Here is a 72,089-nt window from a genome sequence, read left to right on the forward strand (position 1 = left end):
TGTCCCAAAAAAGTCCAGGACCAGATAGGTTCACAGCTGAATTCTACCAGATGTACAAGGAGATGCTGGTATCATTCCTTCTGAAACTATTCCAAACAATACACAAAGAGAGAATCCTTCCTAACTCATTTTATGAGACCAACATCATCCTGATACCAAAACCTGGCAGAGATGCAATTAAAAAAGAAAATTTCAGGCCAATATCCATGATGAACACTGATGTAAAAATCTTCAATAAAATACTGGCAAACTGAATCAAACAGCACATCAAAAATCTTATCCATCATGATCAAGTCAGCTTCAACCCAAGGATGCAAGACTGGTTCAACATCCGCAAACCTACAAACGTAATCAATCACATAAACAGAATCAAAGACAAAAACTACATGATTATCTCAATAGATACAGAGAAGGCCTTCAACAAAATTCAACAACCCTTTATACTAAAAACCCTCAATAAACTAGGTATTGATGGATTGTATCTGAAAATAATAAGAGCTATTTATGACAAACCCACAGCCAATATCATACTAAACTGGCAAAAACTGGAAGTAATTCCTTTGAAAACTGGCACAAGGCAATGGTGCCCTCTCTCATTATTCTTATTCAACATAGTGTTGAAAGTTCTGGCTAGGGCCATCAGGCAAGAGAAAGAAATAAAAGATGCTGGAATTGAAAGAGAGGACATCAAATTGTCCCTGTTTGTAGATGACATGATTGTATATTTAAAAAACCCCATCATCTCAGCCCAAAATCTCCTTAATCTGATAAACAGCTTCATCAAAGTCTCAGGATACAAAATCGATGTGCAAAAATCACAAGCATTCCTATATACCAATAACAGACAAACAGAGCCAAATCATGAGTGAGCTCCCATTCACAGTTGCTACAAAGAGAATAAAATACCTAGGAATACAACTAACAGGGGATATGAAGAGCCTTTTCAAGGAGAACTATAAACCACTGCTCAAGAAAATAAGAGAGGACACAAACATAGGAAAAAACATTCCATGCTCATGGTTAGGAAGAATCAATATTATGAAAATGGCCATACTGCCCAAAGTAATTTATAGATTCAATGCTATGCCTATCAAGCTACCATTGACCTTCTTCAAAAAACTGGAAAAAATACACTTTAAACTTCATATGGAACCAAAAAGAAGCCTGCATAGCCAAGACAATCCTAGGGAAAAAAATGCAGGGGTGGCTACTCCTATAATATCTCCTCCAATTTATCAGTCTGACCCCTAAAAAATAGAAATAATTTTTTTAAAAAAGGGATCATTGCTTCTTTTAAAAATATCAGGAGAAACCTATAACTTCTAGCTATGGATATGGACTGCCATCCTCCCCATTCTGGTATTTAGACACTTTCTGCCTGAGGGTTGCTTGAATTCACAGCATCCTGGGAATTCAATATTTTCTCCAAAGTTTCTGAAGATAGTGGGAAGTTTATTTTACATATTTTACACGTTTCATGAATCTTTATTGTTTTCTTTAGAGCTAGTTAGCACTATTTATTTATATTGGTCTTCTTGTAGTTGGATTTCTTCATATGATTGGTAAGAATGTTTTTTTCTTAAAACATTGTTTGGCCTTAAAATGAAATCTGACACTTTACAGTGGCCATGCAGAGATGTTCTATTTAGGCTTCCCAGTCCCTGCAGGTGTCTACTGGGGAAATAGGTCTACCTATGAAATAAGAGAAACAAAGTCAGGACCTCTTAATAGTCAAAAAACTTCTTCATTCTTAAACATTACAGATAAGAAACATTCTCACCAGTCATATGAAGAAATTCAACTACAATAGGAAGACCAATATAAATAAATAACACTAACTAGCCCTAAAGAAAATAATAAAGATTCATGAAACTATAAAATATATAAAATAATCTTACCAGTATCTTCAGAAAGTTTGGAGAAAATATTGAATTCCCAGAATGCTATGAAAACAAAGCATCAGAGAATGTAGTAGACAGAGAATGCGATAGATAATTATGACTTTCTTTTTTCTTTTGTTTTGTTTTGTTTCAGACAGAGTCTTCCTCTGTCACCCAGACTACAGTGCAGTGGTGACAATCTCGGCCCACTGCAACCTCTGCCTTTTGGGTTCAAGCAAGTCTCCTGCCTCAGCCTCCCAAGTAGCTGAGTTTCCAGGCACATGACACCATGCCTGGCTAATTTTTGTATTTTTAGTAGAGACAGGGTTTCCCCATGTTGGCCAAGCTGGTCTCCAACTCCCGACCTCAGGTGATCCACTTGCCTCAGCCTCCCAAAGTGCTGGGATTACAGGCGTGAGCCACCATGCCTGTCTGATAATTATGACTTTCAATGTCTATTTTCCATTTCTTTAGTACCAAAAATCTGATTTTTAGATTAACACATTTCTTTGCAGCTAAAATGTTACACTTCTCAGCATTCCACAAAACTAATGAGAAATTATGTTACTAAATTCTGACCAGTAAGATTGTATTAGTCTGTTTTCATACTGCTGATAAAGACATACCTGAGACTGGTATGTTGCAGAGAAACTCCCATTCACTATCATGAGAACAGCATGGGAAAGACCCACCCTCATGATTCAATTATGTCCCACAAATCCCTCTCTCAACACGTGGGAATTATGGGAGCTACAAGATGAAATTTGAGGACAGAGCCAAGCCAAATCATTCTGCACCTGGACCCTCCCAAATCTCATATTGTCACATTTCAAAACCAATCATGCCTTCCCAAAAATCCCCCAAAGTGTTAACTCATTTCAGCATTAACTCAAAAGTTCACAGTCTGAAGTCTCATCTGAGACAGGACAAGGCCCTTCTGCCTACAAGCCTGTAAAATCAAAAGCAAGTTAGTTATTTCCTAGATAACAGTGGAATTACAGGCATTGGATACATACAGACATTCCAAATAAGAGACACTCGCCAAAACAAAGGGGCTACAGGCCCTATGTAAGTTTGAAATGAATTCTTTAAGTTCCAAAATGATCTCCTTTGACACCAAGTCTCATATCCAGGTCACACTGATGCAAGAGGTGGGTTCCCATGGTCTTGGGCAGCTCCACCCCTGTGGCTTTGCAGGGTACAGTCTCCCTCCTGGCTGCTTTCACAGGTGGGCATTGAGTGCCCTGTGCATCCAGGTATTTCCATATATCCTCTGAAATCTAGGCGGAGGTTTCCAAACCCCACTTCTTGATTTCTGTTCAGTGGCATACTCAACACCACATGGAAGGTGCCAAGGTTTGGGGCTTGCATCCTTTGATGCCATGGCCTGAGCTCTATGTTGGGCCCTTTCAGCCATGGCTGGAACAGCTGGGATGCAGGGCACCAAGTCCCTAGGCTGTACACAGCATGGGGACCCTAGGCCAGGCTCACAAAACCACATTTTCCTCTTAGGGCTCTGGGCCTGTGATGGAAGGGGCTGCCATGAAGACCTCTGACATGCTCTGGAGATATTTTTCCCATTGTCTTAGGAATTAACATTCGACTCCTTATTACTTATGCAAATTTCTGCAGCCAGCTTGAATTTCTCCTCAGAAAATGTGATTTTCTTTTCTATCACACTGTCAGGCTGCAAATTTTTTGAACTTTTATGCTCTGCTTCCCTTATAAAATTGAATGCCTTTAACAGCATCCACGTCACCTCTTGAAGGCTTTGCTCAGAAATTTCTTCCACCAGATACCCTAAATCATCTCTCTCAAGTTCAAAGTTCCACAAATCTCTAGGACAGGGGCAAAATGTCACCAGTCTCTGCCTCCATGATTCAATTATCTCCCAACAGGTCCCTACCACAACATGTGGGAATTATGAGAGCTACAAGATGAGATTTGGGTGGGGACACAGAGCCAAACCATATCAAAGATGTAACCAAAAGTTTCATATAGAACTTCCCAAAAGTCTCTTAAATAAGTAAAATAAGTCTTCTTTCCTCTTCTATTCATTTTGGTATGAATACCGTCATCATGTCTGAAACTCCTGTAGGCATCCTGAACCATGAGGCCTGCATTAAAAATGGCAAGCCATAAGACAGAGCTTGGTTCCCTAATGACTGCAGAGCTGCAAGCATCCTCATATTTAGGTATGTGTAAAAAATAAACAAACAAACTTGTCTTGTATATGATACATTTGGTGAGTAATAATATTACTTTCAATGGCAAAAAATGGAATTACTTTTGCACCAACCTGATAGTAAACATAAGTTGGTATAATTCTTTTTAGTTTTTAAAGAGACAGAGTCTCATTCTGTAAGCCAGGCTGGAGTGCAGTCATGCAATCATAGCTTTCTACAGCCTTGAACTCCTGGCCTCAGGTGATCTTCTTGCCTCAACTTCTCATGTAGCTGAGACTATGGGTACTCTACCACACCTGGCTAATTTTTTTATTTTTATAGAGATTAAATCTTGCTATGTTGCCAGGCTGGTCTCAAATTCTGGTCTCAAGCAATCCTCCTGCCTCAGGCTCTCATAATCCTAATTTATAAAAGAAATTAATAATGCCTTTGGAAATTAAAAACATAATTACAAAATTAAAAAAATATAGGATCAGAAGGAGGGTTAGAAAATAAAGGAGGAAACTGCCTGTGATGTAAAGCACAGACAACAAAAGGGATAAAACACCTTAGAAAAGAAATGTCAAAGAAAAAATTCAGGACTGCTAACATTTGAATAAGATAAAAATATTAAGAAGAAATTATTTTCGAGAATAAGAAAAAAATATCAGGCCTGACTTTGTATTGGAAGATTGATCCTATAAATTCTAAGTTGAATATTGGTAAGAAGACAGCAAGAAATTTTAGAACCTACAATTTTTTAGGTCTACAAGCCTCTAGACGGAACCACTTACTTCCAGACTCAAGGCTCCAGCTGCCATTAAACTTGTCATCGGCAATACTGAGCCATTACCTTACAACTTCAGAGCTCTAAGGGAAATTAATTTTAATTGAGCATCTGAGACTCTGCCAAAATGTTAGTGGAATGTGAAAGCAAAATAAATGCTTTTTCAAACACAGGAGTCATAAAATTTAACTTCCCATTATAAATAACTTACTTTACAGAATACTCTAGCAAAATGTCAGACGAAACTAAGTATTTTTTTAAAGACATTGTATTAATGAAAGAAGGGTACAGTGGTGAAAAGTTCCAGGATGGCAATCATAGAATATAAAGGGAGGAATCTTGTTTTCCCATGGTTTGGACATAGGAGTTCCAAGGAAGTAAAATAAGTGTATGTCAAAGGAAGCTACAGGAGATGACATTTGTCACACTAAGAAATGGTGTAATCCAAAGATATAAGAAAGACATAATTAGGAACTCCAGGAAAACCAAAAGCCATATATGAACATCATGGTACAAATATAAAGCTAATTAAAACATGATATAATTGTAAGAATGATAATTTGAAGGAATGTAAGAAAAGAGAATGGTTTTGAGCTTGATCTAGGCAACACAGCAGTTAGGGCATCAGACTTTAAATGAAGAAAATAGAATCCCAGCACTTTACTTATGTGTCTAAAGCTCCTGGCTTGTAACTTCCACAGCCCTTGTTCTTTCTCGCCTGGGCAGGCCATAGAAACTGAAAATATAACCTAATATTTATCTACCTGTCTGTGTCAGAGCTGGCCATATAGAAATGCTCTGACCTACTTTATCTGACCGTGGGTCATAAGACCTACATTTCAGAAAATGTCCTGTACCATATCCTGGAGGAAGAAATGCCACATGGAGAGGACAGGAAGGATCTAAACAGACAGGTCTTGCTGGATTACCCCACCCAGTCTATTAGTGTTAGAGCCTATCTTTTTTGTCTAATCACATTTCTATGTGGTTGCCCATGCTTCAATCCCACCTATTTAATGAAGTCTCCATAAAAGGCCATTTTCTCACTGCTGATAAAGACGTACCTGAAACTGCGCAATTTACAAAAGAAAGAGGTTTGATGGGTAACTCACAGTTCCATGTGTCTGTGGAAGCCTCACAATCATGGCGGAAGGCAAGGAGGAGCAAGTCATATCTTATGGATGGTGGCAGGCAAAGAGAGAGCTTGTGCAGGAAGACTCCGATTTTTTAAAAACCATCAGATATCATGAGACTCATTAACTATCATGAGAACAGTGCAGGAATGACCCACACCCATAATTCAATTACCTCCCACTGGGTTCCTCCTAAGACATGGGAATTTCGGCAGTTACAATTCAAGAGAAGATTTGGGTGAGGACACAGCCAAAGCATATCCAAGGTATGAAGAGCTTCCAGTTATCTGAACACATGGAGGTTACTGGAGAGTGGTACACTCAGAGAGAGCATATAAACTTCACGCCTGTTCTCCCATCCCTTGCTCTAGGCACCTAATCATCTGTATCATTTGTAATATCCTTTATAATAAATGTTGTTCCCTGAGTTCTATGAGCTGCTCTAGCAAATTAATCATATCCAAAAAGGGGATCATGGGAACCCCAGTTTACAGCTGATTGTTCAGAAGCACACGTCCCAACCTAGGACTTACAATTGGCATAGAAAATGGGGACAGTCTTGTGGGACTGAGCCCTCACCCTGTGGGATCTGATGCTCTCTCCAGATAGACAATGTCAGAATCGAGTGGAAGGGCACCTAGCTGGTGTCCGTTGTAGAAATTTGCTTGCCTGCTTATTGGTGGGGAGAAATCCCCACACGTTTGGTTACAGAAATCTTCTGTGTTTATTGCTATGGGCGAGAACAGAAGAAAACCATTTTGTGTGTATATCCATTCACTCAACTTGTATCTGAAGAGAGCAACATTTACATCAGCACAGTCATTTAAATGCTGTCTTCCCGGTTTTACATTTTTAACATTAACCTATAGAGAAGGCATGAAGCCAGTTACAAGGAACAACTGACGTAATCTAGGAGGTATTTGGCAGGAAGAGAGGAGCCTAGCAGGCTGTGGCTAGAACAGGGAACTATGGAGATAGGATCTAAATAAATTGGAATAAAAATGTAGAGGTTTTAATGTATTTTCAAAAATTACAATATATCATAAAGAAAGGTAAAACAATAGCATAACTATCTAATGTGTTCACCTGCAGGGAGGGGTAGGAAAAGTACAGTGGTATGAAATGAGATATATCCTTCTTTTCTCTATCAGGGAATCAGATGTTTTCGAAAGCACATGAGTATCAAATGACCACATAAACTCATTCTTGGGATTTTTTTAATAATTGCATAAAATTCTTCAAATGATTTATAACTGCTTGTGTTTAAAATATTTTCATGGCATCAACAAATTTGAGCAAACATTCTGAGTAAAGATAATTAATTGTACTTTAAATGTCAGACTGAGACCCAGGGTTAAATTTGCAAAAAAATTTTTAAAAAGCAATTATTCTGTAGTGCATTAAAATATTCAGTTTTAGTATTGCTAAAATATATGTTATGTCTATCATGTTAACAACTATGACGATAACTGGGGTTTTCCTAGTAAGGAACTAAAACTCCTTTAGGTATTACTTAATTCATAACTATATATATTTCTTAATTTTCATTGGGATCAGAGAGATTAAAAGATGCTCTGACATGTTTGTATGAGACTGTGCATAGGCAGCTTTATTCTATTCAAAGCAGTTGAGTGTTTCTTTGAGATTATATTCTAGCTCTTTCCCTTTACAACTGTGTGATCTTGGGCAAGCACTTAATCTTTCTTCATCTCAATTTGATCCCCTTTAAAACCAGAGTAATATCAGTTCTTACCTGACAATGATTATGACAGTATAAGAAATTAATTACCATAAAATTATTCAAAGATTTCATGACACATAAGAGCATTCAATAGATGTTAGTTATGATCACTAGCCTAAAGAAAGAAGGAATGCAGTTTCATGAGTCTAGCCTAGGAACAAAGTAGGCATAGGGAGGGCAGTAGCTCTGTGTCTTGGCAACTACCTTAACCCGCAGGAAAACAAGTCCTCTGGATGGATACAAGTGTGTTTCAAAGAGGTAGATAGGTAGAGGCACAGGTAGAAGTGAAGAGAGAGGGAGAGAGAGAAAGAGAAAGAATTTTAAAATTCAGATTTTTTAAAAATTCTTTTAAAACAATGGGAAAAAAATAATACTGGTTTGTATCATAGACAAAAAGAAAAAAGTAGTTCTCCATCCCTGCTGACCCATTTCCATTTTACTTTGCACCATTATACAGATTGGCACAAGGAAACCCCAGGTAACGGCAGTGAACTGCTATGGTCATTACCACAAGACAAGAGAGATTCTAATGCCTGACAGGGCAGTTTGAAATGGTTGTGATGCCCAGCAAGTGAGACTATGGTGTGTAGCACAGTAATGAGAGCACCAGAGGCTAGATGGCTGCTTTGTCTTTCTCAACTCACTCGTTGGCGCCTGGCTATTCTAAAACAAATATACTCTTTTCATTCATACTCTCTGTGGCAACTGATGATCCAAAATATAATCACTGCTCTAGAAACTAAATGTTTGAATTTCTACTAAATTGACAGCTTTTCAAGTCCCCAAATTAGTTCAGGAGACATACAGGGTGAAAATGTTTTATTTCATCTGGGTTTACTAAATTCTCTCTTTAACATCAGTTAAAATCTGTAGTATCCAATCAAACCTATGTTCTAATATCAGATAAGTCTCAAAAAAAAATCTATACTACAGGAAGAAAAAAATTTCTAAAATATTTCTTTAAATGGCAATTCTTTAGATTTAATTCTAGATTTAATTTTATAGATAATGGTTCTAAATATTTAAGAACTATTAGAAACTTCAGCTTGCTGCTATGTTACTTTAATTAAAATACACTTTCCTTCAAGGCAGAACTTTAAATGGAACATAGCGGTAAGCTCGAATGTATTTTCTTTATCAAGAAAACTAAGATTAAAGTAGGTAGGATTTGGGTCACTTTCTAGACCAGAGAGTCTGTTTTTGTGTGAAATGCCAACATTTAAAAATAAAAGCCCAAATGTCCCTTTTCAATTAAATCCTAACTAAAATGCAAATAACCTAAACTTTGGGACTACAAAATGTTCTCACCTTACCTGCCTTCAGAATTTCACTATAAGCGTTTCTTGCATTCAAAAACCACTGGGAGGTATTTACTGAATACTTCAAAAATATTTTTTTAATAATATAAAGGAAATAATGGGTTTAAGATATTTCAAACCCAACAACCTTAGTCCATTTCTTTCTACTCCAAACACCTCTGATTGTATGTTTAGCCAATTTTCTATTTAATCTCCTTTTACATAATACAGATAAATTTTGTCATAAAATATATTTTTAGATAATAAACTTTTAGAAAAATTTCTACAATACCTCTAAGCAAGGAGCCAGCTTTCTTTTTTTTTTTTTTTTTCCTCAGGAAGTTTACAATCATGGTGGAAGGCAAAGGGAGCCAGCTTTCTTGATTAGATATAAACCAGCATTTTTTTAATATTTTAGATAAATTCTTTAAGCTAAAAGTGATCCTTTTTAAGTTTTTTCACCACATTACCAAGTCAGCCGTGCATAACTAGAATAGTGCTATTACAAGGGAAATTAGATTTAAATAGAACAGATTCCCTTCCCTTAGTTCATGCATAATCTTTGGAGAGTTTAAGAATTGGTAACATTCTGTTTGTGTAATCTTTGGGGAAAGGTTCCTGTCCAGTTAAATTTCAACAGATTGCAGTTATGCAGAAACAAGCTTTGACTCCTCTGTCTCTGGGCAACCAAAGAGCTGACCATCTGGACTCCTGGTGTGATAAAGATTTTTAGGGAGCCAGAGAAAATCCTGGCAAGTAAAGAACATACCTCAAATGGAACTCAGAAAAATCCTCAAAGACATGTTACTCCAACATTGTTTTGTAAACAACTTGGTCTTTTCATACACACGCACACTTACAAAACTTAAATTTAAAATTCCAATAGAACATTTCAAATTTAATACTTAAGGATGATGATATGGGTAACCATATAATTTGTTGATCTAATAAGGATAATTTTTTAAGTGTGAAAGGAATAACTATGAATTATGACACTAGGAATAACATAATTCAGAACAATCTCTGACAAATCAGATGGTACAGTCACACTAAAAATGATGAAAGGAGAATTGAGAGATGTTCTCCTGGTTAAATAAATCCATGAAAAAAAAATCATGGCTGACAAATGAATTTAGTCATGGTTGCATTTTTATGATGTTACCTCTAAAAATAACACATTCCAATGCTTAGCCTAGCTATGCTCCAAAAAAATTATCTATTATAAATGTTGGCCAATTGTCCAATTCTGAAAATGGCCTCAAGAGAAAATCATTTTCTAACAGATTATTTGGACACTGCCTTATGTGGTAGAACCAAATTCTTGACAAATAAATGATCACAACTATAATTTCTATTGCATTAACTCCTTATATCAAAAGGGGAAGTATTACCTCCACAGAATTGAAAACTTATTTAAACTTGACATTTTAAGACAACAATTATTTTTTGAGCAATTCTTCAAAAGTATTGAGTTACTAATTTGAAATTTGGTAACTTGTATAGAAGGCTTTGATACATACAAAAGTGACTTTTCAGTATTCCTACAAAGAGGAAGCTGAAATTGTCCAGGAAGGGAATGAAATGAGATCTTTATTTTGTGAAGAAGTGGAAGTTTCCTGACTCAGAAAGGGAATGAATCCTCAGAGACTGAAGGAGAGGAAAGTGACTGGATCCTCCAAGGGTTCTTGAACTCAATTGCCTTCTGATCTGGCCATGATTAGAAAAGAGAGTGTAGCAATGCTGACTGAGACCTGAGGAATAATTGCCACAGTATTATAACTCTTGGAAAATTCCCAGTGGTCAAGTTAACATGAAGGAATTGGAAATCACATCCTTCCTTGCACTAATAGAAGGTCAAGGCTGAGGGTGTCTTGTGTTCAGCCAGCCATGCATCTTCTAAGTCTATACTTTACTCCAATCATTGCTAGCAGCAAACTAGCACTTTACTTTGGTCATATTGGGTATCTCCTGCTATCTTCTTATCGGCACTGGGACATGAAACCTTTTGGCACTCATTCATGTATAAATCTAAAAGTATGGGAGTTAAGAAACGATGGGGCAACATTTGAGAAGTAGAAGACAGAAATCAGTGGATAAAGGATCCATCTTTCATGTCTCAAGTTGATAATTCTAATGCACATTTTACATAACTCCTCAGAAATCCAGCTGGGGGTAAATTACAGGCTCATGCCTGTAATCCCAGTACTTTGGGAGGCCAAGGTGAGGGGAAGGGGATGAGGGAAGGGGGGAGGCGGGGGGAAGTGGGAGGGAGGTGAAAAGAAAGAGAAATCCAAGACTGAAATTCACTTATCCACAAGGGAGAACAAATCCAAATGTACCCTGGAATAGTACCCTCCTTCTCCATTGCACTCTTCCCAGGACCCAACACTTTTTCTCTGGTATAACTTATCCTTTCTCCTGCCTCTCTCTGAAAGAAAATGTGTATGCAAAAAATTTGAATGGCAGTTGAGTTCTCATCAGAAACTACTGAGTCAAGAAGAAAGTAGTATGACATTTTTCAAGTACTGAAAGAAAAGGAGTACAAACCCAGAATTCTATATCCAGCAAAAATAACTTTCAGTGATGAAAGGGAAATCAAGACATTCTCAATTGTGGGAAGTCGAACAGAATTTTTTGCCAGCAGACCAATCCTAAAAGAATGGCTAAGGTGTTTTTTGAAATAGAAAACAAATTATAAAGAAAACAATCTTTGAAAATCAAAAATAAAAAAAATAATAGAAAAATTAAAAGTAAAGTTTAATACAGTAGATTTTCCTTTTCCTGTCGAGTTTCTAACATATGTTTGATGGTTTAAACAAAAATTATAACACTTCCTGGTGTGGGTCAGTGTCAATGAGGTATAAGAAATATTTCAGACATTTATCCTAAAAATGGAGGGAAAAATGATTTTGTAAAGGGTGGTAAGATTTTCATATTTTACTCAAACTGGTACAGCTACTCTGAGACATAATTTGGCAGTTTCTTAAAACACTAAACATACATAGCATATTACACAGCAGTCACACTCCTGTGTATTTATTCTAGAGAAATAAAAATTTATGCCCATGTAAAAACTTTTATACCAATGTTCATGCCAGCTTTAGTTGTAATAGCCACAAATGGAACCATCAAGAATGGCCTACAATAGGTGAATTGTTAGACACACTGTAGTACCTTCATATCCTGGAATATTACAAAGCAGTTAAAAAGAAATGAAGTTTTGATATGTGCAACAAATGGGATGGCTGTCAAGGGCATTTTGCTGAGCAGAGGGAAAAGGCAACTTTCCAGAGATCATATACAATATGATTCAATAATATTTTCAACATAATAATGTTTTAGAGATGAAAAGTACATTAATAGTTTCCAGGGGATTAGGGATGCTGATAGGAAGGAGGAAGGGGAGAAGTGTAACTATGGGGAGGTTGCAGGGGAGATAATTTTGTGATGAAATCATTGTGTATCTTTATTGAGGTGGAGATTACATAAATCTATGTATGATAAAATGGAACAAAACTTGGTACACTCATTATACCAACATCAATCTCCTGGGTTTTCTATTGTGCTATAGTTACTTAAGATGTAGCCATTGGGAAAAACAGGTTGAAGAGGGGAGGGCTTCTCTGTACCATCCTTAAAACTTCTTGTAAATCTTTATTTCAAAGTAAGAATTTAATTAGAAAAATCAGAAAACGGGCACACTGCAGCAACTTCTTATTAAACTTCGTCTCTGTGTAGCAACTCAAATGCTCACTTTTCCTTTTGTCATCTGTTGACTTCTTTGCTCATGATTCGGTATCTTTCACAATGACCTATTTCTCTCTGGACCATTTCTTTACACAAATTACATTCTTTTTGATGCTTAGTACCTATATCTGCAATAAAAATATTTCTTTTTTTCTAACTTTTAACTCTTTTTGGGAGATGAGTACTCTGCTTATTGATATCTTTCAGCATAGAACATCTATTTTTTCAGTATGTGAGTTAATATAGAAAAGCTTCTGAAACCAATTTTCATAACGATACTAGCCCACTTGCTTCTTTTCAAAATTGCTTCAATAAAACCTCAATTTAAAAGGTACTGTATTTTTACAATAAATTTGAATGGCCTAACAAAAAGATTTCAAAATTATTTTTCCATTACATAGAATACATGTATGTATTCTACATACATGTGAATTAATCTATATGTACACACACATATGGAAATTAATGTGAATTAATGTAGCCTACAGAGAAAATATAGTTCATTAATATTAGGAAATACAAAGCAAACTTTTATCAGGATAATTATTTCAATCAAAAGTTTATCTTATTTGAAAAGTACAGTCAAATAGCATGCTAGCATTCAACACATAATCAAGCTAGTCATTCAGGGAAGTAAACAAGATAAATTACTAGTGATAACTCTAACATGTCAAAATCTTATTTGAAGGAAATTGACTCTACAATTAGTTCTATATTTAACTCCCTGTCAAAACCAAAATCAAATTCCAGAAAAATTAAATCTCTAAAGCCCCCCTAACCTTTCTCATATGGCATCATTTTTAAAATTGTCAGAATATCACTGAAAATGTTACTTTTCTTTGGGACAATCCCAGGTGCACTAAATAGAACTCCATACATCACTCATAATGACAACAACTTCAGTTCATGATAGGGAAGTTCTAACACAGCCATCTCAAAATACTGTTTGCTCTTTTACATTTTTTTTTCTGAAACTTGTCTCGTCAGTAAAGATAAATGAAACTAATTTTAAATATTTGGAGTGATATATTGTCTCTTGGGTTGTTTTGGAACTCTTGTTGCCCCTAAATATTAATGCCTTTGGAGGTAATTTGACTACTCTGAAATATTATTATACTCAAGAAAAATCAAACCTTGAAAATATATCTTACCTGAATGGGTAAAAATCTTTCAGCAATGAGAATAGAGTTAGCTAAACCATGAAAACAGATATAGTCATGAAGAAAAAAAAAATACAGAAGAATGGGAAACCAAAAGCCATTCTAATAAAAATAAATGAAGACAGAGTGGAGCACAGTATCTCACAGAAAGGTTTTAGCTAATCATCACTATTAAAATGGATATACTGCTATCAAAAAGGTGGAGTAAATTAAATACAGGAAAATGGTGTGTGTGTGTATATATATATATATTTTAATGATGCTTTGTAGCAGTAAAACAAATCAGCTATTTCTATTATAAACTTCCTATTACAAATCAAAAGAAAATATCGTACACTGAAATTTAAATGACACAATATTACCTGGAAGTCTAAATCCACATAGAGTTTGCCATATTCAAGGCAAATATGGGAAGACAAAAATGAGCAGTAATTTGTGACTGCATTTAAATTGCTAGATACCTGGTTATCTGATTAATGACGAAAACACACATATAACTGAAGAATTTGTGTAATTTCTCTGACCTTTATACCACCCATATCCATCAAATTAATAGTTTTTCTCTTTATGTTGAACTGTGTAAACAAATCCAAGTTCACTTCTCTTTCACATATTTTGAAAGTAAGTGTGAGAGTTTTAATTTATTCATATAGAAAATAAAGCTCAAAATATCTCTATAAGTCATTCAATTTTGGTTCTATGTGCTTAGCCTAATTTCTCAAGGAATGTTTAACCTGGGAATTTTCTGGTTTAAGCTACACCATGTTTATTCAGGTTTTCGCTTGTCTGTTTAGGGTATTATAAGGATACTGGGAAGATTTGTATATATAAACTTATTTGCTGTGCACTAAAGAGAGATGAAAGAACTGAGAGATAGATCCCTTTGGATCTGGTCTTTTTTCTTCCTCTCCTCTCTCTCCTTCTTCTCTCCCCCTCTCCCTCTCTTCTCCTTTCTCTCTCTGCTTCCCTCTCTCTCGCTTTGTCTTCCCCTAACTTCTTTCTTTCTCCTGCTCCCTCCTTCTCTTTCCTCTCCATTTTGGAGTGAAAAGGATTCATGGCAATCTGCACAGGATAGAATGAAACAGAACTGAGTCAAGAGGAGAATCTCTGAGAATAATTTCTTCAAATGGATAAGGAAAAATAAGAATAAACTTATCTGAGGTTCACTGTTATCAGCAAATTTTACACTTAGATTCTTCAAAATTTCCAGGCAGAGGAGGTCCACCATGGGGAAAAGTCAGAAGAGCAGATGCCTACCCACCCCTGGTACAAGGGGAACAGGGGACTGTTAAAGTCTAGGTTAGAACCAGGGAACTGAGATCAATTTTCCACATTTTTGGATCCCAAGCTCTGTTCATTAACTCTCAACTAGAACATTCAGAAATCATAAACGCTAGTCATTTTCCCTGTAAATGTCATGAATCTATCAAAATAAGACACTAAAATGTTTGTTATCTGTAACACATGCTGAACAGTTTAAAAATATTATTCAATTTTATTCAAATTATCCCCATGGTGCATAGTATTTTGAAGTAGTTTTAAAGAAATCCATTTGCATTCCACTTTCTTAACCTCTTTCAAAATGTTTATGCTTGTGAACTCTCCATCATTGACTCTCTGACCTCCCTCTTCTGGTATTATCTTCATTTTTCTCAATGCTCTCCAGCCACATTGTCCCTCGTGTTGCTTTTCCAACATGCTAGACATGACCACACCTTAGAGTCTATTTACAGGCTGCTTTCTCCACTTGAAACTCTCTTCCCCAGGAAGCATCTCCATCTGTTCAAATGTCACATACTCAATAAAGTTTAAGACTCTTTTAAAAATATAATTGTCCTCCCTAACAGCACATTTTTGACTCCTCCACCTTGCTTTTCTCTATTTTTTCCTATTCCTATTTTATTTACCATTTTATTCTATATTACATAATTATCACATTTATTAGATCTGTTTTTTTTTTTAACTGTCTGTCTTATCCAGCTTAATGTAAGCTCTGTGAGAAAAGGGTCTTTATATCTTTAATTCACGAATTATCTCAACTTTCCAGGATAATTCATGACGAAGAGTGGGCATTATTTAATAAAGATTTGCTAAAATAATGAGTGAATGAATGAATGACTTGCTCACTTATAGTAAATCTTACTCAAAATATCGGCATAGATGTTGAGAAGGAGAATGACTCTAAATCAGAAGATTATCTATTGAAATTTAAGTTCTTCAAATTCACTGTTTTTAACAAAACTAAAGGAAAAAACTTTAGAAGTCAATCCAGAGTACAGAAATATAAAGACTTTCCCAATTTTTTTAGATTGTGCACGAGCAAAAACTTTTAAGACAAGAAGGAACCTAGAAAGAGATTGTGGAAGATACTGGCAGATTGCTCACCAAATCCTTCACCTCTCTTTTTCTGAGGACATAGCTTGACAATATTTTATCCATCTTCTTTTACAGCTAGGTGTGGCCATGTGACTAAATCCCAGCCAATGGAATGTAGAAGACACTGATATGCATAACTTCTAAACATAGTCCTTTAAAAATCCCTCACTTGTGCTTCTCCATGCTCTATCTCCTTTCCTGTCTTGACAGAAATGAGCATGATAATTCAAGAAGGTACATGTTGAATACTGAGGCACCACAAGGTATAAGAAGCCTGGATCCTGGAACCCCTGCTTAGAGAGAGTTGCCTGCCATCATGAATACCCATTTGGACTTTATATCAATAGCAAGTACACATCTCTTGCTTTAAGTTACTGAGAATTTGTGGTTCATGTATTAAGGTAGCTAGTATTACCTTAAGTAATATAAGAATGTTCTCACTATGTTAAATAGAAAAAAAATATTTTCTTCCACAGACTAAAATAGAAGCATGGTTAAACGTGCAGAATTTAGGTGGAAGTCTGTGATCCCAGGAGGTAACAAAAGTTTTTCCTTGCAGTGCAAGATCACATACGGCAAAGGCTTCAATAATACTTCTAATAGCCCTCCTGTTTTCCTGAGCACTCGTCTGACATTTTTGTGATAGGAGGGAGAATAGCTGGACAGGAAGCTCACTAGTGAATTGAAAAGGTTTTCATTGTACCATTAAGGGACTATTTTTAAGACTCTTTGTTCCTTGTAAAATACATTCTTGAATCAGATTTTGTTTTTAGCAAACAATTTCTTGCCTAATCTCAGCCTCTAGATTTTAATATTCTAACCATTACGTAAGTCTATTACATTAAAAAGTTCTCAAGAGTGATTTTTTTTTACTTTTGTAAACTTTAACAAGACAAAAAGTTGACAAATCTTAAATTTTGTAAAAGGAGATTTTGTAAGTAGTAGAATCCAAAACTAATGCATTTAAAGTCTAATTTATATGGAGTCTCAGAAGGGTTTCAAACAAATGAATATTCTTTTAAGAAGTTATAAATTCATGTCTAGAATAGAAATATCTAAATTATTTCTCTCCATATTTGCTAGTGTAAAATTAGGGAATAGCCAAGCACCTTACATTATCAACTGCTTATGAGGATGCTAAAATTATATACTTAATTGATATTTCCATATAGAGGCATTGTATAATTTTGTAACCAAGATAACTATACACTCAAGAATATAAAGAAGAATATTTTATATAGTGGCCTACAAAGTTATAACATTTATCTGTCATTTTCCCATATTATCTACTGTCAAAATAGTTTGTTTCTTCATATGTGGAAGGATAATTGGTCCCATAAAGAAGTAATGATTTATATCAACGAACATAATAATAAAAGAGAATGGCTCATACTCTACTGGAACAGATGTTGCACTGCCTGTGATGTCTCTTTTTCCTTCTAGTCACTATCAAAAGCTCAAATACCGACACTTTTGTAACTTCCTTCTTTTCCCCCTATACAATAGTGAATTATTCTTTTATACTTCCTCAGATGTTAATTTGTACATTGATTTTAACATTTACATTACTGTATTATAATTACTTACATATTTGACCCATCTGATCAATTTTAAATTAGCAGTCTCTTGTCATTGTGTCGCAATACATTATATGCCGACACATAGCAAATTCTCAATGGATGTTTGCTAAAGGAGGCATTTTATTTCCTCAGTAAAACCATTTATGTTATAAGACAAATACAAGTGTACAGTTAGATTTCAAAAACTATAATCTACCATATAATTAAAGGTATTTCTGCCATTTTATGTAATTGAACAAATTCAAGTATAAAATTAGATTTCAAAAATTGTAGTCTCCCATGTAATTAAAGGTTTTTTCTGAAAAAAAAATTTATTCATGAAGAATAGTGTTTTTATAAAATTCAGTATCTAATGACTGATGTTTAATAGCTGTGGAACAAAAGAAAGCTAGAAAGTCATACTGAATGTACGAAAAAATGAATCACTAGTTGGGACCAGAGCCAAGCAAAAGATCCACAGAGTGGAGGTCATAAGAAGGTGTCTTGAGATTTTAGAATCAATAGCAAAAGCCATTAGCATCCATAGCCATGGAATTAAGCAGAAACAATGGACAGAAGAGGAGAAATGTATTCAGTGATGTAAAGAACACTGAAACCAAAGGGAAAGAACAAGTGATTCATCACAAATGTGCAACAGTGTTAAAGGTAAAGGGATAGACCTGCTGTGAGAGAATTAAAAACTGGTTGCTAATGTGCCTCCATATTGAGAAAAACATTCTAGATACTATTTTCCTAAACTTTAATCTCATCCTTAGAATAAAATTCTATTATCTAAGCTGACCTGAGTTTACTTCTGTTCCTGGAAACCTGAAAGATCCTAGCAAAATATACTGGCGTAATGAATGACTTAATTCAATTGTGTCTTTTCTACCTACAACCACAAACAAGTAGCAAGCATTGATTTTTTTTTTTTTTCAGGAAAACAATATTCTACATTTTTTATTACATTCTGCTACAGTTAGGACACCAGGTAAATTTTACTTCTACCTTCCTCTGACAATCTACATCTGGTTGCCAAGGCTGATCATTCTACGTCTGTTACACATCTCAAAATAGTATCAGGATCTCCATTCCTACTCGATTAAGTCTTCCTAATTGATCTCACTACATTTCTATATCTCTATGTGTTTGTGTGATGACAAATATCAACCTTTCATTTCCATGTTAAGACTCCTTCAAGCATTTCCTGTAGAACCAGTCTAGTGATGACAAATTCCCTTAGCACTCACTTTTCTGGGAAAGACTTTATCTCTCCTTCATTTGTGAAACTTATTCTGCTGGAATATACAATTCTTGACTGAAAGGTTTTTTTGTTTTGTTGTTGTTGTTTTTCCTTTTTTTAGTTCAGCACTTTGAAAATGCCACCCATTTTTCTTCTGGCCTGAGGTTTCTGCTGAAAAGTCAGCTTTTCATCTGATGGGCAAGAAACTTTGGAGAATATGACCTGCTCACATCTCCATCTCAACAGCAGCCCACAAGAGACTGCAAGGAACCCTCCTTGGGTGCATGGGAGCACCCAATCTCAACCTCCCCTCTCCCTTTTTGAGGACTCACAACAGCAGCAGCCACCATGTCTGGAGATCCCTGGTATCTAGGCTCTCAAAATGATGCCTAGCTGAAGCTGCTAGAACAAAGGCTCAAATAACTGTGAGATTCCTTGTGTGTTCCCTTGGTGGAGCAATGTCTCTGAACAACCTTTAGCTAGCTCCATATGTCAGATAAGGACCTCATGATTGAGGGTTTCTCCTGTAGCCAAGACTGTGGAACTCTGGGTGATTCTGTCTAAGTTTCCCTGACTCCACCATTTCCCAGCTGTCAGTAAGTCCCTGGCCAGGCAGGGACTCTTCTTTCTTACTTTTGGGCTTCATTTCTCTTCTCTAGTGAATCCTAGAATTATCTTCTAAACAATTTGTTTAAACTGTATCTATTTATTATTCTGGTTCCTCTCCACAGGGGAGGCACATGCCACTTACATCTGGTCAGCCATCTTGATCCCTCTCCCTGCACTTATTCTTCCTTTGTTCTAATCTTAAAATATTTTTAAGAAAAAAAAAATCAGTTGACAATAAAAGTGGCTGAATATTATATATACAAAAGTAAATAAGATAGGGCTGTGGAAAAGGTCCCCAATTCATTACAGAATAAAGCAATCTGAATGGATCCAATCATGATGAGTTTATATGTATTTTCAAGTCCGTGAGATAAGTTTTCTGAGAGGAAGTTGTGGGTGAAATGGATTCTCCTGAGAGAATAATATGAGGTCAAAGGAAATACGACACTGAGAGATACTGAAAGGTAGAACATCATCATCATTAATATAATTTGTTATTCTGAATAATAGCACTTTTGTTACATTTAAATTCAATTAAAAATTCAATTTTAAAAAGAGCAATTTAAAGTAATTTAATCAAAGTTTGCAAGATGGAGGGTTGTTGGGAATTGGGGCCAGCAGATGACAAGTGTTATCTAAGAAGACCAAAGCTAGATGCTTCTGGTTTTTGAGGGCCCATAACATCTTTCAGTCTTCCCTGTCAGAGAACAGAAACCACTGGTTCCATGAAAATCCACTAGGAGACATGTGGGTAGCAATGGAGAGCAAGGACTCAGGATCACTCTCAGATCATTCTGCTCATTGTTCCAGAAACTTACAATGTGCCAAGCATTAAATATATTAAATATGTAGTAATGAACAAAACAAAGATTCTTATTTCCATAAAATTTACAGTTTTGTGAAGGGAGGAGAGAATTAAAAATACATCAAAAAATTATTAATCACAAACTTTGATAAATGCAACAAGAGGAATAAAGAAGGTGCTGAAGGAGGGAATAGTTGGGGCAGCCACTTTCATTCAGGCAGCCAGGAAGGACCTTTGAAAACGGGTCCTGAATAATGAGCAGAAATCGGCCTTGTCAAATGAAGAGAATTGTATTCTAGGTGGAAGAAACAGTATTTTCCTAATGCTGTGGAGGAGAAACCTGATTCCAGTGAGTTGAGAGGTTGAACAAGGTGAGTAATTCTGCCCAGACCTTACATAAGAAGAAATATGGAGAACTAAGTGGGTGGATTGGTATGGTTCACGGAGTTTATTGTGGTTGTCATCATCATCATCACCATTTTTGGGGTAAAGGAGACATTGGCTGTAAGAGACAGAAACAATATTTACAGAGTGGAGAGAAAGAAACCACAGAAAGATTTGATGTGTGGAGGGTTTACAATTTGACCTTGACAACATCAGACACAGAGAAACCTCTCACTCCTCCAGACCTATATGAGTTTATTCGCCTCTCCCTCCAGGCCAGCTTCAATTTTCTAGCTCTACCAACCTTCCTGGGTTCCCATCATTGGCTGCATCAGGGGCTTATCCTTTGTCATTCTGTACCCTGTCATCCTTTGTCCCCCGTACACCTCTTATTATTTCTCTCTGGGAAGTCTTCATCAGAGCTTGCCTTTCATTTCCCTTATTATATCAAATCTGCATTTTAAAGTTTTTTATGCTAATTTATTATTTACATGAATTAAGAATGAAAAGATTTAACTCTTGAGTAAGTGATGGGGAAAAGATAGAAAAGAAAGAAGAGCCGAGCGCAGTGGCTCAAGCCTGTAATCCCAGCACTTTGGGAGGCCAAGGAGGGTGGATCACGAGGTCAAGAGATCGAGACCATCCTGGTCAACATGGTGAAACTCTATCTCTACTAAAAATACAAAACATTAGCTGGGCATGGTGGCGTGTGCCTATAATCCCAGCTACTCAGGAGGTTGAGGCAGGAGAATTGCCTGAACCCAGGAGGCGGCGGTTGCAGTGAGCCGAGATCGCGCCATTGCACTCCAGCCTGGGTAACAAGAGTGAAACTCCGTCTTAAAAAAAAAAAGAAAAGAAAAAGAAAGAAAGAAGAAAGTGGAGAGGAAGAAGGTGAAATAAAAGCCACCAGCCTGAATATCAGAAAAAATCAGGCAGTGTCTCCAGTGGCTGACCACTGATGTGTGTAAAAAGCAAGAGTACAATTCTGAGCTGTGATATTTGGTGTAACTATAGTTCCTATTTTATGGAAGAAAAGTTTTTAAAACACTTCTGTAAGGTCGTTTATCTAGTTTTACCTAAAAGCTAAATGGATACCATGTTTTATATTTTAATTTTTTGGTAAGTATATTAGAATATGTCCACGCCATTTTTAAAAAATGAAATCTGTGCTGTAAGATAGAAAGTAAGTGTTGATTGTGATATAAGTTGGGAAACTGTCAAAAGCCAGCTGATTTAAAATAATGAGAAGCCATCTAGTGTTTTTCATCATCTTCAAGCAGATTTACAAGTAAACCCCCAAAGACATAAAATTCGATTACCACATTAGAGGTGCCAGGGGTAGATAATATGATCCTTATTATAAATAAGTTTACAGTAACACATAAAATAAGAAAGACTGAACAAAGTAATAAATATAGAAAAAGTCAAGCCAATTTAACCTTCTGGGAGCAGTTGCAAGAGAGACTGCTGAAACAGAAAACATTAGTAGTAGTTAGACTTTAATGATCAAAGAAATATATTTTACTTAAGTCATTTGTTATATTAATGTACAGATATCTTTAAACTTCTTTAGAAATTTTCCAGCTAAAGAGAAAAATCTTATAGGAATTTAATAAACCATACTCCTACTTTGCAATGTTGTCATTCTTTTAAGATCTTTTCATATATAATTTTGTAAGAACTCACTTAGGTTTCTAAGAAGACTGCTTACAAACAGCACACAATTTGTTATGTTCTCTTGACATTCCTAGGTGGAAATATTTATGTAACCTTAGCCAGAAAGAAGGCACGCATGCATAATACCTCCATGGGTCTTTGAGATTGGTATCCTTTTGCACAGTACCAATACAAGTGTTTCTAATTATAGATTTTGGGATATAAGTATTTCAATTTAAATATCTACATTGCCATGATTTATTTTTGTCAATGGCATTTGAACACATGTGATTAGAAATAATTCAAAGATTAATATTATTTATCATTTTAAGTGTTAATTTTAAGGCTAATTAATAGTCTTATTAAAGTCTAATAATAGTCACACTTTAGGAACAGAACAGAGACCTCACAAATAACACCACACATCTATAGTGATCTAATCTTTGACAAACCTGACAAAAACAACCAATGGGAAAAGAAATTCCCATTCAATAAATGGTGCTGGGAAAACTGGCTAGTCATATGCAGGAAGCTGAAACTACCCCTTCCTTACACCTTATACAAAAATTAACTCAAGTGGGATTAAAGACTTAAATGTAAAACTGAAAACCATAAAAACCCTAGAAGAAAACCTAGGCAATACTATTCAGGACATAGGTATGGGTAAAGATTTCATGACAAAAATGCCAAAAGCAATTGCAAAAAAAAAAAAAAAAAAAAAAAAGCCAGGCTGGACGCGGTGGCTCAAGCCTGTAATCCCAGCACTTTGGGAGGCTGAGGCGGGTGGATCACGAGGTCAAGAGATCAAGACCATCCTGGTCAACATGGTGAAACCCCGTCTCTACTAAAAATACAAAAAATTAGCTGGGCATGGTGGCGCGTGCCTGTAATCCCAGCCACTCAGGAGGCTGAGGCAGGAGAATTGCCTGAACCCAGGAGGCGGAGGTTGCGGTGAGCCAAGATCGTGCCATTGCACTCCAGCCTGGGTAACAAGAGCGAAACTCCGTCCCAAAGGAAAAAAAAAAAAAATCCAAAATTAACAAATGGAATTTAATTAAACTAAAGAGCTTCTGGACAGAAAAAAATCCTATCATCAGAGTGAACAGGCCAACTACAGAATGGGAGAAAATTTTTGCAATCTACCTGTTTGACAAAGGACTGATATCCAGAATCCACAAGAAACTTAAATAAATTTGCAAGAAAAAAAACATCAAGAAGTGGGCAAAGGTTATGAACAGATACTTTTCAAAAGAAGACTTTTTTTTTTTTGAGATGAAGTCTCGCTCTGTTGCCAGGCTGGAGTGCAATGGCATGATCTCGGCTCACTGCAACCTCCACCTCCCCAGGTTCAAGCAATTCTCCTGCCTCAGTCCCTTAATTAGCTGAGATTACAGGCATGCACCACCACACCTGGGCTAATTTTTTATTTTTAGTAGAGATGGAGTTTCACCATGTTGTCCAGGCTGGTCTCGAATTCACAAAGTTCTGGGATTACAGGCATGAGCCACAGTGCCCTGCCTATTTTTTCTAAATTAAAATACATGCTGAAACCATATATGCTTGCTGAAAATCTATTTGTTTTATTAACTTAACACCTATACTGCCTTATTTTCTATGTTTCCAATTTATAGGTCATCATAATCCCTAAATTTTTGCCCTCATATAACAAGAGATACAGAGAAAACATCCAAATCTACTCATAATTATTTTAATACATGCATCTCATTCTGTATCTTTGCTGTTACAAATAAGTAATGCAAGAATAGCTAGTTGACTAATATCTAATTTTCGCCTCTGCTTTGTTGCATGGCTGCTACCAGGTACCTTGTGTGACCTCTCATCCACAGACCATAGGCCATTGATTTGTAATAGCTATCATTAATTTAAAAGACTGGAGCTTTGTTACTTTTTTCTTTTAGAATAAATGTCCTGATGTTAATTGCCTTACTGCTTTGCACTAGGTTAAATTTCCTTTCCTTTCAAAAGATGGCAAAAGTAAAGTTTCATCCTAGCAGAAAAGTTCATCTTTAGCCGAAATAACTGGCTTGAACTGTTAAATATGTTTTAAACCTATCTTGCTATTGCTGGTTAGTTTGTCATTAATCATAAAGTTTATAGAACATGTCAAGAAAATATGAAAAAAAAAACTCCATTTTTAAAAGTGTGTGACACAGAAATATGTCTTCAGTGGTTCCTTTCTACATTATTTTTCAATTACTTTACCAAATAAGAAAATGATATATCTCACTATGACTTTTAAGAGTTGTCAAATATAAACATTTGAATGGATTTAAAGTAAATGTATGGGAAAAGCATATAATATAAAAAGTAAGCTTGAGTGGCAATTTTCATGAGATAAAGTGGACTTCAAGATAAGATTATTGCCAGGGATAAAAAGAAGCATGTTGTAATCATAGAGGTACACAACAACAAATTTTAAAACACATGAAGGAATAGGAAATTGAGACAATTCCACAATTTTGGTACTACATTTTAATTCTGTTATCTCAGAAACCTAGACAAAATTAGCAAAGCCTTACATGATTTGTAAAGTCTAATTTTGTCTAATTAAAATTTTTAGCATCTTTATTGAGACATAATTCACATGTCATAGATTTCATTCTTTTCAAGTGTACAATTCAATGGTTTTTAGCATATCCATAGTTTTGTAGCCATCACCAAAATTTAAATTTAGAACATATTAATAACCTTAAAAAGAAACCCCATACCTATTATATGTTCATTCCCCAATCCGCTCAGTCTCAGGCAATCATAAATCTTTCTGTCTATAAAGCTTTACCTATTCTGGACATTTCATATAAATGGAATAATTATAATACATAAAATAATATATTTCAATTTCATCTGTGTTGTAGCATGTATCAGTATTTCATTTCTGTTTATTGCTGAATAAAATCACCCCAAAAAAATCTACAGGTAACTTTATTTATAAAGGTTAAACACTGGGTCCTGCCACCAGCCCCACCAACGCATGGACAATGCCCATACATTCCCCTGTTAACAGGCCCACTGATCTGAAACTCAACTATGAACTCTGAAACAGACCTGTAACTCAGCTCCATTTCTCCTCTAGCAGAAAATGGGAGCAATCTTGCTCACTTAAGAGGCCCAGCAAGGGAAATATATTTCCATGCCTCCAGTAACAGGCCTGCTCACCTGAGACCAGATTGCAGATACTGAAGGAGCTGTGTGATTAAGCTCCAGCACCACTCTACCGCAGTCTGGAGGACATTCCGTCAACCCAAAAACCCAGAAAGAGAAGGTCTTTACTTTCTGAAAACAGTCTATAAAGACTGGAAGAGCCATTTGCTCCCCCAGATGCGTAGACACATGGATCATGAAGAAACAGGCAAACACAACACCACCAAAGGAAATGACCCATTAAAATATCCAGACTCATTAACTGCTTGACAAAGAATTTTAAATAAGTATCTTAAAGAAGCTCAATTAGTTACAAGAGAACAAAAATGGACACATAAACAAAATCAGAAAAAATAATACACGAACAAAATGAAAAGTTAAATTAAAAAAAAATAGATACCATTAGAAAGAATTAAATGACAATCCAGAACTGAAGAATATGATTAATTAACTGTAAAAGTGAGAGAGTGGTACAACAGTAGACATGATAATGCATGAAAGAAAAAAAAAAACTGAGGATCTCGAAGACAGTTTATTTGAAATTAGCCAGTTAGAGAAAATGAAAAGAGAATGAAAGAGTGAAGAAAAGCATATAGAACTTGTGGAACAACATCAAGTGTACAAATATACAAATTATGAGATTTTGAGAAGAAAAAGAGAAAGGAAAACAGAACACTTAAAGAAGTAGTGGGTGAAAATTTCCCAAATCTTGAAAAGGATATGAACATCCAGATTTGTGAAGCTTAAAGGATCCCAGGTATGATTAACCCAGTGAAGAATACTCAGGGACATATTATAGTTAAATTGATAAGTAGTAAACACAGAAAAAGAAAGTGAAAGCCATAAAAAAAAAAAAGGTCATTACTGTATATACAAGGGAACTCACATAACAGTGCCCATGAACTTCTTAAGAGTAACCTTGCAAAGCAAGAGGGAGTTAGGTGACACAGTCAAATGCTGAAAAGAAAAAAAAAAAAAAAAAAAAAACAAGAATACTTTATTCAGCAAAACTATCTTTTTAGAATAAAAGATAGATAAAGACTTTCTGAGAGAAACAAAAACTGAAGAGGTCCATCACTACTAGACCTGCCTCACAAGAAATGCTGAACAAATTTCTACAAGTTAAAGCAAAAAGATGCTGAACAACAACATGAAAGCATATGAAAATATAAATCTCACTGGTGAAGGCAACTGTAATCACAAGCACAGAATACTATAACCTAAATTAAAGGAAAAATATAGTCAGAATAAATACAAATGTAGAAATTTGTTAATGACAATACAATATGGAAAGAAATGATTACTGACATTAATTACATAAAGTTTGTTGCAGGGAATGAAGTCTAGTGTTTCTTTACGTGATTGAAGTGAAGTTGTTTCAGCTTAAGACATGTGGCTATATAAACAAAATGTTCAATGTGAACCCCATGGTAACGACACACAAAAAATATACATCAGGTAGACAAAAGATAAGGGGAAAAGAATCAAAGCACACCAATACAAGAAATTACCAAACCACAAAAAAAAACACAAGAGAAGAAGAGAGGAAAAAGAAAAATATAAAACAAACAAAAAACAATTAACAAAATGGCAAAAGGCAGTCCTTACCATCCAAAAATTACTGGAAATATAAATGAACTATATTCTTCAATCAAAAGGCATAGAGTGGGTAAATGGATTTAAGAATAAAAAAGACCCAAATACATACTGTCTTCCAGAAACTCAGTTTATATTAAGGACACTAAGTCTGTATGATCAGACCAAAACTGAAGAGATGAAAAAAGATATTCTATGCAATTGGTAACCAAAACAGAGCAAGGTGGCTATACTCATATCAGGCAAAGTAGACTTTAAGTCAAAAACTACCACAAGAGACAAAGAAGTTAATTATGTAATTATAAAATTATGAATTAAAAAAGATATAATAATTATAAACATGTATGCACCTAAGACAAAAGCACCAAAATATATAAAGCAAACATTGATAGATCTAAAGGTAGAAATAAACTACCAAAATAAGCATAGAAGACCCTTATAATAGATGGATCAACTAAACAGAAAATCTTTAAGAAAACCTCAGAACAGGGGGATAAAATCAAGATGGCTGAATATGAACAGCTCCGGAGCACAGTTCCCAGAGAGAGCAGTGCAGAGAGCAAGTGATCACCGCATTTCCAGCTGAGGTACCAGGTGCATCTCAATGGGACTGGTTAGAGAATGGATGTAACGAGTCCTTGGGCTACACCCACTCTCTAACCAGTCCCATCAAGATGCACCTGGTACCTCAGTTGGAAATGCGGTGATCACTTGCCCTGGGGTGCTGCCTCACCTGGGAAGTGCAACAAACCATAGGACACCCACACACACACACCCAACAGATGCCATCAGGGGCTTTTCCAGCCACTTTAGCACTCCAGTGCAGATACTGTGCTTCTCCCCCGGTCTTTAAGACCTAGAAACTAGGAGATTCCCACTGGTCAACAAGCACCATGGGTTTCCAGCACAAAAACCCACACAAATCTGGGCAGCCATTTTAACCCGTGCCTGGAACCCCTGTGAGACAGAGCCACACATTCCCCTGAAAGAGCAATTGATAAAGGGGATATCACCATTGATTCCACAGAAATACATACTACTATCAGAGATTACTACAAATAACTCTATGCACATAAACCAGTCAATCTAGAAAAAAATAGATAAATTCCTGGACACTTACACACTTCCAAGACTAAACCAGGAAGAAGCTGAAACCCTGAACAGACCAATAGCAAAGGCTGAAGTAGAGGCAGCAATTAATAGTCAATTATTCCAAACAATATAAAAAGAGGGAATCCTCCGTAACTCATTTTATGAAACCAACATTATCCTGATATCAAAAACTGGCAGAGATACAACTAAAAAAGCAAATTTCAGGTCATTATCTATGATGAACATAGACGCAAAAATTTTCAACAAAATACTGGCAAACCTGGCAAATCAGAAAGCTTATTCATCATGATCAAGTCAGATTCATCCCAGGGATGCAAGTATGTTTCAACATACACAAATCTATAAACGTAATCCATCACATAAACAGAACCAAAGACAAAAACCACAGGTTTATCACAATGGATGCAGAGAAGGCCTTCAACAAAATTCAACAGCCCTTTTTGCTAAAAACTCTTTTTTTTTTTTTTTTTCTCTTTTTTGAGATGGAGTTTCACTCTTGTTACCCAGGCTGGAGTGCAATGGCGCGATCTCGGCTCACCGCAACCTCCACCTCCTGGGTTCAGGCAATTCTCCTGCCTCAGCCTCCTGAGCAGCTGGGATTACAGGCACACGCCACCATGCCCAGCTAATTTTTTGTAATTTTAGTAGAGACGGGGTTTCACCATGTTGACCAGGATGGTCTCGATCTCTTGACCTCGTGATCCACCCACCTCGGCCTCCCAAAGTGCTGGGATTACAGGCTTGAGCCACCGCGCCCGGCCTGCTAAAAACTCTTAATAAATCAGGTATCAATGGAACATATCTCAAAATAATAAAAGGTATTTATGACAAACCCACAGCCAATATCATGCTGAATGAGCAAGAACTGGAAGCAGTCCCTTTGAAAAGTGGCACTAGACAAGGGTGCCCTCTCTCAACATTCCTATTCAACAGAGTACTAGAATTTCTAGCCAGAGCAACCAGGCAAGAAAAATAAATAAAGGGTATTCAATTAGGAAAAGAGGAAGTCAAATTGTCTCTATTTGCAAATGACATGATTGTATATTTAGAAGACCCCATCATCTCAGGGCAAAATCTCATTAAGATGATAAGGAACTTAAGCAAAGTCTCAGGATACAAAATCAATGTACAAATATCACAAGCATTCCTATACACCAATAACAGACAAACAGAGAGCCAAATCATGAGCAAACTCCTCATGATTTTGCTCATGCTACAATTCACAATTGCTACAAAAAAAATAAAATATCTAGGAATACAACTAACAAAGGACGTGAAGGACCTCTTCAAGGAGAACTACAAACCACTGCTCAATGAAATGAGAGGACAAAAAAGATGGAAAAACATTCCATGCTCATGGTTAGGAAGAATAAATAGTGTGAAAATGGCCATACTGCTCAAAGTAATTTATAGATTTAGTGTTATCCCCATCAAACTACCTTTAACCTTCTTCACAAAACTGGAAAAAACCACCTTAAACTTCATATGGAACCAAAGAAGAGCCTGCATAGCTAAGACAATCCTAAGCAAAAAGAAGAAAGCTGGAGGCATCACCCTACCTGATTTCAAACTATACTACAAGGCTACAGTAATGAAAACAGCATGATACTGGTACCAAAACAGAAATATAGACCAATGGAACACAACAGAGGCCTCAGAAGTAATGCCACACATCTACCACCATCTGATCTTTGACAAACCTGATAAAAACAAGCAATGGGGAAAGAATTCCCTATTTAATCATTGGTTTTAGGAAAATGGGCTAGCCATGTGTAGAAAGCTGAAACTGGACTTCCTTACACTTTATACAAAAATTAACTCCAGATGGATTAAAGATTTAAACATAAGACTAACACCCTAAAAATCCTAGAAGAAAACCTAGGCAAAACCATTCAGGACATAGGCATAGGCAAGGACTTCATGACTAAAACACCAAATGCAATGGCAGCAAAAGCCAAAATACACAAGTGGGATCTAATTAAACTGAAGAGCTTCTGTACAGCAAAAGAAACTATCATTAGAGTGAACTAGCAACCAACAGGATGGGCAAAAAGTTTTGCAATCTACCCATCTGACAAAGGGCTAATATCCAGAATCTACAAAGAACTAAAACAAATATATAAGAAGAAAAACAAACAACCCCATCCAAAAGTGGGCAAAAGATATAAACAAACACTTTTCAAAAGAAGACATTTATTTGGCCAACAAACATGAAAAAATACTCATCATCACTGGTCATTAGAGAAATGCAAATCAAAACCACATTAACATACCATCTCACTCCAGTTAGAATGGTGATCATTAAAAAAATCTAGAGACAACAGATGCTAGAGAGGATGTGGAAAAAATAGGAATCCTTTTACACTGTTGGTGGGAGTGTAAATTAAATTAGTTCAACCATTGTGGAAGACAGAGTGATGATTCCTCAAGGATCTAGAAATAGAAATGCACTTTGACCCAGCAATACCATTACTGGGTATATACACAAAGGATTATAAATTGCTCTATTATAAAGACACTTGCCCATGTATGTTCATTGCAGCACTGTTTACAATAGCAAAGCCTTGGAACCAACCTAAATACCCATCAAAGATAGACTGGATAAAGAAAATGTAGCACATATACACCATGGAATATTATCCAGCCATACAAAAGGATGAGTTCATGTCCTTTGCAGGGACATGAACAAAGCTGAAAACCATCATTCTCAGCAAACTGACACAAGAACAGAAAACCAAATACAGCTAGTGCTCGACTTGCGACCACAGTCAGGACCGCGGACCGGTCATAACATGATTTGGTCGTAAGTTGAGTAGGCTATACTGTATGTACAGTTGAAATGGTGCACGTGGAGATGGTAGTGCTGCTGGAAGCTGGTCCACACTGTTGTACACCCAGCTGGGCAACGTTTGCGCTGCCAGACGCGGAGTAGTCGTGGCTAGCGATTGTGGTCATAAAGTCGAATGGTCGTAAGTTGCATAGGTGGTATGTCGATCAATACCTGTACTGCATATTCTCATTCATAAGTGAGTGTTGAACAATTAGACTACATTGACACAGGGAGGGGAACATCACACACTTGGGTCTGTTGTGGGGTGGGCCAGGGGAGGGTTAGCAGGGGGTAGGGAGATTGGGAATGGATAAGTAGGAGAAACACCTAATGTAGGTGATGGGGGAATGGAGGCAGCAAACCACCATGGCATGTGTATACCTACGTAACAATCCTGCAGGATCTGCTTTTATACCACAGAACTTAAAGTAAAACTAAAACAAAAAATCCTTTTATAATGTTTCAAATAAGAAAAGAAAAGAAAGAAAACCGCAGAACAAAGAACATTATAGACCAAATGTAGCTAAAAGACATACAAAACTTCTACCTTGCAGCAGAATACACATTCTTCTAATATACACATAGCAGATTCCCCAGTATAGATCAAATGTTAGTTATAAAACACGTCTTAACACATTTAAGTATATCAATATTACTCCAAGTATCTTTTCCAACCACAAAAAATAAAACCTAAATCAGTAACAATAAAAAAATGGAAAAATTCACAAATACATAGAATCTGAATAACACACTCTTGAACAATCACTGAGTCAAAGAGAAAACCAAAACAGAATTCTAAAAACATTTTGAGACAAGTGAAAATAAAAACACAGCATACCAAAACTTATGGGATACAGAAAAAGCAGTTCTTTTTCCAATGGAAAAAAAAATGGCCAACAGGAATATGGAAAGATACTCAAAATCACTAATCAGCAGTGAAATTCAAATCAAAATCATTAACAGATCTATCACCTCACACCTATTAGAAGGGCTATTATCAGAAAGACAAAAAATGTCACATTTTGGGGAGGATATGAACAGGGAATCTTTATACACTGTTGGTAAGAATGTAAATTTTTATAGCCATTATGGAAAACACTATGAAAATTCCTTAAAAAATAGAATTAATGTATGATTCAGCAACTCTTCTTCTGAGTATTAAATCAGTGTCTTGATTTAAAAATATTAAATCAGGATTGTGCAGAAATATCTACATGACCATGTTCATTGCAGCATTATTCATAATAGAAAAGATATAAAAACAACCTACATTTTCATTGACAGATGAGTGGACACACAACACACATGTATACATACATACACATACACACACACACACACACACACACACACAAAGACACAATGGAATATTATTCACCTATTTAAAAAAAGAACATCCTGCCTATGTAACAACATGGATGAAACTTGAGAACATCATGCTAAGTGAAGTAATCCAGAAACAGAAAGACAAATAGTGCGTGATCTCACATGTATTCAGAATATAAAATATTAGAACTCATAGAAGCACAGAGTCAAATGGTGGTTGCTAGGCATCAGGGGGTAGGGAAAATAAGGAAATGTCAAAGAACACAAAATTTCAGTTATGCAAGATGAATAAAGTCTGAAGATCAAATGTATAGCATAGCAACTATGTTCAACCATACTGTGTTGTATACTTGAAATCTATTAAGAGAGCGGATCTTAAGAGTTCTTGGCCAGCATGTTGTCTCTGGCCTGTAATCCTAGCACTTCAGAAGGCTATGGTGGGCAGATCACTTGAGGCCAGGAGTCTGAGACCAGCCTGGCCAATATGAAAAAACCGTGTCTCTACTAAAAAAAATACAAAAATTAGCCAAGCATGGTTGTGCGCACCTGTAATCCCAGCTACTGGGGAGGCTGAGGCACAAGAATGATTTGAGCCCAGGGGGCAGGGGTTGCAGCAAGCAGAGATAGTGCCACTGCCCTCCAGCCTGGAAGACAGAGTGAAACTTTGTCTCAAAAAATAAATAAAATTTTAAAAAGTGAGTTCTTTTTTTTTGTTTTTGTTTTTTTTTTTTCTTTTTTTTTGAGACGGAGTTTCACTCTTGTTACCCAGGCTGGAGTGCAATGGCGCAATCTCGGCTCACCGCAACCTCCGCCTCCTGGGTTCAGGCAATTCTCCTGCCTCAGCCTCCTGAGTAGCTGGGATTACAGGCATGCACCACCATGCCCAGCTAATGGTTTTGTATTTTTAGTAGAGACAGGGTTTCACCATGTTGACCAGGATGGTCTCGATCTCCTGACCTCGTGATCCACCTGCCTCGGCCTCCCAAAGTGCTGGGATTACAGGCTTGAGCCACCGCGCCCAGCCAAAAGTGAGCTCTTAACCACATACAAAGAAAAAGGTAACTATGTCAAGGGATGAATATGTTAAATAGCCTGATTTGGGTAATTGTTTAACAATGTATAGCTATGTCAAAGCAACAAATTGTACTCCTTAAATATATACAATTTCTATTTGTAAATTATACCCCAAGAAAGGTGAGAAGAAAAAATAAATATAAATATGGAATATGGAATATCATTTATAACTACAAGGGATACGAAGTTTAGAAGTAGGAATAAGAGGGAGGAAATGTATGTAATTTTAGATATTGCTACTTTTTTAAAAGGTCGAATGGTATCTGACGGTATAAACAAGCCATAATTTAAATATTGCCCATTTGTTGAATACTTTTCTTATCTCCACTTTTAGCATAATAAATACTTTAATAAATGTCCCAGAGCATAGTCTGTTATTTGGTAATAATTTCTGTAAAAGAGATATTTAAAGAATTATATCTGGAATAAAAGTCAAGACCATTTATTTTTACTTTCACAGACAAAAACCTGCTTCACAAATGTATAGTCCCAACAGAAATAAAATATAGAAACATACATTTTCTCTCACGTTAACCAATAATTTATAGTGTTCCTATTTTTAATTTTGTCTCAAATTACCTTTGTTAATCTTTTTCTTTACAAATTCTGGAATTTGAATTAGAAAGAAAGAGTTTACTTCACAATTATAGAATCTCTATGTTATCTTCTAAAGCTTTTTAAAATATGTTGTTTTTCAGTTGATTCTATTTAATTTCCTAGATAGACAATCATAACATCTGCAAATAAGGACCGTTATATCACATCTCCCAATATTTTATCTACCAAAAATATGTATAATAATACTTAGATTACAAGGATCATCAGGACTCATAAATTGTAGCTTTGTGGCAAAGTTGTGGTGTTTGTTTTCAATCCGATGTTGAAATGTAATCCCCAATGTTGAAATGTAATCCCCAGTGTTGGAGGTGGGGTCTGATAGGAGGTGTCTGTGTCATGGAGGCAGATCCCTCAAGAATATGTTGGCATCCTCTCCATGGTAATGAGTAAGTTTTCACTCCACTAGGTCATGTGAGAACTGGTTGTTAAAAGAAGCCTGGCACCTGCTCTACTCTCTTTTCTCCCCCTTCACTTTTTGCCATGAGCAAAAGCTTCCTGAGGCCTCACCAGAGGCCAAGAAAATGCTCACGCTATGCTTGTACAGCCAGCAAAATAAACCTCTTTTCTTAGTAAATTACCCAACCTCAAATATTTCTTCATAGCAAGACAAAACAGACTTAATACACATAGCATATTAAAGTAACTGATAACTGTAAAGTACTACATAGATGTCAAGTATTACATTTTTTTAGCATCATTTTAACAGAAGACGCTTAATAAATGTGTGGAAAACTATATTAAACATGAATTATTTGTAGAAGAAACTTTTTTCATGAAAAGTATTTGGCAATTATAAAAAATTTCAATTAGAATATGAAATATTCTCATATTAAATATATATTAAAATAATTTCTATTTATGTTTTATCAAGTAATCAAATTATACTTAATGGCATTCTGACTAGAGATACACGTCTATTTTTCTCATATTTATTTTGATGTATGGTGAAAGATAAAGATAAGGGAAATCAAACTTAAGGAAAAGTCATATTTAATAAAGAGCACAATTGCCCCTCAACTGGAACCCCCCTTAGAGAACAGGGCTTTTTAATTTTTAAAGGTTATTATCAGGGTTTATATAAATCAAAATGAAATATTTATAGCAAAATAATATTTCCTAAGAGTTGCTACTGTCAAGTTCCTGGGAGCAAACCAAGAGACCCTGCAGGTGATAACCAGTGTTTCATTAGGAAATGTGAAAATTTGCTCTTTACTTAGGACTGAGTGAGATGTATGAATAAAAGATAAATAGATTCAGTGTTTTGTGGAGTATCATATTTAGAGCAAAGTTCACAGAGTATCACAAGAACCTATAAACTCAAAGTTTCCCATGCTGAAAATGACTTTTTAGTCTCAATCTTGTAATCTTTAAAGTAGAAGTACACCTGTCACTATGTGATTGTGCTTTGTATCATTTATCAAAGCTGCACTTGAGTCTGGCAGAATATCATAAATATTTCACAACCTACCTGCCAATAAAATGGGACAGAGGACTGGAAATTAGTTAATTCAAAACACGTTTAATTTCAATTTGATTAATATAAGCAAGATAATTGTTACATTCATTTTAATACATATTTTAATAGTTTATTTAAGTGCTGTTAATATAGGTAGGGGGAATTTTCCCCTTAAGCTCTAACATCAATATTCCTCAAATTTAAAAATGATAAATTTTTCTATTTTTATTACATCCTTTCATAAGGAATATTCACATATATAAGGACTTATGTAATGTTTAAATTATACCAGATTTGAATACTAAATATCAAATAGCAATAGTATTGTTTTGGTTATTCAAAGATATTAAAATTTTCATGTTAAGCCTAATACAAATAAGAGCTGAGATTTTAATATATCTTACTTTAAAAAATGAAGCAGAGAATACAATTATTAAGATATATAGAATTGAACTTCATGATTAAACAATGATCTAATCAGCATATGGAAAACACTGCATGCCTAGTCCAGATTGCACATTCTTTACAAATATACAGAAACCAATTACCAAATTACACAATATGCAGGCCCCTAACACGAGTCTCATCAAACTTCAAAAAAAAATATTATAGAGCATATTTTTTGACCAAGGCATTATTAAACTAGAAATCAAGACTAGAGCAATTATTAAAAATTTTCCAAGTAGTTTGAAATTATGAAACAGAAATAATCAATGGGTCAAAGAAAAACTCACAATGTAAATTCGAAAATGCTTTAAAATTAATTATACCAGAAAGACAGTATAAAAGATTGTAGGAGAAATCTAAATATGTAGTTTAACAGAAATTTATAATTTAAGTGCATATGCTAAGTAAAAAGAGGAGAATGACAATTTTTATATTTTGCCAGAAAGATGGCAAAATATAAAAATTTACCCTTTTTAAAAATCTTTCCCCATCTACTTTATTTTGATGATTCAAATGACATTCTTTTTATATTGCATATCTATTAACATAGACTTATAATTACTTTTTATAATTTTGTTATAAAAATTGCTTGTTACAAAAAGGCCCAGATCCTCCTTCTTCCACAGAGACACATAACTAAAAACAATACGTGAGCCAATTGCCTTTCTAAGAAATTCAAAAATGAGTAACAGTTTCTTGTAACTGAGATAAGAGGAAGCAACCTGCATCAAAACCCAGTAGGAAAATTTGTAACATTCTCTTACCAGAGTCTACGGCATGATTCAGAGAAAACTTTCAACTCCCACTTTCTCTCCAGGAAAGGAAAACAGTAGAATGTGTATACAACATTGTGATTTGGCAGGCTTCCTGAGAATTGTTTTCTGTTTTGCCTGAATCCAACTACTGGCAGTAGTAGGTGTGCCAGATTGCAGCTACTTAGAACAAACGCAATCAACCTGCCCCAGAGTCTGAAGCAGGCAGTAGCAGGTGTGCCAGATTGTAGCTACTTAGAATAAATGCAATCAAACTGCCCAGTAGCATATGCAGACACTAGTTGAAGCTCCAGTGCCATGGCTTACTATGGCACCAGAGACACTGCATGTATCACAAGCTCCAGGGAAAGCTCTTGAGTAGAAATAGGCAAACATCCTCAACTAGGAGATTACAAGCACAAGCCCAAAGAGGACATATCACTAGAAAAGATTTGATAAGTCTCCAGAATCTCCAGATGTGCTGATTTAAAAAAAAAAAAAATCCTCCCTGTACAAATCCATATCACAAAGTCTGGAAAAAGTGGCTGATTATTTAAATGATAAAGTCCCAACAAAAGATAACAATGCATACAATGGTACAGGAAAACGTCCCAGTCAAAGAAACAAGTTAAAAAGAGACTCCTTATGTACTTGGGGGTTTTTATTATATTATCTGAAAATTTCTCTGGAGAAACCTTACAAGGTGAGAAGAGAATTAGATGATTTATTCAAAGCACGAAAGAAAAAAAAAAAAAATCTGTCAACCAAAAATGGTATATCCAGCAAAACTATCCATCAAAAACAAAGGTGAAATTAAGATTTTCCCATGTAAAAGCTAATGTAGTTCATCACCACTAGAAATGCTGAAGGGAATCATTTAAGTTCAAGTGAGGGAATAATAAACAGCAACACAAAACCATATGAAAATATAAAATTCTCTGGTGGGAGCATATATATAAGCAAATATAGAATCCTGTAGTATAATGTAAGCATGTAAACTTTTGAATCAAGTGTAGAATTTTAAAAAACAAAATTATAAAAAGTAATAATAAGTCTATGCTAATAGACATGCAATACAAAAAGATGTCATTTGAGTCATGAATAAAATAAAGTGGATGGGGCAAAGATACAAAAAGAGTCAAGTTTTTACATGTGATTAAAGTTATTATCCATTTAAAATAGATCGTTACAACTTTAAGATTCTTTACGCAATTGCAATGATAACCACAAAGAAAATATCTACTGAATGTTCACAAAGAAAAATCAGAAGGGAAATTAAATGTGTCAACATAAAAACTAAACAAAACATAAGTTAAGGCAGCAAGGAAGAAAAGGAAGAACGAAAAGTTACAAGACAAAAGCCCAATGCCAGTGGTAAGTTCTTTCCTATCAGCATTTACTTTAAATGCAGATGAATTAAAGGCCCCAACTTAAAATCACAAATTGGATGAATGGATAAAAAAACTTTGAACCAAGTTCCAGCTATATACTGTCTACAAGGAACTCAGTAAAGACCTAGGAATGCATACATTGGTTATCAGTGAAAGAATAAAAAAGGGCAGTTCATGCAAACAGGAACCTAAAAAGAGCAGAGGTAGCCATATTTACAATAGAGAAAATAAACTTTAAGACAAAAACTATCACAGGAGCCAAAGAAAAACATTATTTTAATATAATGAAAAAAGCTAAATTCATCAGTAAGATATAATTAATAGTGATAAATAGATATACACCTAACATTAGAGCTTCCAAATATGTGAAGCAAACACTAGCAAAACCGAAGGGAGAAACAGCAACATAATAATAATAATAATAAGAGACTTCAATACATTTTCAGTTGTCGATAGAACAAGGAGACAGAACGTCATGAGGGACACAGAGAATATGAACAATACTACAGAGCACTTGTACCTAACAGACATAAAGAGAATGCTCCACAAACAACAGCAGAACACACGTTCTTTTCAAGAGCCCATGGAACATTCTTCAGAATACACCAATGTTACAGACAAAACAAGTCTTTAAAAAGTTAAGAAGATTTAAACTATACAAAATATCTTCTCTGACAATAATGAAATAGAACCAGAAATCAATAGCAGAAGAAAAACAGAAACATCCACAAATATGTACAAATTAAGCAATATACTCTCCCACAAAAAAGAAAAAAATCAAAGTGAATTTAGGAACTATGTGGAGACAAATGAAAATAAAAAGGATGGCATGCAGCAAAAGCAATAGTAAGAAGGAAGTTTATAGCAATAAAAACTTATAACAATAAAATACAGCAATAAAAATATTTACTTCCATTAAAAAATAAAAGAATGTCTAAAATCAACAACCTAACTTCTAACTCAAGCAACTAGAAAAAGAAGAATCAGGTAAACTCAAAGTCAGCAGAAGGAAGTTTAAAATAATGATTAGACCAAGTATAAATGAAATAGAAAATAGGAAAGCAATTTTAAGATAAAACCAATTGTTATTTCTTTGAAAAAATAAACAAAACCCTTAGCTAGACATAAGTGAAAATAAAAAGAAGATTCAAATAAATAAAACCATAAATGAAAAAAGAAACATTGCAACTAATGTCATAGAAATAAAAATTATGAGAATACTATTCACAATTATAAGCCAACAAATCAAATAAATTAGATAAAATGGATAAATTTCTAAAAGCATACAACTTACTGAAACTGAATCATGAAGTAATTAAAAAATATGGAGAGACCTATAACTAGTAAGGAGAGTGAAACAGTAATCAAAAACCTTCAAAAAGGAAATCACAAATTAGAATTCTACCAACTATTTAAAAAAGAATTAACAGTAATTCTCCCAAATTTTTCCAAGAATTGAAGAACAGAAAAAATTTCAAACTCATTTTGTGAGGCTAGCATTACTCCGATACCAAAGCCAGACAAAGACACAAGAAACAAAGAAAATTACAGATCAATATACTTGATTAATATTGATGTAAAAATTCTCAACAAAATATTGACGGTCAAATTCGGCAGCACATTAAAAGGATCATACATCATCACCCAGCAGGATTTATACCAGGAATGTAAAGATGGTTGAACATATGTAAACCAATCAACATAGTACAACACATTAACAAAATGAGCATGAAAAACCACATAATCATCTGAATTGATGCAGAAACAGAATATAACAAAATTTAAAACCCTTTTATGTTTTTAAAAAAAATTCCAGAAAAAAATCCAACATAATAAAAAGCCATATATAAAAGGCCACAGCTAACATTATAATTAATGGTGAAAGACTGAAAGTTTTTTCCTCCCAGGTCAGGAAAAAGACAGATACTCATTCCTACCACTACTATTCAACATACTACTGGATCTCCTAACTAGAGAAATCAGAGAAGAATAACAAATAAAAGACTTCCAAATTAAAAAATAAGTAAAATCGTTTTTTGTTTGATGATTATATATTCCTACATGCAGAAAATCCTAAAGATTCTCTGCACTAAGAATTATTAATGTGAAATGAAAATAATCTCATTTGCTGTAGCCTCAAAAAGGATAAAGTATTTAGGAATAAACTTAACTGAGGACTTGAAAGACTCATGTTGAAAATTACAAAATATTGCTAAAATAAATAAGACACCAAAAAATGGAAAAATAGTTCATGCTCTTAGAAGATGTAATATTATTTAAATATCCATTATACCCAAAGCAATATATAGATTCATTGCTATTTCTGTTAAAACTCCTATAGAAGTTTTTACAGAAATATTTTAAAATCTTAAAATTCATATAAAATATTAAGAGATTCTGAATAGTCAAAAAAATTTCCTGTAAAAGAAAATCTAATTTGGAAGACATATTTCATGCTTTCAAAAAAAAAAAAATACTACAAAGCAACAGTAGTTAATATGCTGTTGTACTGACATAAAGAAAGGCATTTAGACCAATGGAACGGAGAGTGAAGAGCCTAGAAATAAACTCTTGCATATATGGCCAGATAATTTTTGACAAGGGTGCCAAGATTACACAATGGGGGAAAAAATAGTTCCCCTAAAAAATGGTGCTGGGAAAACTAGATATCCACATGCAGAATAGTTCATATGTACCCATACCTTGTAATTTATATGAAAATTAACTCAAAATGAATTAAAGGCTATTTAGGATTCAAGACCTAAAACTTTAAAACTTCCAGGAGAAAACACAGGGGAATGCTTCAGGACATCAGATTAGGTCATAGTTTTCAGATATGACACCAAAAGCATGACAACAAAAGCAAAAATAGACAAATGGAACTACATTGAACTTTAAAACTACACTTCAAAGAAAACAGTCAGCAAAGTGAAAAGACAATGAAATGGGAGAAAATATTTGCAAATGTTATATCTGATAAGGGGTTAATAACCAGAATATGTAAGGAACTGCTACAACTCGACAGCAACAACATAAAACAAATAACCCAATTAAAAGATGGGCAAATGACTTGAATAAATAATTATCTAAATAAGATATACAAATGATCAATAAAGCATATGAAAAAAATGTTTGATATAACTCATCATAAGAGAAATGCAAATCAAAATGACAATGAGATATCACCTTAAACCCACTATAATGGCCACTATCAAAAGAATCAAAAACAACAATTGTTGGTGACTCTACATAGAAATTAGAACCTCTGCACACTGTTGGTAGGAATATAAATTTCTATAGCCATTATGGAAAACAGTACAGAGGTTCTTCAAAAAATTAAAAAGGTAATTACCATATGATCCAGCAATTCTACTTCTAGATACACATCAAAAAGAATTCAAAGCATAATCTATAAGAAATTTTGCACTCCCATGTTCACTGCAGTATTATTTACAATAACCAAGAGGTGAGGGAAACCCAAATGTCCATTAACAAATAGATGAATGAATGAAAAAAATGTGGTACATACACACAATGGAATATTATTAAGTCTTAAAGACGGAAATATATTATACATGCTACAACATAGAAAATTGAGGACTTTATGCTAAGTAAAATAAGCCAGTCACAAAAAAAACCAATTCTGTATGATTCCACTCATACATATTATACAAAGTAGTCAAAATAATGGAACCAGCATGTAAGAAATCCATTTAGCAAGGGCTGAAATCCATTTCATACAAGAAATCCATGTAAGAATCCCATTTGAGAAAACAGTGTTTAGTAGATTTAGAATTTCAGTGTTGGAAGATAAAAAATTTCTAGAGATCGGTTGTCCAACAAATATACTTAAGACTGTTGACATGTACACTTAAAAATGATTACGATGGTAAATTTAAAATATTATGTGCATTTTGCCACAATTTAAGAAAAGAAGAAGAAAAATTTTAAATCCATGATTTCAGCTTACTTCTAAAGAAGTTTGAAAAAAATGGTAAGTTAAGCTCAAAGAATATTCACAAAAGGAGATATAAAAAATAATAAAAGAAACAGGGCCAAGCACTGTGGCTCATGCCTGTAATCCCAGCAGTTTGGGAGGCCAAGGCAGGAAGATTGCCTGAGGTCAGGAGTTCAATACCAGCCTGGCCAATATGGCGAAACCCTGTCTCTACTAAAAATACAAAAATTAGCTGAGCATGGTGGCACACACCTGTAATCCCAGCTACTCAGGAGGCTGAGGCAGAAGAATTGCTTTAGCCCAGGAGATGGAGGTTGCAGTGAGCTGAGATCGCACCACTGCACTCCAGCCTAGCCACCAGAGTGAGACTCTGTAAAAAAAAAAAAAAAAAGAAAAAAAGAAAAGAAAAGAAAGAAATAAAAAGCAGATACAGGCTAAGAGACAAGATGGTTGAATAAATGCAGCCAGGAGGAACACCTCCCACCAAAGCAGATGTACATGAGAGAGAAAATAAATTGGGAAGACTGGCATATTCCAAGCAGATCTTTGGAAGATTGAGAGTTAATGGTGAGGGAATGCAGACACTGGGCTGAAGAAGGAGAAGTTACTGAGCACTGGGACTCGTTTCTAGACACCAGTGGCTCTTGGGGAAGAGATGAGTTGAACAGGTGAAGAATGGAACGCTCTGGCCATTGATCTCTAGAATCCTAGATGCAGTAGATTGTAAGACCACTATGGACATTTGACCTGGCAGAAAGAGGTGCTTACAGAGGTAGCAGAGATGGGATTCCAGCCAGTGTGGAGCCCAGAGGGTTTGGCATGGGAATGGCAGAAGTAAAGCATGGCCTTGGACACCTTGCTCCCAAGGCTCCCCATGCTCCACTAGGTGGCTTTAGTCTTTGGGTAACTATTGGACTAGGACAGAGCGAGCAGTCTTGCCCATGGGATCTGAGAGCCCCCTTTCTGCTAGCTTCTTCTGGGAGATGAGCCTGAGAATACTCACTTGCAGAACAGCCTCAGGTGTCCAACCAGGGTTCTTCCGAGGGACCCTCATCATAGCTTCTTTACCAGAAGACCACGCCTAACTGTCAAAGAGATCGAGCAAACCAGTCCCTGCCAAAACACACACACCCACCCACAGCTACCCCCTACAGATGGCTCCCCATCACTTTGCCAGCATGAACTCACCCATGTGCCCTCCTCCCACCACTTTGCTGGTGGGTATGCATAGGCAGATTTTCCTTCCCCTACCCCAATGGCATATATGTGCTCAATAGCCTGATGCCCCATCTTAAGTTGCAAGCACATCCTGCCACCCTGCCTCTGCTGACACATGGACACCCTGCCATGCCACTGTCATCAGCATGAGGGTATGAGGGCACAGATGTCATCTGGCCCATCAGATAACAAAGCCAGGCACCTGATACTAGCCCCACAGGGTTGGAGCATGCAGCCCAGGAATGTTGAGGTGAGCAATGGCCTTTTGAAATCTTTCGGAAAGGAAGCCAGACAACAGAATACAACTTATGCCACAATCAAACCTTCAAGGACATCAAAGAAGATAAAAGAAAAAAAAACCTAAAGGACATCCCTTAAAGATTAAAGGAACATCAGCCCATACCAGATGAGAAAGAACCAGTACAATAACCCTGAAACTTAAAAGCCCAGTGTGTCTTCTTGCATCCAAACGATCATGCTAGTTTCCCATTAATGGTTCTTAACTATGCTGAAATGGCTGAAATGACAGACATAGAATTCAGATTATTGTTAGGAAGAAAGATTACTGAGATTCAGAAGAAAGCCAAAACTTAAGAGATTTAAGGAATAAAATAAAATAACAGAACAGTGGAAAGATGAAATAGCCATTTTAAGACAAAACCAAACTGGTCTGAGAGCTAAAAAAAACTCACTACAAGAATTTTATAACACAATGACAAGTGTTAACAGCAGAACAGGCCAAACTGAAAAAAGTATCTTTGGCCTCAAAGATTGGTTCCTTGAATTAACTCAGATAAAAATAAAGAAAAAAATATAAAAAATAATGAACCAAACCTCTGAGAAATATGCAATTAGGTTAAAAGATCAAATCTGTGACTCATTGATATCCCTGAAAAAGAGGGAGAAAAAGTACACAACTTGGAAACATATTTGAGGATATCATTCATGAAAATTTACCCAACCTTGCTATAAAAGCCAACATTTGAATTTGGGCAATTCAGAAAACACCTGTGAGATATATACAAGATGACAATCCCCAAGAATCCCCAAGACACATAAACATCAGATTCTCTAGGATGACATGAAAAAAAAGAAATTAAAGGCAGCTAGTGAGAAGGGGCAGGTTACCTACAAAGAGAACACCATCAGCAGACCTTTCAGTAGAAACGCTGCAAGCCAGAAGAGATTGGAGATCCATGTGAGCATTCTTAAAGAATGACACTTAGAGGAACTAGAAAAACAAGAAGAAACCAACTCCAACAATAGTAGAAGAAATAACCACAATCAGAGCTGAACCAAAAGAAATTGAGACATGAAAAACCATGCAAAAGGTCAACAAAACCAGAAGTTGTTTCTTTGAAAGAATAAGATTGATAAACTGCCAACTAGACTAATAAAGAAAAACAAGGCCTGGCGCGGTGGCTCAAGCCTGTAATCCCAGCACTTTGGGAGGCCGAGGCGGGTGGATCACGAGGTCAAGAGATCGAGACCATCCTGGTCAACATGGTGAAACCCCGTCTCTACTAAAAATACAAAACATTAGCTGGGCATGGTGGTGCGTGCCTGTAATCCCAGCTACTCAGGAGGCTGAGGCAGGAGAATTGCCTGAACCCAGGAGGCGGAGGTTGCGGTGAGCCGAGATGGCGCCATTGCACTCCTGCCTGGGTAACATGAGTGAAACTCCGTCTCAAAAAAAAAAAAAAAAAAGAAAAACAGAGAGATTATCCAAATAAACACAATCAGAAATGACAAAGAAGACATTACCACTGACCTCACAGAATACAAAAAACCCTCAGAGACTATTACAAAGACCTTTATTGACACAAATGAGAAAACCCAAAAGAAATGGAAACATACTACTTCCCAAGACTATACTAGAAAGAAACTGTATCCCTGAAGATACACTAATAATGAGTTCTACAATTGAGTCAGTAATAACGAGCCTACCAAAAAGACCTAGACCAAGCAAATTCACAGTGAAATTTTATCAGATTTATAAAGAGCGGATTCCATTTCTGGTTTCTACTGAAACTATTCCAAAAAACCAAGAAGGAAGGATTCCTCCCTAACTCATCCTATGAGGTCAGCATCACTGTGATACCAAAATCTGGCAGACACAACAAAAAAAGAAAACGTCAAGCCAGTATCCTTGATGAATGCAAAAATCTTCAACCACATATTAGCAAACCAAATCCAGCACCACACACGCACGCACACACACACACACACACACACGCTAATTTATCACAATCAAGTAGGCTTTATCTCTGGGATACAAGATTGGTTCAACATACGCAAATCAATAAATGTGATTCATCACATAAACAGAACTAAAAACTAAAACCACATGATCATCTCAATAGACACATAGAAGGTTTTCAGTAAAATTCAGCATTCCTTTATGTTAAAAACTCTCAAACTAGGCATTGAGTTTACATATCTTAAAATATTAAGAGCCATCTATGACAAACCCATGGTCGACATCGTACTGACGGGGCAAAAGCTGGAAGCATTCCCCTTTAGAATTGGAACAACACAAGGATTCCCATTCTCACCATTCCTATGCAATATAGTTCTAGAAATAATAACCAGAGCAACCAGTCAAGTGAGAAACATAAAAGGCATCCAAATAGGAAATAAAATTATCCTTATTTGCAGATTATATAACTTTATGGCTAGAAAACTCCATAGTCTCTACCTCAAAACTGGATCTGATAAACAACTTAAGCAAAGTTTCAGGATACAAAATCAGTGCATTTCTATACACTAAGAATATCCAGGCTAACTGCCAAATCAAGAACCAATCTCATTCTCAATAGCCACAAAAAGCATAAAATACTTAGGAACACAGCTAACCAGGGAGGTGAAAGATTTCTACAACAACAATTACAAAACACTGTTGAAAAAAATCAAAGATGGCATAAACAAATGGAAAAACATTCCATAATCATGGATAGAAAGAATCAATATTGTTAAAATGGCCATACTGCCCAAAGCAACTTACAGATTCAATGTTATTCCTATCAAACTACTATGACATTCTTCACATAACTTTAAAGAAAAAGAATCTAAAATTAGTACAGAACCAAAAAAGAGTGTAAATATCCAAAGCTAAAAGAACGGAGCTACAGGTATCATATTACCCAACTTCAAACTTTACTACAAGTCTACAGTAACCAGAACAGCATGGTATTGGTAGCAAAACAGACATATAAACCAATGGAACAGAATAGAGAGCCTAGAAGTAAATTTATACACCCATGTACAACCATATGATCTTCAACAAAGTTGGCAAAAACAAGCAATGGAAAAAGGGTCCCTTACCTGAAAAATGGTGCTGGGATAATTGGCTAGTCCAAATACAGAAGATTGAAAGTGGATCCCTTCCTTTCACCGCTTACAAAAATCATCTCAAGATGGATTAAAGGCTTAAATGTAAGATCTAAAATTACAGAGACCCGGAAGAAAACCTAGGAAATACCATTTCAGACATAGGCACTGGCAAATATTTCAGGATGAAGATGCCAAAAGTGTTTGTAGCAAAAATTGACAAATAGGATGTAATTAAGCTAAAGAGTCTCTGAACATTAAAAGAAACTATCAATAGAGTAAACAGACAACCAACAGAACAGAAGAAAATGTTTGAAAACTGTGCATCTGACAAAGGTCTAATGTCTAGAATCTATAAGAAACAAATAAACAGGCAAAAGCCAAACATCACATGAATAAGTGGGCAAAGGAAGTGGAGAGATGCTTTTCAAAAGAAGATAAGGCCGGGTACAGTGGCTCACGCCTGTAATCCAGCACTTTGGAAGGCTGAGGATGGTGGATCACCTGAGGTCACGAGTTTGAGACCAGCCTGACCAACATGGTGAAACCCCATCTCTACCACAAAAATACAAAATGAGCCGAGCATAGTGGCATGTGCCTGTAATCTCAGCTACTCCAGAGGCTGAGGCAGGAGAATCACTTGAACCTGGGAGGTGGAGACTGCAGTGAGCTGAGATCACACCACTGCACTCCAGCTTGGGTGGCAGAGTGAGACTCCATCTCAAAAAAAAAAAAAAAAATAGGAAGAAGAAGAAGAAGACAAAGAGGAGGCAAACACACAGCCAAAAAGCACATGAAAAAAAAAATGTTCAATATCACTAACGATCAGAGAAATGCAAATCAAAACCACAATGACTATTACAAAAAAGTCACAGTGACTATTATAAAAAAGTCAAAAACTAACAGATGCTGGCACAGTTGCAAAGAAAAGAGAACACATATATAATGCTGCTGGGAGTGTAAGTTAGTTCAACCATTGTGGGAAGCAGCAGTTTGGCAATTTCTCAAAGAAATTAAAACAGGCAGGGCATGGTGGCTTATGCCTGTAATTCCAGCACTTTGGGAGGCCAAGGTGGGTGGATCACGAAGTCAAGAGATTGAGACCATCATGGCCAATATGGTGAAACCCCGTGTCTACTAAAAATAAAAAATTAGCTTGGTGTGGTGGTAAGCGCCTGTAGTCCCAGTTACTTGGGAGGCTGAGGCAGGTGAATTGCTTGACTCTGGGAGATGGAGGTTGCAATGAGCCGAGATCGCACCACTGCACTCCAGCCTGGTGACAGAGTGAGACTCAGTCTCAAAACAAACAAACAAAAGAACTACCATTTAACCTGTCAATCCCATTACTGGCAATATACCCAAAGGAATATAAATTGTTCTACCAAAACAACATGCATGTTTATCACAGCACGATTCACAATACCAAAGACATGGAATCAACCTAAACGTCCATCAGTAGTAGACTGGATTAAAAAAATGTTGCACACACATGGAATACTACACAGCCATAAAAAGTATAAGATTATCTCCTTTGCAGCAACATGGATCTGGCTGGAGCCCATTATGCTAAGTGAACTTATGCTCAAACAGAAAACAAAATACCACATGTTCTCCCTTATAAATAGGAGCTAAACCTTGAGTACACATGGACACAAAGGTGGGAAGAATAAACACCAGGGCCTACTCAAGAGTAGAGGGTGGGAGAAGGGTGAGGGTGGAAAAACTCCTATTGGGAATTTTGCTTATTACCTGCGTGATGAAATAATCTGTACACCAAACTCCCACAACATCCTATTTACCTATATAACAAATGTGTGCATGCAGCCATCAAACTAAAATAAAGTTAAAAAATAATGATAATGAAGTTAATAGTTGGTCCTTCGTAAAAACTAGTAAAATCTATAAATTTCTAGAAAAATGATAGAAAAAAAGAGAAAACAAAATCATCAATATCAAGAATGAAGAAAGGACATCACTATAAGTCTTAGAGATGCTAAAAATACAAGGAGGTCCAAAACCTATACGTGGATGTTTATAGCAGCTTTATTCATAGTTGCCGAACCTTGAAAATAAGATGTCCCTCAATAAGTGAATGGATGTGGTGCATCCAGGCAATGGAAGCATTAAACAGAGGGGCTATTTAACCCACAAGAATACCTGGAGAAACTTTGAATGCTCATTACTAAGTTAAAGAAGCCAAATCTAAACTCCTACGCACAGTCTATGATTCCACTTGTATGACATTCTAGAAAAGGCAAAGCTGTGGAGACGGTAGAGAGATCAGTGGTTTCCAGGGATTCGCGGGAGAAAGGGATGAACAGGCAGAACACAAAATATTTTCAAGGCAGTGGAACTATTTTGTATGATACTATAATGATGGATGTAGATCATTATACAGTAAAAGCCCATACATTGTGAAGAACCAATATTGAACCCTAATGTAAACTTGGACTTTGAATGATAATGATGTGTTAATATAGGTTCACTGATTTTAATAATTGTACCACTAAAGCGTGAGACGTGGGAAGTTTTGCATTTATGTAGAAGGGGGGCTTTATGGAAACTCCCTGTACTTTCCACCCAATTTTGCAGTGAACTTTAAACTCTAAAATGGCACACGTTTACCTATGCAACAAACTTCCACATCCTGCACATGTACCCTGGAACTTAATTTTAAAAACTAATTAATTTTTTTAAAAAACAGCATATAATGAGAAGAAATCATGAAAATGTAGATAAAATAGTCAAATTTCTTGAAAAACTTTTACCAAAACTGGCAGCAAACAATATCATTTATTTGTGCTAAATTTATGAAAATAATTCAAATCACAAATAAAGAACAAGCCACAGCCAATTCAATAAAACATACGGAAGACCTCTACACAGAAAACTATAACAATTACTGAGTAAAATTTTAAAAGTCCTGAATAAATGGAGAGCTAAACCAAGTTAATAATTAAGGAGATTTGACACTTTAAAATGTCAGTTCCCTTCTAATGTTCTTTTGATTCCATGTATTTCTAATCAAAATCCTTATATGTATTCTGTGATAAGCAGATTTTAAAACTTATATGGAAAATCAAAGAACCAGGAATGACTAAGTGAGTCATAAAGAAGAGCAAAGCTGGAGAATTTCCCTATCTGATATCAAGACATAAACCTACAGTAATAAGACAGTGTGTTATTAGGACAAGGTTTGAGAGAAATGTGTTACTGGAAAATAACAGAGAGTTCAGTAACAAATCCATACATATATCGCCACCAGCCTTATCATCTAGGTAGTATGGCAGGCCAATGAGAAAAGGATGCCTTTTTTTAATTTTTTTTTTATTTTTTCAATAAATCATGCTGGAGAAGTTGGATATTAAATGGCAAAAAGGAAGTAACCTTGACCCCTATTTTGCATCATATCCTCCAAACACAATTCCAGGTGAATTTAATTTTCAATGTGTAATGCAAACCACTAAAGTTTTAGAAGAAAATACAAGACAATACCTTTGTGACTTTGGGACTTGTAAAGATTTCTTAAACTGAACACAACTACTAACCATGAAAAGAAAACCTATTCAACTCTGTTAAAATTATGATTCTCTACGTTCACCAAAAGACATCATTATGAGAGTGAAAAGGTACAGCGGAATCTACATACATAAATTTATAAATATGTACTTGTATGTGTCAATTCATATGTATCTCAAAATTAAAAAGAACATATATAAAGACCATCTAATACACAATTGGACAAAAGACATGATGAAAAGCTACTTCACAGAGGAGTATATTCAAATGGGGAAATGTGCCCATTATCTTTAATCATTAAGGAAATGCAAATCAAAACCACAATGAAATACTACCATGTACTTGTGAAAAGACTAATATGAAACATACATTAACACTAGCAAAAGTGTCAAGGGTTTGGAACACGTATTTGGAGCAACTAAATACCTTGTACATTGCTGTTGGGAATTCAAACTGATAAAATATATTGGGAAACTAGTTTTGGTTTATACTAGCTCTAAAGTATCATGTGGAAATTTTAATCTTAGTAAATACCCAAATAAGCATATGCATACTCATAGTGGCTTTATTTATGCTAACCATTTAAATGAATGCTAAACTTAGCATAAATAATTCAAGATGATAGACATCAGAATATTGATGATTTTGGGGAGAGTACATAATGTCAGGTAGAGACATGAGAGAAATTTCTGTGACGCTGATAATTTTCTGTATCTTCTGCTGAGTGATTTTTATGCTAGTGCTTTTACCTAACAATTAATTTTAGATCTATATATCTTATGCAATTTATACTTTAATAATAAAAATTGTTTCCCCCCCCCACCCAAAATAAGATAGCAAGTCAAAATTATCCTTAAGGAATTACAGTTTTAATTATCATTAATACCTGGCTTAGAATGCCAGCTGGTTCTAAACTCCAATCCCTTAGAGCTATATATAAAAGAGACCTAATTTTAAAAAGGTTTATAGACTAATTAGTAAATTATGTGTATTCCAATTTATATTTTCTAAGAATTTAATTATTCTTTGTTGTCTCATTAATATGTAAAAATATAGCACTTTCATCATTAACTTTTATTAACCCATGTTTGCCTCTGTCCATAATATCAACATAGTAATGTGAATGCATTACATTTACAAATATTTATATGCAGTTAATACCTAATAGAATTCAGAAAAGTCTGACATTTTTAAAAACTTATAAACAATGTGAAGAAATTATTTTTAAAATTCCCATTTTTATCACTACCCAGTTACTAAACTGGGAAAAAATTTATTATTTCTAAACTGTAGACACAATAGTGCTTTGAGCTTGAGCTTGCCAATCTCTTTGTTGGATAGGTAAGTTATCAGAAAGCAATAGCCTATTTTAGATAGTCGCTGAGGTTGGTTCTAATTCTAACACACTAATTTAAATGTAAATTCCAAAGGATTCCTTGAAAGAGAGCATCTCTATCAGTCTTTTTATTGCTGCCTGATATGGAGACTGCCTCATTTCCTCCATAATTTGCTTGCATGATTAAGTTAGAAATTAATTTAAGACAGGTGATTATTTCCAGCTTGCCCAGCATTAAATATATTGACTTTTCTTTGATTGGGCAAGCTTTCCTTAGTACCCTCCAAGCCACAATTAATAAACCATAACTTACATTTTCCCAGACATATTAATCACATGACAGATGTTTGTTGCCTAAAGAGGCACAAACTTATAAATGATAGATGTAAACAGAAGAGTTAATTAGGCCTAATAATCCACCTCTTAGATTTATATGAAAGTGTGAACTCAAGGCTGGGCGCGGTGGCTCAAGACTTTAATCCCAGCACTTTGGGAGGCTGAGGCGGGTGGATCACGAGGTCAAGAGATCAAGACCATCCTGGTCAACATGGTGAAACCCCGTCTCTACTAAAACTACAAAAAAATTAGCTGGGCATGGTGGCGCGTACCTGTAATCCCAGCTACTCAGGAGGCTGAGGCAGGAGAATTGCCTGAACCCAGGAGGCGGAGGTTGCGGTGAGCCGAGATCGTGCCATTGCACTCCAGCCTGGGTAACAAGAGCGAAACACCGTCTCCAAAAAAAAGAAAAAAAAAAAGCGTGAACTCAAAGCCACTGTGTTGTAACCATATTTTATTAAGGCAAGTTTTTAAATCTTCCTTGGAAAAGACAAATTAGCGTATTTTATATTTTAAATTATTTAAATTAAGCTTTTCAAATCTTTTTTAGAAATGAATTATTTTCAAAGTGCAATTTAACATAAATAAACAAAATTCTTTTTTGTTTTTTTGAGATGGAGTCTTATTCTGTCACCCAGGCTGGAGTGAAATGGAGCAATCTCGACTCACTGCAACCTCCACCCCCGGGTTCTGGCAATTCTCCTGCCTCAGCCTCCTGTGTAACTGGGATACAGGCATGTGCCAAGGTATCTGGCTAACTTTTTTGTATTTTTAATAGAGATAGGGTCTTGCCATGTTGGCCAGGCTGGTCTTGAACTCCTGACCTCAAGTGATCCACACGCCTCAGCCTTTCAAACTGCTGGGATTACAGGTGTGAGTAACCACGCCCAGCCAACAAAATATGTTAGTATCAAATGTGTCATAAATTTAAGCAAAGGGAATATGTAATTTTTTCAGTCAGATAGGCCTGTTACAACAAAATACCATAGACTGTGGCTTAAACAAGAGATTAATTTGCATAATTCTGGAGGCTGGGAAGCCCAAGATCAAAGAACAAGCCAATTGTTTTCTAGTGGGGGGAGGGAAAGGAATCTGATCTCTCTCTTCTTACAAGGACAATAATTCCATAATGGGAGCTCTACTCTCATGACCTCATTTAAACCTATTTTCCTCCCAAAGGCCCCACCTCCAAACCATTATATTGAGGCTTAGGACTTCAACATATGAATTTTGGAGAGACACAAACATTCAGTGTATAACAGTAATTTTATAGAGAAAGAGGCATGAGCATTCTAGGCAAATAAAACTGTATACAGAAAATCACAAGACGTATAGGAAAATAAGTTACAAATGTCATCACAACAGAATAAGCAAAGCATGTAATGGGAGATAAAACTGAAAAGGCAAAGATTAATCACACCATAAAGAGATATTTATGATACATGGAGGCAATTTTTTCTTCTCAGCAATGAGTTTTCATGAAAGATCAAGAGAAGGGTGACAAATCAAAGCATTACTTTAGGAAATTTTAATCCAAAAGAATGCTTGGAATGTAGCAATGGAAGATTTTCCCAAAGTGTCTATATTAGGATCCCAAAACTATTTGTAAAATATTGAATATATACAATATTTTACAGGGGTAAAATATTTTATCTTTAAAGGGAAATATATTATTATAATAATTATATATATTAATATCACTTTAAAGTTACCTAAATTCCTTTTTGTGAATGAAGAATAAAACTTCTGTGTAATGAAAACATCTACATATTTTTTCTTCCTGGAATAGTTTCACCCACTCAAAGCCCTCATCACAATCCACAACTACAAACACACCACACACACACACAACTCCCTCAGACACACATTGTTACTTTTATTTTAAGCTTTTCAGCCTCCCAAAAAGAAGAAACTGTGGTTTCTTTTCTAATAATATTGGGAGCCTATTCAAAATAATCAAGATATGGAAATCAAACAAAGCTAAGCATAAATTAGAGTGTCCTTCCTAAAATCAGACAAAGTAGTCAGAACATTTTACAATGATAAAGGGCCTAATTCATCAAAAAGATGCAACAAACTAAATGTATATGCATTCAATATCAGAGAGTCAAAATCCATAAAGTACAAACTGATAAAACTAAAAAGGAAATAGGGAAATCCATAATTATAGTTGAAGATTTCAATATTCTTGTATCAGAAATGTATAGAATAAGAAGACAGAAAATCAGTAAGAATACAGAATATAGACCCGAACAACATTATCAACCAACTTTATCTAGTTGATATTTATGGAACACTCAACGACCATAGAAAACAAAGAATGATATACAGAATTCTTTTCAAGTGCATGTCAAATATCCATCAAGACAAATCTCAGGACCATAAAACAAGTCTTTAAAAAGTTAAAGTATTAAAATAATACAAAAAAATTTCTGATCACAATGCGATAAATTAGAAATCAGTAATAGATAGTTAACTGGCAAATATTCAATGTTGACAAATAAAACAACACATTTCCAAAAACCAATGATCAAAGACAAAGTCATAGGAAAACTCACATTACAATTTTAAATGAAGAGAAAAATAAAACATCAAAATTTAAGATGCAGTCAAGACAGCCATAGAAACAAATAAGAATACAGGGCTAAAGTTAGGGATATAATCTTCTTTCCAAGTGGTGTGAAAGCAAATAATTAAACTCATATTAGGCAAAAGTAAGGAAATAATATATGAAATACAAAATGAAGAAAAAAATAGAAGAAATCAATGAAATAAAAAGATGTTTATAAATTATATCAATGAAATTGATACACCTTTAGCTACAAGAACACAAGGAGATAATAAATATTACTTTAAAAAGACAACCAAAATATTGGAGAAAATATACACAAACTATGCATCTGACAACCACCAAGAATCTATAAGAACCTTATATAATTCAACAAGCCAAAAATGAATAACTCTATTAAAAAGAGAACAAAAGAGACCAGGTATGGTGGCTCATGCCTGTAATCGCAGTACTTTGGGAGGCCAAGATTGGAGAATCACCTGAAACCAGAAGTTCAAGACCAGCCATGATAACATAGCCAACCCCAACTTTACCAAAAGAAAAAGAGGAAAAAAAAAAAAAAGTGGGGCAAAAGACATGAACAAACGCTTCTCAAAAGAATACAAGTGGCCAATAAACATATGAAAATATGCTTAACATCACTTATCAGAGAAATACAAATCAAAACCACAATGAGTCAAAATCAAAATTACACCAGTCAAAATGAGAGATGCAGGTGAGGCTACAGAAAAAAGGGAATGCTTATACATTGTTGGAGGGGATGTAAATTAGTTCTTCCACTATGGAAATCAGTTTGTGTGATGTCTTGGAGAACTTAAAACAGAGCTACCATTTGACCCAGCAGTCCCATGACCGGGCATAAAGCCAAAGGAAAATAAGTCATTCCACCAAAAAGATACATGCACTTATATGGACATAGTAGCATTATTCACAGTAGTAAAGACATGGAATCAACCCAGGTGCCCATCAACAATGGTGGATTGGATAAAGAAAATGTGGTACATATATGCTCTGGAATACTACACAGCCATAAAAAAGAACAAAATCATGTTCTTTGAAGCAACATGGATGCAGCTAAAGGCCATTATTCTAAGCAAATTAATGCAGTAACAGGAAATGAAATACTGCATGTTCTCACTTATAAGCGAGAGCTATGTTTTTGGTACTTTTGGCCATAAAGACAGCAGCAATTAACACTGGAGACTACAAGAGGGGGAGGGTGAGAGGGAGAAAAAAATGTTGAAAAATATTTGAAAAACTAGCTCTTGGGTATTATGATCATTACACAGGTGATAGGATTTTTATATCTACATTCATAAGGAATATCGATCTCTAACTTTCTATTTTATAACATCATTGTTTCTATTTTCATCTTTTATTTTTTCAAAGTACTCTTGGCCTCATACAATCAGTTGGGTGGTGTTTGCTTCTCCCGTACTTGCTGAAAGAATTTATATAAAATTAGTGGCTGTGCACATCGACCCATGCCTATAATCCCAACACTTTGGGAGGCCAAAGCAATGATATTACAACATAAAAAGCTGCAGAACAATATCCCTCATGAATGTAGATATGAAAATCCCATCATCCCCAGGTAGTGAGCATAGTGCCTAATAGTTACTCAACTATCTTATAGCCCTTTTTCCCTTGTTCCCTCCTCCCTCTAGTAGTCCCAGTGTCTATTGTTCATACTCCAAACCTCAGTATCATACAATATACCTATGTAACAAACCTGCACATGTAGCCCCTGTAACTAAAAGTTGAAATTATTTTAATAAATAAATATTACTAAAACCAAGATGAAACAAATGTCATAACTGCAGGTGCCACATATAATAAAGAAATAATAAAAGAATATTTTGAAAGCTTAATGCCAAAACATGATAATTTAGATGATGTTGACACATGCCTTTAAAGACAAAAATTGCAAGCTACTCAAGAAAAACAGAAAAGTCTGATTAGTTAAATATTTATTGAGCAAATTAAATATATAATTGACAAAACATTTCCTGCAAAGAAAACTTTTGTTCCTGATAAATTATACATCAGTGAATTATACAAAATACTTAAGGAAGAAATGGTACTAATTTTATTTTTAAATTTTATTTTATTTACTTATTTATTTATTTATTTTGAGACAAGGGCTTGCTATATTGCCCAGGCTGGAAAGCAGTAGCATGATCATAGCTCACCATAGCTTCAAACTTCTAGACTTGAGTGATATTCTTGTCTCAGCCTCCTGAGTAGCTGGGACTACAATCAGCACACTACCATGCCCAGCTAATGTCTTAAATTTTCTGTAGAAACGGAGTGTTACTATGTTTCTCAGGCTGGTCTCAAGCAATCCTCGTCTTGGTCTTTCAAAGTGTTGACATTACAAATGTGAGCCACTGTGCATGTTCACTAGTTTTATGTAAATTATTTCAGCAACCCAAGAGAAGTAAACACTTCCCAATTCGTATGAGGCCAACATTACCACCATTTAAAAAATACGATAGCCAGGTGCAGTGGTTCTTGTCTGTAATTCCAACACTTTGGGAGGCTGAAGTGGGAGGGTCGCTTGAGCCCATGAGTTTGAGACCAGCCTGGGCAACATAACACGACCTTGTCTCTATAAAAAATACAAAAATTAGCTGGAGTAGTGGTACACACCTGTGGTCCCAGTTATTCAGAAGAGTGAGGTGGGAGGATTGTTTGAGTCCAGGAATTTGTGGCTACAGTGAGCCATGTTTGCACCACTGCACCCCAGCCTGGACAACACAGTGAGACCCTGTCTAAAAAAGTAAAAGAAAAGAAAAATAAATGGAAAAAAAAGAAACAATGACATTACAAAATAAAAAGCTACAGATTAATAACCCTCATAAATGTAAACATACAAATCTTTAATAAGCTGTTAAAAATAGGATCCAGCAACATGAAAATCTTTTTTATTTTAATATTATTATACTTTTAAGTTCTGAGATACATGTGCAGAATGTGCAGGTTTGTTACATAGGTATACACGTGCCATGGTGGTTTGCTGCACCCATCAACCTGTCATCTACATTAGGTATTTCTCCAAATGCTATCACTCTTCTAGCTCCCCACCCCCAACAGGTCCCTGGTGTGTGATGTTCCCCTTCCTGTGTTCATGTGTTCTTATTGTTCAACTCCCACTTGAGAGCATACAGTGTTTCGTTTTCTGTTCTTGTGTTAGTTTACTTAGAATGATGGCTTCCAGCTTTATCCATGTCCCTGCAAAGGACACAAACTCATCTTTTTTTATGGCTGCATAGTATTCCATAGTGTATAGCAGAATGAAAATCTTAATGTATCATTCCTAGTTAGGGTCTACACAGACATGCCAGATTGATTTAGCATTCAAAATAAGCAAATGCAGTTTAGTGCATTAAAACAACAAAGTAAAAAATCATATGATATTCTCATAGATGCAAAAAAAAATATGATGGAATTTAACATAACTATTTTTAAATATCCCAGAAAATTATAAATAGACACGTATTCTTTGACTTGATAGAGGACACTTAAGAAAAATTGGCCAGGCGCGGTGGCTTACGCCTGTAATCCCAGCACTTTGGGAGGCCGAGGCGGGTGGATTACGAGGTCAAGAGATCAAGACCATCCTGGTCAACATGGTGAAACCCCGTCTCCACTAAAAATACAAAAAATTAGCTGGGCATGGTGGCGTGTGCCTGTAATCCCAGCTACTCAGGAGGCTGAGGCAGGAGAATTGCCTGAACCCAGGAGGTGGAGGTTGCGGTGAGCCGAGATCACGCCATTGCACTCCAGCCTGGGTAACAAGAGCGAAACTCTGTCTCAAAAAAAAAAAAAAGAAAAATTTACAGGTAACACACTAAACGGTGAAAGACTGAATGCTTTCCTTTTATGATTGGAAGCAAGACAAATATCGCCAGTTAAACATGATCACCTCCTCATCTACCCCTACTTTCACCACTTCCATTTAACATTGTATTGGAGATCCTAGCCACTGCAACAAGGCAAAAAAATAAAATAAAATAAAAAGCATACGGATTGAAAAAAAAGAAGAAAACTCACGATCTGTGGAAATCCTAAGAAGTCTATTAAAGGTCACTACAAAAAGTTTTTAAAAATTAGTTTAGCAAACTCATAGAATATAAGGATAATAGAAAAATCAATTACCTTCTAATATACTATCATTTACTGTAAAATACCATACTATAGTCAATGTTTTATTTTTTGTATGAATAGAAATGCAGCTTAAACGAACAGACTGAGACATGCATATGTAGCCAACTGATTTTTGACAAAGATGTGAGTTACTTCAGTGGAGAAGTACTTTTCAGCAACAGAAGCTAGAACAGCTAGATATCCATTTGGGAAAACAATGAACCTCAACTATTATCTCATATTTTGTACAAAAATTGACTTGAAATTAATCATAGACACTCACATAAAGACAAAAACTTTAAAACGTATATAAGAAAGCATAGAGAAAAATTTCAGAATCTAATATTTCTTAGATGAGACCCTAAAATCCCAAATAAAAGGATAAAAGTGATAAATTAGAATTGGTCAAAATACAAAATTTCTGTTGCTCAAATAAAATACCAACAAAATAAACAAGTTTTCTTTCACATGTAGGAAAATAATATTTACTAAACACGTATCTGACAAAGGATTAAAATTAAACATATAAACAACTCTTACAAATCAACAAGGGAAAAAAACCTCACAAATGATTTCAATGGGTCCTTGCAAAAAATAGGTGTACCAATGGCCAAAAAGCACATGAAAAGATATTTAACATCATTAATCAAAATGCAAAGTGAAACCATAATGTGATGCCAAAACACACACATTAGAATGACTAAAAGAAATCTTAAGAGGCTGTAATATAATTAAAGTTTAAAAGACTTATTGGGTTCTCCAAAGCATAAAGGGATTTGCCATAAGGAATTGGCTCACACAATTAGGGTGGCTGAGAAGTTCCAAGATCTGCTGTTGGCAAGCTGGAGACCTTGAAGAGCCAGTGGTATGGTTTCAGTCTGAGTTTGAAGGAATGAGAACCAGGAAAGTTAACTGTGTGAGCCAGTGGTATGGTTTCAGTCTGAGTTTGAAGGAATGAGAACCAGGAAAGTTAACTGTGTAAGTTTTTGTCCAAAAGGCAGCAGGTTTGAGATCCAGGAAGAGCTGATATTTTAGTTTGAACCCAAAGGCATAAAAAGACAAGTGTTTTATCTCAGGCAATCAGGCAGAAGTTCTCTCCTACAGGGAGGTGAGCCTTTCCAGTTGGTTCAGTCCTTCAACTGATTGGATAAGGACCACCCACGTTAAGCAGGGCAATCTGCTTTACTCTGTCTACTGATTCAAATGTTAACCTCATCTAAAACACCCTCACAGACACATTCAGAATAATATTTGGTTAAATATGTTGGCACCCCAGTCAATTCGACATATAAAACTAACAACCGTCACACTTAACATACCAAGTGTCTTTGTTGAAAGAAATGTACAAACCCACCGGGAAAATGTTTGGCAATTTCCTATAAAATTTAATGGACTCACTTTATAACCTAGTAATTACATCCTTGGGTATTTATCAGAGAAATAAAAACGTGATCACTCAAATACCTGCATGTAAATGATCTTTAGTAACAATAATTGTTTATCATTGTAAACAATAAGAGTAAACAATAATTGTTTATTATTGTTAATAAAGGTTATTCTTATTTTATTTTAAATTCTGGGATACATGTGCAGGCTTGCTACATAGGTGATGTGTGCCATGGTGGATTGCTGCATCTATCAACCTATCGCCTAGGTATTAAGCCTCACAGACATTAGCCATTTAACATTATTTATAGTTAATTAAGATTTTATAAAATAAGTCAAATCTTTATTGTTTAGAAATTTGTGCAAAGAATAGAGCAGCCCACAGAAATACTTGTACATAAATTATCTTTATTGATAACTGTGAAAAACTGGAAACAACCCAGTATCTATCATAGACAAGTGGCCTAAAAGGTGGTATATTCATAAAATGAAATATCTCTCAGCAATAAAGAAAGAAATGAACTACTAACACATGCAACAACACAAACAAATATCAATATACCAAGTTTTTTTTAAAGCCTCTTACAAAAGACTACATATTATAGAATTCCATTTATATGAATCTCTAGAAAGACAAATATAATCTATAGTGATAGTAAACAGCAAGAGTTGTCTTTGTTTTGGGCTGGAATGAAAAAAATATTTAGAAAAGCTGGTAGGAAATTTTGTCAGAGTGATGGAAATGTTTTATATCTTGACCGTTGTAGCAGTTGCCGAGGTGTATAAATTTGTTAAAAACTGTACGGACTGATTTTTTATGCTCCCCCTATCAATTCATATGTTGAAATCCTAACCTCCAATGTGTTAGTATTAGGAAGTAGAGCCTTTGGGAGGGAATTAGGTCATCAGCATGGGATTAATGCCTCTATAAAAGAGGCCACAAAAACTTCTCTTGCTCTTTTTTCACTGTGTAAGGATACAATGAGAGGTTAGCAATCTGCAACTAGAAGAAAGCCCTCACCTGACACCCTAATCTCAGGTGTTCAGCCTCTAGAACTATGACGAATAAATTTGTATTGTTTATAAACCACTCAATCTATTGATGGTATTGGTACTTTATTATAGCAGCCTGAACTAAGACACTCATCAAATTTTACATTTAAAAGAGATACATTTTGTTATATATAAAATTTATCTCAATAAATCTGATTTAGGGAAAATAAAAATACACAATAATGTCAGAGTTTAAAACTGATAAAATATTACACTGTAAATCAAATTGATAAATGTTAAACTGTTAATAAAACCTGGAAACTTAAGAATAATTACTAGTAACAAATAAAAGTGACTATAATTTATTGAGTACTTACTAGCAGTAGGATACTCTGCTAAACACTTGAATACATTATTTTATTTTCTGTTTTAAAATTAATCTAAAGGTTAATACTATTAATCTCATTTGACAGATGAAGAAACTAATGCCTAGTGAGTTTACATTCCTAGACAACATTCACATTACCACATTCAACTGAGTGACAAAGCAAGGTCCTGATCCCAGCCATGTGAGACTCAAACTACTACATTATATTTTACTACCATTTTGATTACATTTCTAGAGGAATAAGAATAGAACCATCTAGAAAAAAATCTTAGAAGGATTTTATATTTAGAAATAACAGTGTGCAATTGAGAAACTAGGGTTACATTTCACATACTTTTCGTATTGCTTAAGCATTGCTAAGAGTTTGGAATCCTTTGCTAAACATTTGCTTTATGTCTCAGCTGACACAAGTAGATGAGAAATAAACAACACAAAGCAGCATTGTAGTACAAGCTTCGGAACCCAGACTTCCAAAGGAAAGTGATTTACCAACAGCTCATTAATGTCGCCTGCAGTGGAGCAGAATATAAGTAGTTAAATGGTTTCCATGCCACAGATGTTCATTTGGTTTACGGTATCAATCTGAACTACAATGAACCTGAAGTTAAAGTTGGACTGCTTCAGTGGGTCAACTCCAATTGATTCAGAGTTACTCAGTTCATGACCTCAGGGGGCCTCCTTGGGGTCATGAACTGAACTAAACCCAAAGGCCTGAATTCCTTTGTTAACCCTGAAACCAACTTCCTTATATTCCTTCAGATCAGTGAATTATCCAGAACAAAGATTGACCTTCAAAGTTGTGTGGAACAAATCTGAGTCCAAAATTAAGCACAATCTTGCTACTTTTTTTTAACTTCTAAAATAATATGTTTGTATAGTCATTTGTTACTCATTCAGAAAACTAGGAAATATATAACTTTTGTTCTCCCAATTCCATTGCCACATTCCAAATACAAAAATGTTGTAATTCAAAGATTAATATCTCAATGAGGAAATAATGCTAGAATTTATTTAAGGATAAAGACATATTTCATGAAGAACATATATTATCTGTCATATATTAGCTTTGACAAAAGGAATTTAGGCCTATGTTAGCAAATACTCATTTATAAACATAGTAAAACATGAATTTTACAGAATACCTTCAGATTTCTATGGGAAAAAAATCATTACCCCTTCAAGAGAAATACTGACTAGAATTTAAGTGGAAAACCACCAATTTTAAAACATTTAGTATATTTGGATCCAGCATATGATATGAAGAAAATTATTCTTTGAGACCTTTTAACGTTGAAGTGTCTGCCCAGTGGCTCAGACCTCACTCCTTTTCTCTTCTCTGTGTATACTCACTTATCTACTCTCTGTATATACCCACTTTATCTACTCTCTGTGTATACTCACTTCTGTATTCTCTGTGTATAGTCACTCATCTGTTCTCTACATATACTCACTTATGTACTCTCTGTGTATCCTCACATATGTATTCTGTGTATACTCATCTATTCTCCATATATACTCACTTATGTATTCTCTGTGTATACACACTCATCTGCTCTCTGTATATACACACTTATCTACTCTCTGTGTATACTCACACATCTACTCTTTGTATATACTTATTTATCTACTCTCTGTATATATACACTTATCTACTCTGTGTATACTCATCTACTCTGTATATACTCACTTATCTACTCTCTGTGTATATGCACTTATCTACTCTCTGTATATACTCACTTTACTCTGTGTATATTCACTTATCAACTCTCTGTGTATACTCACTTATCTACTCACTGTGTATACACACTTATCTACTCTCTGTGTATAATCATCTACTCTCTGTGTATACTTATCTATTCTCTTTATATACTCACTTATCCACTTTCTGTGTATATGTACTTACCTATTCTCTGTATATACTCACTTTATCTACTCTATGTGTATAATCACTTATGTACTCTCTGTATATACTCATTTATCTATTCTCATGTCCATAGACTGACAGTTCCCACAGTCATGGCTCTCATCTTGTGGCCCTCCTGAATTGTATATTTCATGGTTCTTTCAACCTCTCCACTACGATTGCCAACTGGACATGATCTCACTAACTCTATCCAAACATATATATCTGTACTCTTCCCCATCTTACTTGATTGCAACTCTGTTCTTCCAGGTAAGTATGCCAGAACCCTTGGAATCATCTTCAACTCCTTAGTTTTTCTCAAACCTCCATCCAAAGCATCAGCAAAATCTTTTGGCTCTACCTTCAAAATATATCCAGAGTTGAACTGTTTGTCACCTAGCCCACTGCTATACCCTGATTCAAGCCACCATTTTCCATCTGGTCTTCCTGCTTCTATTCAAGTCCCATCACAACAATCTAGTCTACACAGAGCAACCATCTTGATCCATTTAAAGATCATTTCACTTTTCAACTCCATCTACTGAAACCACGCAATGGCTCACTCAGGGTCAGTTACCAAAGAAGCCGATGTAACGACCATGGCCTACAAGACCTACGTTGTCTGCTTGTCCTCCATTATCTCTTTGGCCATACCTTCTTCCTCTCACACATTGCTTTATCTTTTGCTATTTCTCAGAAACTCCAGACAAATTTCTGCTTTCAACTTTTATACTAGCTATTTGTTTTGCAGAAAATTATTACTCTAAATATCCAAATAGGTAACCCTATGGCTTGTCTCAAGTCTCTCCCCGAATGTTGCCTATTTTGTGAGGTCTAAGCTGATTATGTATTAAAACTTCAAATCACATTCCTCTGGCATACCTCATTCCCATTACCCAGCTCCATTTTTCCTTACCACACATCTCCTTCCAAAACACCATGCAATCTACTCATTTATTATATCTGTTGTGTTTTATTGGTCTCCCCATACTAGAAAGTGAGGTCCACAAGAGCAGGAATTTTTGTTTCTTTTCGTCTCTATTATCTCCAGTGAGCTGAGCATAGTGTTTGATTCAAAATACGCATCTTGTTGAACACTGAACACATTATTAGATGTTAAATTTCTACTCACTCATTCAGCCAATATATTGAATGCCTACTGTGTGTCAGTCCATGTACTAGCATTAGGATACAGTAGACAGAAAAATATAGATGGGACCTACTCATGGAGCTCATAGCCTGTTGGGAAGACCATCAGATGCTCCAGTTCCTTATGCAAAACAGTATCGTATTTTTATAAAACCTATGCACACCCTCCTGTGTACTTTAAACCTTCTTTAGATTACTTATAATACCTAATTCAATGTAAATGCTGTGTAAATAGTTCTGTATTATTTACAGAAAAGTGACAAGAAAAAAGTCTGTACATGTTCAGTAAAGACACAATTTTTTTCAAATATTTTCCATCTATGGTTGCCTGAATCCATAGATGAGAAATCCGATGGACATGAAGTATGCGTAAAGTTTGTAAAGTGAGAAGGATTAAAAAATGACCAGAGTTTTTGCAGCATACTGAATGGTTATGAGAACAGAGCCAGACGTGGTTAAAGAAGTTGGCATGGACGAGATGCTGCCATGCTTTGTGGTCTGTGAGAGGGTTTTGGATTTATCCTAAGTGCACACACGCACACACACACACAAAGATGCCAGAGAGAGTTAAACACAATAATGATGTGATGCCATTTTGGGATTTGCACTGTCATTCTGCCTATTATGTACGGAATGACTTAAAAGAGAACAGAAGTAGAAGCAGGAACGCCAGTCAGAGTGCAGTGACATTATTTCCACTGAGGGATGACAGGATGACATACAAATATGACCTGGGTGGTGACTGTCAAGAAGGAAACACAAAGTATATTTTTAAATTAGGTGGCCAACCTGGTGATGGATTAGATACAGAAACAAATACGACTTCCCAGTTTCTATCATAAGCAAATGAATGGGTAAGAAACAGATATGAAGACAATCACTAAATGCCTTTATGGGGAGATTGGGATTGAGAAGCAAATGATGAAAAAAATAGTAGGACCATTTATTTAGGTTCACTTTTGCAATCATTCTATACTTTATATACTGTGTCCCAAATCGCCCTAGAAGGCTCTACAAGAATGTCTGTGTCTCACAATTTTGTACAGAATGAAAAAGGGCTGGATATTTTCATGCATAGCAAATCTGTCAGGTGGCGTGCATTATGAATAATTCTGAATATCATATTTTTTCTTCCTTATACCAGTGACTCTGTAGAGTCAGTCTTCCTCAGTTCTCATATTAAGGGCCCCATTTTGGAAAAATTTAAATCTGCTTCCTTCCCCTTTACTTCAACAATGAATTGTGAATTTCCTGGGCCTGGGTAGACTAGGTGAGACCAGGTGAGGAACCAGGATTTGCCCAATAGCAAAGCTTGGGAAAGTAGGCGGATACCCTGAGTCCTGAGAGAGTAAAACCAAGGGCAGAATGCGGATGGTAAATGAATTGTCAAGATGCAAAGCCTAAGTGTATGAAAAGAGTATTCTAGAATTCCAAACTTGGCAACAGACGCAATCAGATACACAATGCAAGTAAACAACTATGAAAAGTCCACACACAACAGAAAAGTCATAGGCAGAATTGATGTTCAGGAGTTCAGCTATATAGGAATTCTGAGGTTTCCACCTCAAAGTTTAAGCCAGTTTTGGGAAAACAGATTGAGAAGAGCACAGAGCTTGGGAAACCAGTATTGCAAAGAGGTCCATACAATAAAGTAGAGTGTCGGATGTGAAGGCGATCTGGCTGCGACATCTGTCACCCTATTGATTGCCAGGGTTGATTCAACTGATCTGGCTCCATGAGTGTCCCTCCTAAAGTTCACACTCAGTTGAAGAGGACGACCACCCCTGATAGAGGAGGACCAGTCTTCAGCCAAGGGTATATGAGTAGCTGAGCTTCCCTGCTGGAACCTCCAAACAAGCTGTCAATAGAGCAAAGTGTCATTGCAGAGCAATTTCATCTGGTCTAGTTTTTAGCACCCCTCCTGGATTACTGGCTGAGGATTAAGAAACATGGACCAGATGAAGTCAATTAAGTCCAGAGACAATGAAATATATGAACTGCTGATTATAGTGGAGAATGGTTTCTTTGATGAGCCTTCACCTGTATCCCTCCACCACTCAAATGACTTTCTGTGGCCTATGTTCCATCATTAAGTTTGACAGCCCACTGGGGGATTAGACTGACAATTTTATGACAGTCTTTCAGAGTTCTAAGACTGTACCAATTGAATATGTAATATCTTATTTTCTCTTTTTCTTGCCTTTATTCATAAAAGTTAATTTAAAAGAACAACTTTGTTCTAGGCCTTAAAAGAGTCATTAGTGAGAAACTGGTAAACATGTAACAAATCCTCCTATTGAAAAAGAATAGCAAAACTTAAGTTTCCATTTCAGATTCTAAATCTTTTTTTATTAACTTTTGTGTTACTAAATCACACTATCTAAGGCATAGTACCATTTAAAAAATGTATCATATCTCAAATCAGCTGGTATATATTTAAAACACCACATTATCATTGTGCCGCCAAATGAGATAAGATCTTTTTTCTTTTCTGTATCTCTGGTTAGAAGTAGGCAGATTCTTCTGTGAATTCCAGAGAACGTTGCACAATACCAGATACCATGAGCATGCCTCAGAGTCAAGTGGGAATGATGTCTGGAATTTAGGGTCCTGCCAGCTTTGCACATCTTGAAGTAATATGGCTCGTAGCAACATAGAGGTTAGCTGTCACACTTCTCAAGCGCCAATTCAGTATGCAAAGGAATATTATTTTCACACATACTCCATTCTGTGCCCAATGTCTGAATAGAGCTCTTATATATGCATATTGTCAATGTGTATTCCTATCTTTCAGACATTGCTTGTAAGGTAGGAACATTTGTATTTTAATATAATGGTATTCATGATTTTATTTAATAATTTATATGCTATTTTGTTACAGGGACATGAAATAATACTAAGATTAAGCAAAGGAATTAAGAAGAATAAATGAGAAGAGTGAGATAAAGCTAGGAGAGAGGGAGGCACACAACGCAACCCCCTGGAGCCCGATACTCTAAAAGTTCTGAGGACAGCCACAAACTTGGCTTCGGATTTTCTGGAAGCTCATGAGCATACGAGAGCAGAGTCAATTGCATTATTGGTAGTGCTCATAAAATAAAAACAAACAGTAACCAAGATTAGGTCAACTATTCCTGGTACTGAGTCAGGAGGGACAATTTTCCCTTAAGTCCTCACAGATATCACAGCATAATGTAGTAAACCACGCTCCTGAGAATATCCCCACAAGAATCACATTCACAAGCCTAAGAACCAGTCTCTCTCCACTTGGGCCCATTCCAACCTTTTCTCCATTCTGTACTCAATACTATCTTTTTAAACTAGAACCTAATGATGATGTCTTGATGCTTCAATTCTGTAAGTGGTTTTCCAATGCTTTTGGAATTAAGACCAAAATCCATGAGGTTACATATAAGGCTTCTTATGTTCCAGCCCTGTATGCCTCTCCAAACTCCATTAGAATAGACTCTTCAGTTAAGCCTGTGTTTCTTTTTCCTAGCCTCTCAGAGAACCAGGTATCTTTGCTCCAGAATAGTCATTTAAGTTCATAATTCTACATTCACTGGTGTGATTACTTAAGTAATGTCTGCTTCTACACCAATAGCTCCAGGAGACTGGATTCCTTGTCTATTTTTGTTCACAGTTATTTTTGCCAACAACAAGCATATTTCTGGCTCAATAAAAACATGAATGAATCAGCCAGGTGTGGTGGCTGACACCTATAATCCCAGCACCTTGGGAGGCCGAGGTGGGCAGATCACTTGAAGTCGGGAGTTCGAGACCAGCCTGACCAACATGGTGAAACCCCATCTCTACTAAAAATACAAAATTAGCCAGGTGTTGTGGTGCATGTCTGTAATCCCAGATACTCAGGAAACTCAGGCAGGAGAATCACTTGAACCCAGGAGGTGAAGGTTGCAGTGAGCTGAGATTGTGCCATTGCACTCCAGCCTGGACAACAAGAGCAAAAATCCATCTCAAAAAAAAGAAAAGTGAATGAATCAATAGATGGATAAACAAAAGCAAGAAGTGAATTTTTTATGCTTTAAAACCAAGGAATAGTATCAAATAAACGTGCAGTTTTGGGTGGGGAGTTATAATTTAAGACAATTCAAACATAAGATGCTATCATTTCCTAAGTTGAGGATAGATTTTAGTATTGATAGAAAAGATGAAATACGTCTCTGTCAGACCATCTTCTGAAACTATTTTAATCTTGACCAAATTTTATTAAGTGTTGAGCAACTGGGAATTTAGAATATATTTTCACATGTACCTATTAATTATAGAATATTAGATTCTGACAATCACCCAACCTGGATAACATCCACGATTCTAGGTTGACTCATTGAGACACATCTCTATGTAAAGCCACTTTGATTTAAATGTCCCATCTGTAACATGGAAGCGGGATTTGTGGAACGAAATTAAGTTTCCCTGAAAAAAGAGCCTGAAGTTTTGTGTCTAAAGTTATTTAGGAAGATAACATATAACAGGCAATAACATGCAGTAATTATTCAAATGACAGAAGTCCACTTCCAGCCACATTGTTGGAATTCCTTTTAGAAGTAAGGTTTTTCCATTGAATAATCTCAATTTATATAAACCAAAGTATGTGTTACAGAAATCTAAGGGCAAAATTAACATTAATACTTTTTCACTAACTGAAAATTTACTCCAAAGTTATAGTCCCTTATTTGGTTTCAACCACAAAAATGCCTTTCCTGGAAAGCCTATCAACTTTTCTCAAGTGTTTATGAATTATTATTATTACAAGAAAAAAATGTTGACATTTGTAACATTTGCCAGTCTTGGTGGCTTGAGAAAGCTCCAAAAACATTTGCAATCATTTCCAGTTAATTTGAAAAGTCAAGAAAAGGCTCAAAAAAAGAAGAAAGTACTTCATTCATTGCACACAGTAGGGATTTAATGAAAGAATTCTGAGGTTAGTTGAATGACTATGCTGTTTGTTAATGTTATATTGTAGAGAAATTAAAGATGTCTTAGCATACAAAGTGTAACAGAGTTAGCAAAATGTTAACACCCTACAATGGACTACATACACTCACATTAGAGGGAGAAAACTATCTAGAAAATTTAACTTCATTACAGATTACCAAGGTTTCTGCATGATTCTGTATAAAACAAGAAGAAAAATTAGTATTATATTATTACAATCTTTCTGATGAAAAATGAGGCGTAAAGAATAAAAAGAATAGAAAATAAGAGGCAATATAAAAAATATTTAAGATCAATCTGACTTTTGCCAAGAGCTAAAAATGAAGACACACAAACTTCCTGTGTTCTCTTTACTGTGTTTACAAGCAATAGAGCCACCTTAGAAATGTGTACTTCTCCAGTGTGGATTTTCTAAGGGAAAGAAAGAAGGTAGGAAAGAGAGAAAAAGGAAGGAAGGAAGGGAGGGAGGGAGGGAGGAAGGGAAGGGTGAAGGGGAAGGCAAAAGGCGAAAGGCGGAGAAGAAGGAGGAGAAGGAGGAGGAAGAGGAGGAGGAGGAGAGGAGGAGGAGGAGGAGGGAAGGAAGGAGGGAGGGAGGGAAGGAAGAAGGGAGAGAAGGAAGGAGGGAAGGAAGGAAGGAATGTAGGAAAGTAGGAAGGCAGGAAGGAAGGGGTAGGAAGGTAGAAAGGTGTTTGGGAGAGTGTTTGGTGTGCAAAAAGTTCACTTGCATGTGTTGTCTTCTTTCTTACTCTGTACCTTTTGTATCTGTCTCTGCTAATATTCCTAAGAATTGTGATCATGCTCCCTCAAACTAATAGGCAGTGGATAGGGAAGAAGAACTCAAGAGTGCCCACAGTCCTGCTCTGCAACTCCACTCTATTGCCTTTGTGTCAGAAACTGTGCATTATTTTTCTTGCAAGTTAAAAATCCAGGCTGTTATTGTTTCACAGATACTAGTGGAAGACATGAGACTCCTGAGTCACGAACAAAAGATTTGATTACTCAATGCAAAAGCATTTGTCAGAGCTTCATGCTGGTTTGCACTGGTTTCTTTCTCCCCTCCACCTCTGCCCACTTCTACAGGACAATGCATAGACCGTATCATGGATGCCTGCACATCCAGGGCACTGCATTCCAAACGGGAACACTGAGCTTTTCTAGTAAGAGGAGGCAAGCCTGCTCTATAGCTGGAGGGAGAAACTCCTCATTCCTCAAAGTTGCTCATTACAAATACCACCACAAGAGATGGCTCAGGTAGAGAGTAGCCAGGACCTTGCAGACCCATTCAGAGACACTCAGGATCAAGGGAAGTCATGCTCCCAACACTGTGACTAAGTGCCAGTCCTTCTACCAACATGGCTAAGCTACCCTTCAGGTCTTACCTCAGGCTCTGAATCCACACTGCCTGAGTATGAATCCCAGTATCACCACTTATTAACTGTATGACATTATGCAAGGTACTTAACTGTGCTTCAGTTTCTCTGTCGATAAGTGGAATCCTAATAAAGCCACATCCTAGGATTAAACAAGTTAATGCTTATATTGCATTTAGAACAGTGCCTGACCATAGTAAGTGATATTTCTGTTTTGGTTCTTATTTTGATTATCATTGTCTGGTTATCTTTTGGATAATTTCATATTTTCTCATTTAAATTCTTCAATTGGGGTTTCATGGGAAAATTAAACTCTAATGGCCAAAGACCTACATTGTAAGCAAAGACTTAATTTCTCATGTATACATTTAGAATGGTACTAGCTTTGTACCATCCTTGGAAGAACTGAGAACATAGTGACTTGAATTAGTTTTACTGTTCTATACTTCAAATTAGGTATTGCAGTTTACACAGGCCATAATTGGCTGGCCGGGCACAGTAGCCCATGCCTTTAATCATCCCAGCATTTTGGGAGGCTGAGGCAGGGGGATCACCTGAGGTCAGCAGTGCAAGACCAACCTGGCCAACATAGTGAGAAATACAAACAGCTGGGCGTGGTGGTGGGTGCCTGTAATCCCAGCTACTCGGAGGCTGAGATGGGAGAATTGCTTGAACCCAGGAGGCAGTGGTTGCTCTGAGCCGAGACTGCACCATTGCACTACAGCCTGGGTGACAAGAGTGAAATTCCATCTCAAAAAAAAGAAAAAGAAAAGACAACTATCTTTGGCACTAATGGAGAGAGCATTTCACTTAGGGTTATGCCAGATGTCATTAACCACCCTGTGGGGCTCATACTTTCCCTGATCAGTCACCATTCACAGCTCAAGAACGAGTCCAGTACTATTTGCCCCAGCAGTCCCTCTCATTCACCAGTGTTTTGCCAGGGCTTAGCACCAAGTCTGATATCAGTAGGTACAGAAAAGTGATGTATTGAATTAATCAATGAAGGGTATAGCAAGGACCATCACTGCTAGCTTATCCCGCCTCCTCAACTCTATCTTTACTTGGACTTGACTAATTATAACATGAACGATTTTAAAGAATAACTCATTTTTTCGGGGGGGGGGGGTGTTTGGTGTGCAAAAAGTAGAATAGAGAACTTGAGAAGTTATGTGAGAACACATTATGTTCCCTAAGATAAAAATTGAATAATACTCT

This window comes from Sapajus apella, unplaced genomic scaffold (genome assembly GCF_009761245.1).
Source record: "Sapajus apella isolate SASKATOON/1434 unplaced genomic scaffold, GSC_monkey_1.0 scaffold39, whole genome shotgun sequence".
Classification (NCBI taxonomy): Eukaryota; Metazoa; Chordata; class Mammalia; order Primates; family Cebidae; genus Sapajus; species Sapajus apella.